The sequence below is a fragment of the Somniosus microcephalus genome, chromosome 3 (genome assembly GCF_052327205.1).
Source record: "Somniosus microcephalus isolate GS21.2 chromosome 3, FLI_Smic_1.0, whole genome shotgun sequence".
NCBI classification, from domain to species: domain Eukaryota; kingdom Metazoa; phylum Chordata; class Chondrichthyes; order Squaliformes; family Somniosidae; genus Somniosus; species Somniosus microcephalus.
In genome coordinates, this window is record NC_140989.1 from 151,627,360 (window position 1) to 151,699,448 (window position 72,089).

The following is a 72,089-nucleotide window of genomic DNA, read 5'->3' on the forward strand; positions in this document are numbered from 1 at the left end:
ACTGAGTCCCACGCCAGAGAAGGGCACTAGGGCCGCGGCGCAAATGGGTGGCAGTAAATAGCCCAATTGGTTCAGTTCTTCTAAAATATTGCCCTGAAGTAATCGCCTCAAAGAACACAACACTGGTATTTGTTTAGACCACAGAGGGTTGTTGAACCAATGGCAATACTGGGTTTATTATGCTCACATATTATTAACTGCCCTCAACATTATTAACAAAGTAAATAATTCCAGTGGGTAGATGCACCACCTGGTAGACGGCAATAAAGCCTTACAGACCAGGAAGGCCTCTGGTTTGATCAGCAGTCTGTGCTCAGTATGTTGATCTAAATGGAGGTGGCAGTCGAGATGCTTCTCTGCCTGGGTTAAGGAGGAGAAAATCAGCCAAGGTTCCCACTCCTATTTGGTTGAGGCACTGTACCAGGAGACTGCTGGTACCCAAGGGACCAAACCTTAGCACGAGTCTGCACCTTCAAGAGAGGACTGGAGAGAAGAGAAGAATTTTTTTTTAAATGCAGATACCTTGAAATTATGCTGTGGGTTCATGCAAACAGTCAACATGTTCATCTGAAATTTCTCACTCTGCTAACTCAGAAAATAAAGACTTGTAGGAGTCTACGTACTACTAGCAAAAAATACTGAACTCGGAGAGATTCAACAGAAAAAGTTTAATTGTTGAGGCTGCATGCTGAACACAAAATGGAGTCAGAGACTACACAAAGTATGACTGCCTTTCATCAGTGCACAGCTTCGACTGCTCCTCCCCCGCTCTGGGCTTAACAATGTTGCAGATCGAGTTTCTTAAAGGTGTGAACCTTCTTAAAGGCATGACGCCTGATTTATAGCCTACGGACCGGAAAGCGGATTGTGTCCTTTCTGTGATCGGTACGCCACACAGCTCCCCCAAGAATCCGCTAGTAGGGAGTGTACGAACTGGCGTGGCGGCTTGATGGCACAGCCAGAACGGCTCTTGGCGGTTGGTGTCGGGAGCGGGACGGTCGGACGCGTCGGGCTCTTAGGCGGTCTGCCTCACGGTGGGGGTTGGCCCACTTGAACGGGTTCATCGGGCTCTAGGTGCGCCAGCTTGAGCCGGTCGACCGACACCTTGTCAGTTCTGCCGCCCACTTCGAGGAGGAAGAACTTGTTCCCCGTCTGGAGTACCTTGTAGGGTCCGTCATATGGGGGCCGTAGAGGTCCTCGGTAGGCGTCATGGCGCACGAAAACAAATTTGGCCATGTGCCGACTAGGTGGTACGCGGGTTACTGGTTCGCCGTGCCGGCCGGTGGGTACCGGAGCAAACTGTTGTGCTCGGTTGGCGAAAGCGTGGCGTTGCTGGTCAGCCGACCAGGGGGTCGTGGCGGTGGGCAGGAACTCTCCGGGTATGCACAGCGGCTGGCCGTACACAAGTTCCGCCGCCGAGGCTTGCAGGTCTTCCTTGACCGCGGAGCGTAGGCCGAGTAGCACCCACGGGAGGCGGTCGATCCAAGCCTCGTCCTCGAGGCTGGCGCAGAAGGATGCCTTCATGGACCTGTGGAATCGCTCGCACAGTCCGTTGGCTTGGGGGTGGTAAGCTGTGGTGCGGTGAACGGCTGCCCCGAGGTTTCGGGTGATGGCGGCCCAGAGATCAGAGGTGAACTGCAGGCCTCTATCCAACGTCATGTCGGAGGGGATGCCGAACCGAGCGACCCAGGTACCAATGAACGCCCTCGCGATGTCGGCGGTGGTGGTGGACGTCAGTGGAATGGCCTCGGGCCAGCGGGTGGTACGGTCCACGATTGTCAGCAGGTGCGTGTGACCTTGTGATGGCGGCAGGGGGCCGACGAGGTCGATGTGGACATGGCCGAACCTTCTTTCTGGCACGGTGAACTCCTCGAGTGGGGCTTTGACGTGCTGGTGGATTTTGGCACGCTGGCAAGCTACGCAGGATCTGGACCAGACGCGCACATCTTTGCGCAGGCCGCGCCAGACAAATCGGTTGGCCACCAGTCTAATGGACGCGCGGGTGCTGGGGTGTGAGAGGCCGTGGACGATGTCGAACACCCGTTTTCGCCAGGACACCGGCCGAGGACCTCTACAGCCCCCATACGACGGACCCTACAAGGTACTCCAGACGGCTTCATTGTCCAGGGCCTCGAGGTCTGTGAGGCTGGACGCCACGATCGCTGGGCGGATGCTGGGAGGTAGTTGGCGGATAAAGAGCGTGCGGAAGAGGAAGCCAGGCAGTTTCTCGTCGGTTAGAGCAAGCATGTGTGAGAGCAAGTCTGACGGCGTGGAGTCACCGAGGCCCGGGAGGTCGAGGAGGTGGCTGTTGCGCAAGAATTGGGAGGCTTGAATTTTTTAATGAGCGCGGCCTTGAGATGTGCATACTTGCCTTCCTCCGGAGGGTTTTGTAGTGTTGTCCAGACTTTCATGATTGTGGAGCTGCCCAGGGAGGCGAGGAGGTAGTCGTACATCGTTGTGTCGGCGGTGATGCCACGGAGTCGGAATTGCGATTCGGCTTGAAGGAACCAGGCGGTGGACAGGTTCTCCCAGAACTCCGGCAGCTTCACAGAAACTGCGTTTGTGTCAGCCATGGTTACGCTTAGGAGTCGTCCTGAGCGTCGGGGTCACCAATGTAGGAGTCTACGTAATCCTAGCAAAAAATACTGAACTCGGAGAGGTTCAACAGAAAAGGTTTAATTGTTGAGGCTGGCATGCTGAACACAAAATGGAGTCAGAGACTACACAAAGTATGACTGCCTTTCATCAGTGCACAGCTTCGACTGCTCCTCCCCCACTCTGGGCTTAACTATGTTGCAGATCGAGTTTCTTAAAGGTGTGAACCTTCTTAAAGGCATGACGCCTGATTTATAGTCTACGGACCGGAAAGCGGATTGTGTCCTTTCTGAGATCGGTACGCCACAGACTTGTATTTATACAATGCCGTTCATGATCTCAGATTGTTCCAAGGCACTTTTCAGCCAATGAAGCACTTTTGAAGTGTAGTCACTGTTGTAATGTAGGAAACGGGGCAGCCAAATTGTACACAGCAAGCTCCCACAAACAGCAATGAGTTAATGAGCAGATAATCTGGTTTTTAGGGGGTGTTGGTTGAGGGGTAAATATTGACCAGGACATGGGGGAGAACTCTCCAGCTGTTCTTTGAAATAATGCCATGGGATCATTTATGGCCAGCTGAGGGGGCAGACGTCTAATGGTTTAACATCTCATCCGAAAGATGGCACCTCCGACAGTGCAGCACTCCCTCAGCACTGCACTGAAGTGTCAGCCTGGATTTTGTGCTCAGGTCTCTGGTGTCGGGCTTGAACCCACGACTTTCTGACTCAGAGGTGACAGCGCTTAGCAGAGAGGCTAACCCATTTCAAATAAATGGTTTAACGCCTCTGCTAAGGTAGCAGAACAGGGATTTTGGACAATTGCATTGTGTCCTTAAAGTATCCCACAGCATAATTCCAAGGTCAAAAATAAAAGTATATGTTTGACTGAAATTCAGCTTTTGTTTCAATGTCATTGCTTAAAAAAAATCTGTATTTGCGCAGCAAAGTTCTTCCGCCCATAGTATAATCTGTCATGCAAATAATTTTATCTGCAAATAACAGGTGGCAGGCTCTTTGTTTGGGTCATACTAACCTTCATGTTTACACTGGGGAGGAGTGGGTAAATTAAAAAAAAAGTGAGCCAAGTTGCAATGTGGAATTTTTTGATGCGAGATGGTATACTATGTATTTCGTGTATGTGATACAGGATGTCCACATCCTGCTCATAGGCCTGACGTCACCAAGCTAGTTCTAAGTATCACGTGTTACATTCGGAGATGTTTGCTCACTCAGGAGGGTTTTCGAAAATGATTTATGACAGGATTATGTATTGTGGTGTGTGAGACCTGGGTTCAAACTTTGTCGAGACAGATGAGATGAAAGTGTCTCTTCTATGCTGGCTGTAAATAAAGTGAACTGCAACATTGTTAGCACTGTTCCCAATAGCACAAAACTCCGCTAACTCTACACCAATTGGCACTAAAATGACATTTTCACACAAAAAAAATCCTGATTGTGCTGCTGGGATAGATTAGACAGATTCAATGCTTGGCGAGCTGGCTCATGGACTCCCAGAATCCAAACTGAACAAGTGCCCATGTCAAAACTTCCCAAGTGAGGCCACAAGGATGGCTGGTGTGGAAAATGGAAAATTCATGCTTTGTACAGTAAGGGTGCTCTTCTGAACCTGGGATTGTAGCTGGGATAGAGTAGGAGAGTTAACCTTGCATTCAATCTGACTTGGGCGGGCTCGATGCTGATGATGGCTGTAGAAAATGAAAAATGTTCCATTTCCAGTAGTGACCGCCCTTAACTTCAGCCAAACCTGCAAAAAGAGACTTACGACAAATGGAACCTTTAAACTGCAGATTCAGAGATCCAGATCTCCGAAGCTGCTTTTATGTTTAAACTCTGAGAGCCAACTGTTTGTGATATGAAATATATCACAAATATATAAAAATATGACACCATGAAACAATGCAGGACAAAAATGAAAAGTGTATGATCAGGATTTTTAATGCTATTCTCCTTGCATCACTGTTAGGGTTTGATATTGGAGTTGCTCACTCAATTAATGAATTAAATTGCTAAAATAGACTCCTTCTTATGAATCTCACCTTTTAAAAGTCAAATGGCTACAAAGCATTAAAACTAATGAAGTGAAATCACCTTGCATGATATTAGCATCTGAACACATTCATATGAAGAACATAAGAACATAAGAATTAGGAGCAGGAGTAGGCCATTCGACCCCTCAAGCCTGCTCTGCCATTCAATAAGATCATGGCTGATCTTCGACCTCAACTCCACTTTCCCGCCCGATCTCCATATCCCTTGATTCCCCTAGAGTCCAAAAATCTATCTATCTCAGCCTTGAATATACTCAACGATTCAACATCCACAGCCCTCTGGGGCAGAGAATTCCAAAGATTCACAACCCTCTGAGTGAAGAAATTCCTCCTCATCTCAGTCTTAAATGGCTGATCCCTTATCCTGAGACTATGCCCCAGTCCTAGACTCTCCAGCCAGGGGAAACAACCTCTCAGCATCTACCCTGTCAATCCCCCTCAGAATCCTATATGTTTCAATGAGATCACCTCTCATCCTTCTAAACTCCAGAGAGTATAGGCCCAATCTACTCAATGTCTCCTCATAGGACAATCCTCTCATCTCAGGGATTAATCTAGTGAACCTTCATTGCACCACCTCTAAGGCATGTACTGTATGTCCTTCCTTAGATATGGAGACCAAAACTGTGCACAGTACTCCAGGTGTGGTCTCACCAAAGCCCTGTACAATTGTAGCAAGACTTCCTTACTCGTGTACTCCAACCCCGTTGCAATAAGGGCCAACATGCCATTTGCCTTCCTAATTGCTTGCTGTATCTGCATGCTAACTTTCTGTGTTTCCTGTACGAGGACACCTAAATCTCTCTGAACACCAACATTTAATAGTTTCTCACCATTTAAAAAATACTGTTTTTCTATTCCTCCTACCAAAGTGAGTAACCTCACATTTCCCCACAGTATATCCCATCTGCCACTTTACTGCCCACACACTTAACCTGTCTTTATCCCTTTGCAGGATCTTTGGGCTGGATTTTGTCAATGGGAAGCTTTTGGAGGCGGGACTGCTGCTTGCCGGCTTTCAATCCCGCCTCCATCAGCTTCTGGCCAACCAGCGGGATTTTCTCCTGACTGACTTGTTAAGCCCGCCCAGCAGGCTCAGCAGGCCAATTAGGGGGAAGTCAGTGACAGAGCACGTCAACGTATGACGTGCCATCTGTCAAGATTTTTTGAAAGAAGAAATGTCATCGTTTGACAGCTCTGTGAAGCTGTCAAACACTGAAATTCTGTGTAGTTTGATGAGTCCTTGCATTCAAGACTCATCAAACCTTTCAACTTTGCATGAATTAACTTGCCTGTTGGTTCGGAGGATCCAATAACCAGTCTGTGATCTCTACAATGGAGATGTTGGGGCTCCGGTTCCACAGCGGCCGAAGGTTGTAGGCAGAAACAAAGGTAAGTGAACATTTTCTAACATTTTACCTACCACTCCACACTTGCACCCATCACTCACCTCTACATTGCACTTTCAGACTCCTCCGACCACCGCAGACCTCCTACTCATCTCCTACACCCTGGCGGGGTTCCACGAGGTTGGGAAGCCTGCACTTCGGACGGAAAAATGGGGCTAATCCTATTTTCTGCCTGTTAACTACCTGTTAACAGGCAGTTAATAGGATTTAATCCCTTTCCCTCCTTGAGGAGATGGGACACGGGGCAGAATGGCTTCCCACCTCCAAGCAAGAGGGCACAGAGGAGGGTTTGGGGCGGGTTTGTCATCCGCCCCTAAATTCAGCAACTTTACTGGCAGTCCCGCCTCCATACCCACCTCCTCGGGGCTGACAAAATCCAGCCCATTGTGCCCTCTTCACAGCTTACTTTCCCACCTAGCTTTGTATCATCTGGAAACTTGGATACATTGCACTCAGTCTTTATCTAAGTAGTTAATATAGATTGTAAATAGCTGAGGCCCAAGCACTGATCCTTGTGGCACCCCACTAGTTACAGCCTGCCAACCTGAAAATGACCCGTTTATCCCTACTCTCTGTTTTCTGTCCGTTAACCAATCCTTTATCTGTGCTAATATATCACCCCCAACCCCATAGGCCCTAATCTTACTGAGTAGCCTTTTATGTGGCACCTTATCGAATGCTTTTTGGAAATCCAAATATACTATACCCACTGGCTTCCCTTTATCTACCCTGTTAGCTACATCCTCAAAAAACTCTAATAAATTTGTTAAACACAATTGACCTTTCATAAAACCATGTTGACCCTGGCCAATTGTATTATGATTTTCTAAGTGTCTTGTTAGCACTTCCTTAATAATAGATTCTAGCATTTTCCCGATGACTGATGTCAGGCTAACTGGCCTGTTTTCTCCATCCTTCCTTTCTTGAATAGCGGGGTTACATTGTTTCCTTCCAATCCACTGGGACCATTCTAGAATCTAGGGAATTTTGGAAGATCACAACCAATGCATCCACTATCTCTGCAGCCATCTCCTTTAGAACCCTAGGATGTAGGCCATCAGGTCCGGGGGATTTGTCAGCTTTTCGTCCCATTAGTTTCTCAAGTACTTTTTCTCTACTGATATTAATTACTTTAAGCTTCTTACTCTCATTAGCCCCTTGGTTCCTCACTATTTTTGGTATGCTTTTTGTGTCTTCTACTGTGAAGACAGATACAAAATATTTGTTTAATGTCTCTGTCATTTCCTTGTTTCATAGAAACATAGAAGATAGGAGCAGGAGTAGGCCATTCAGCCCTTCGAGCCTGCTCCACCATTCAATGGGATCATGGCTGATCATCCAAATTCAGTACCCTGTCCCTGCCTTTTCCCCATATCCCTTGATCCCTTTAGCCTCAAGAAATATATCCAACTCTTTTTTGAATATATTTAATGAACTGGCCTCCACCGCCCTCTGTGGCAGAGAATTCCACAGGTTCACCACTCTCTGGGTGAAGAAATTCCTCCTCATTTCAGTCCTAAATGGCTTACCCCTTATCGTTAGACTATGACCCCTGGTTCTGGACTCCCCAGCCATCATAAACATCCTTCCTGCATCTAGTCTGTCCAGGCCTGACAGAATTTTATAGGTTTCAATGAGATCCCCTCTCAATCTTCTAAACTCCAGTGAGTATAAGCCCAATCGACACAATCTCTCCTCATACGTCATTCCTGCCATCCCAGGTATCAGCCTGGTGAATCTTCGCTGCACTCCTTCCATGGCAAGAACATCCTTCCTCAGGTAAGGCGACCAAAACTGCACACAATACAAAAGGTGCGGTCTCACCAAGGCCCTGTACAACTGTAGCAAGACATCCTTGTCCCTGTACTCGAACCCTCTTGCTATGAAGGCTAACATACCATTTGCCTTCTTAACCGCCTGCTGCACCTGCATGCTTACCTTCAGCAACTGGTGCACAAGAACACCCAGGTCTCTTTCCTATTATAATTTCTCCTGTCTCAGCCTCTAAGGGACCAACACTTACTTTTGTTATTCTTTTCCTTTTTACATACTTGTAGAAGCTCTTGCAATCTGTTTTTATATTTCTTGCTAGTTTACTCTCATATTCTATTTTCTCCCTTTTAATCGATTTTTTGGTCATCCTTTGCTGGTTTCTAAAGCTTTCCCAATTCCCAGGCGTACTACTATTCTTTGCAACATTATAATTCTCTTCTTTAAATCTAATACTATCCATAATTTCTTTAGTTAGCCACGAATGGATCACTTTTTTCGTGGCGTTTTTATTTCTCAATGGAATGTATATTCGTTGAGAATTTTGGGAACATTTCTTTAAATGTTTGCCAGAAGCTTCACTGTCCACTATTTTAACAAAGAAACTAAACTGCTTCAATTAAAATAAACATGTTAAGACCTTTGTTAAAGTAGCTATCAACTTTGTATGAAGGTGCAACTGTTCACTTGCTGATATTGCGTAAGGTGATTTTGCCATATAACTCTCGTAGTTCTTTTATTCTTACAAGCTCCCTTAATGACTTAGGGTAGAAGCAACAAATGGAATAGTACGAAACCATGTACATGACAAGGTTCCTAGTTGAATGCCTAGTCTGAGCTGAGGCAGCATTGGGATTTAACAATTAATCTTAGTGTCAAATGTACTAGGGAAAAATCAATGACAGCTTTTGTTCTCGATTGCCATCCAGTAATCTTTGCTCGAATGAGGTTGCGTGTGGCCATTGGGTGCAAGCAGAATCAGGCATGGATGTGATGCATTCAATGACTGAATAGCCTGTTGACGCTCACTATTTTGGCTCACACAAAATAGAATGGACACTTGTCAAGGTAGCAGAGGCCTCCTGATGTTTGTGGGAGTGGTGAACCTGTGGAATTCTCTACCACAGAAAGCTGTAGAGGCCAATTCATTAAATATATTCAAGAAGGGGTTGGATATATTTCTTAAGGCTAAAGGGATCAAGGGATATAGGGAGAAAGCAGGGACAGGGTACTGAATTTGGATGATCAGCCATGATCTCATTGAATGGCGGAGCAGGCTCGAGGGGCCGAAATGGCCTACTCCTGCTCCTAACTTCCATGTTTCTATGTTTCTATGTAACTGTCTTACCCTTCAATTTATTTTTCCAGTCCACTTTAGCCAGTTCTGCCCTCATGCCATTGTAATTGCCTTTGTTTAAGATCAGGACATTGTTTTTAGATACAACTTTTTCACCCTCCAACTGAATTTGAAATTCAACTATGCTATGATTACTCTTTCCTAGAGGATACTTTACTATGAGATCATTTATAAATTCTGTCTCATTACACAGTACCAGATTCAAGATAGCCTGCTCCCTGGTTGGTTCTAGAAAACCATCCCAGATACACTCTATGAACTCCTCCTCAAGGTTACCATGGCTAATTTAATTTGTCCAATCAATATGGAGATTAAAATCACCCATGATTATTACTGTACCTTTTTTACAGGCCTCCATTATTTGTTGATTTATACTCTGTCCAACAGTATTGCTACTGTTCGGGGGCCTGTAGACTAAGCCCACCAGAGACTTTTTCCCCATATTATTTTTTTATCTCCACCCAAACCGATTCTACGTCTTGACCTTCTAAGCCAATATCACTTCTCACTACTGCACTGATCCTATCCTTTAACAACAAAGCCACCCCACCTCCCTTTACTTTCTGTCTATCCTTCCAAATTGTCAAATACCCTGGAATATTCAGTTCCCAGCCCTGGTCACCTTGCCACCACATCTCTGTAATGGCGATCAGATCATACCCATTTGTATCTATTTGTGCCGTGAACTCATCTATCTTGTTACGAATGCTGCGTGCATTCAGATATAAAGCATTTAACTTTGTCTTTTTACCATTTCTCCTTGTTTTGTCCCCATTTTCTGTTGCACTCTTATTTTTAAACATTCCGCCCCTTCCTGTCACACTCTGGTTATTATTTCCCCCATCTCTATCCTGTTCCATTGGTTTCTCATTTCTCATTGACTTTTTAAATTCCTGCTCACCTAGACCCTCTCCCCCACTATTTAGTTTAAAGCCCTCTCTACAGCCCTAGTTATTCGATTCTCCAGGACTCTAGCCCCAGCGTGGTTCAAGTGAAGCCTGTCCAAACGGAACAGCTCCCTCTTATCCCAGTACTGGTGCCAGTGCCCCACAACTCAAAACCCATTTCTCCCACACCAGACTTTGAGCCACGCGTTCATTTCTCTGATCTTATTTACCCTCATCAAATTCACTTGTGGCTCGGTAGTAATCCAGAGATTATTACCTTTGTGGTTCTGCTTTTTAATTTAGCCCCTAGATGCTCATACTCTCTCAGCAGAACCTCTTTCTTTGTCCTACCTATGTCATTGGTACCTACATGGACCATGACAACTGGATCTTCCCCCTCCCACTCCAAGTTCCTCTCCAGCCCAGAGGACTGGCACTGGGCAGGCAACACAGCCTTTGGGACTCACACTCTCGGCTGCAGAGAACAGTATCTAGCCCCCTAACTATACTGACGCCTATCACTACAACATTTCTTTTTACTCCCACCACTTGAATGGATCTTTGTACCACGGTGCTGTGGTCAGATTGCTCATCCTCACTGCAGTCCCTTTTCTTGTCCACACAGGGAGCAAGAATCTCGTACCTGTTAGACAAGGCCAAGGGCTGAGGCTCCTCCATCTCTACCTCCTGGATCCCAATACCGACCTCGCTTGTAGTCATACCCTCCTGTCCCTGACCATGGGCCAAATTGGAAGTAATTACTCTAGTGGGTGTGACTACCTCCTGGATCTTAGTGTCCAGGTAACGCTCCCCCACCCTAATGTGTCGCAGTGTCTGAAGCTCGGACTCCAGCTCATCAACTCTGAGCCGAAGTTCCTCGAGCAGCCAACATTTGCTGCAGATGTGGTCGCCCTGGACCTCAATGGTGTCCACCAGCTCCCACATGCAACAACAACAAATTGCCTGGTCTCCCATCTCAATTAATTAATTAATTAGTTTTAAAATTTGGAACACGATCTTTTAATCTACACCAAGGCACTTAAATTTAGATGCCCAAGTTTGGAAAAAAGCGAGAAATAGAGAAATACTCACCAACCAATCACTTACCTGCTTTCTGGTGATGTCACACTTCGATTACTTATTACTTCTTTACACTTCTTATCGGCTCCCAGCCTGGGTCCTGCCCAGGTCCGCTCCCAGCCCGGGTCCCGCCCAGGTCCGCTCCCAGCCCTGGTCTTGCCCAGGTCCGCTCCCAGCCTGGGTCCCGCCCAGGTCCGCTCCCAGCCCGGGTCCCGCCCAGGTCCGCTCCCAGCCCTGGTCTTGCCCAGGTCCGCTCCCAGCCCGGGTCCCACCCAGGTCCGCTCCCAGCCCTGGTCTTGCCCAGGTCCGCTCCCAGCCCGGGTCCCACCCAGGTCCGCTCCCAGCCCGGGTCCTGCCCAGGTCCGCTCCCAGCCCTGGTCTTGCCCAGGTCCGCTCCCAGCCCTGGTCTTGCCCAGGTCCACTCCCAGCCCGGGTCCCGCCCAGGTCCGCTCCCAGCCCGGGTCCTGCCCAGGTCCGCTCCCAGCCCTGGTCCCGCCCAAGTCCGCTCCCAGCCCGGGTCCCGCTCAGGTCCACAGTCTCTTCTCTAGGGTCTCCTCTGCCATGCTCTTTATCTCTCTCTCGCTCCCAGCTTGGGTCCCGCTCAGGTCCACAGTCTCTGCTCTAGGGTCTCCTCTGCCGTGCTCTTTATCTCTCTCTCGCTCCCAGCTTGGGTCCCACTCAGGTCCACAGCCTCTGCTCTAGGGTCTCCTCTGCCATGCTCTTTATCTCTCTCTCGCTCCCAGCTCGGGTCCCACTCAGGTCTACAGTCTCTGCTCTAGGGTCTCCTCTGCCATGCTCTTTATCTCTCTCTCGCTCCCAGCCCGGGTCCCGCTCAGGTCTACAGTCTCTGCTCTAGGGTCTCCTCTGCCATGCTCTTTATCTCTCTCTCGCTCCCAGCCCGGGTCCCACTCAGGTCCGCAGCCTCTGCTCTAGGATCTTGTTGGGGAGGTGGGGCTTGGGGCAGGGATACCCAACAGTGGGAGTTGCTACACCCCTGGCCTCTCAGTAGCTGGGCAGATCATGAGCAGCTGTATGCCAAGTGAGACCAGGAATATTGGCTCGCTGAACGGGGCCCACCTGGACCGTGGCCTGGATCCTAAGGAGGAGCCAATTCTTTTCCAAGACATTTCGGCTCCCTTACAAAATAGGCCAAGAGGCCACATCTCTTCTCTTTCCCCCAGACCTGCCAACTAGAACCACAGTCAACGGCCTCCTTTAATAGGCGGACACCCCAAGTTTGTCCCTAGTGGCATGGGTGCCTGCAATTGGAATGCAAAGAAAGCAACCTCTCTGATCTGGAAAGTCTTCCAGGGGCAGTGGCCAACACGCTGAGTGGGCATAGCCTACCATTGTTTTTATTCATTCACGGGATGTGGGCATCGCTGGCAAGGCCAGCATTTATTGCCAATCCCTAATGGCCCTTGAGAAGGTGGTGGTGAGCCGCCTTCTTGAACCGCTGCAGGTCGTGTGCCAGACATTTGGCACCTTTCATGACTGATACAGGCCTCACAGATAATATCTGTAAACACCTTTGTCTCATTTACCAAAACTTACTTAACATGCAAGTAGCTTTGTTTTTCCCTCCCCAAAACCCCTTATTCTTAGTTACATCATCGTACAATATATATATTTTGTCCTACTTCTCACAGTGGATTTGCAGTATTTGCTTAGGATGCAAGTATTTTAATTATTTTCTTAGTGTTCCCTTGTCCCTACCCAAAATCTTCCTTCTTTTTCTCAGTTACTTATATGATTATAAACAACATATATTTTCTCTTCCATTACTTCCCACGGTAGATTCGTAGTTCTTGCTGAAGTTGTTGGTGGTGTTATATTGCAGCAGGGATGTTTTTGCACTGTCATGTCTCCAATAGCCAGATAGATACAGAGCTCCCTTTGCCCCAATATACTCAATCTCAGACAATGCACCAGTGAGACATTTTTGCTATTTCTCATGCCAGTCATCCTGTGGTCTCTCCGAGTGAGATTGGCAATTATTGCTGATTCATTGTGTAGTAAGCCCTTGCCCACTGGGAACTGGATTGCGGCTGCCCAATCGCATTAACAATCAGCAAACAGAGAACACTTTTCATCCCATCAGCCTGAGCTAGATTATGAACCCAGGTCCCAGAGGTGAAAGGCCAGTGTCTAACCAACTGCACCACACAGTTCCATCCACCCTACATGTTTAATGTATGATGTGCTATACACAAGAGTCATATCCATCTATCTATGTATCTATCTTTCTATCTATCCATATATGTATGTATGTATCTATATCTATCTATCTGTCTGTCTATCTACCTATCTATCTATCTATCTATCTGTCTGTCTATCTGTCTGTCTGTCTGTCTGTCTGTCTATCTATCTATCTGTCTGTCTGTCTATCTACTCATTTATCTATCTACACAGGTAAATGTTCACCAGATTTAAAAGCACATCTTTTACATGCAGAATAATGCATTGCATATGGGAATTCTAATACACTGTGTCATGGAGTGATAGGGCATAAATTCTGGCCTCTGAGTCACTACCTGATGAGTCAGGACATGAATTCTGGCCTGTGTCTCGCCACACAGCGAGTTAGGACATGGATTCTGGCCTGTGAGTCACCACACAGCGAGTTAGGACATGGATTCTGGCCTGTGAGTCACCACACAGCGAGTTAGGACATGGATTCTGGCCTGTGAGTCACCACACAGCGAGTTAGGACATGGATTCTGGATGTGTGTCAGAGGGATAGGGGGTAAATTGAAGAGAGAGTGGGGGAAATTACATTTTTTGTCAATAATGTAAAACAGGATCGGCAGCCCATTATACATCTTTGCCCAATCCGATATTGCCCATTTTACATGCTCGTCAAAAATTAAAATGACCCCCTGAGACACTCAGACAGTCCCTGGCGCCTCCTGGTGGCCAGTTACAGGATGTGTTGACTGCAACCAAGCAATGGGATATGTCCCCACTGTCTCAGCTGCAGAAATGTCAAGACCAAGGAGATAAAGAAAATTGAATCAAAATGGCAGAATAAATGGTGAAGCTTCCTCAGAAACAGCCCCATAGAATGAAAGTAAAACAAAGGTGAACTGGCAAGAGCATAGGAATGGGTCAGTGTCTGACCATTTGGCTTCGGCAATTGATGCATGGCACAGCAAGACTGACAGATAGGATCATAAATATCCTAAAAAAAAAGTAACATTTAAAGATAATTCAATAATATTTTGCCAGGGCAAGTGATTTGTTATTGTTTGGATCTGCTCAGAAAACAGCCTTTGCACTATCCCCAGGACTGTACTGCAGGCAACAATTCATAGAGAAAGGGTAAAAATTCAAGAGATTTACCATTGGACAGGATGTTGCACAACACCAAATTGCTGGCTGTGACGTTAAACCAAGATCCCGTCTGCCCTCTGAGGTGGACAGAAAAGGTCCCATGGCACTATTACGAAGAACAGCAGGGGAGTTCTCCCCACTGTCCTGGCCAATATTGATTCCTCAACCAACATCACTAATAAACAAATTACCTGGTCATTATTGCATTGCTGTTTGTGGGGCCCTGCTGTGCGCAAATTGGCTGCCATGTTTCCTACATTACAACAGTGACTACACTGCAAAAAGTACTTAGTTGGCTGTAAGGTGCTGAGGTCGTGAAAGGTGCTATATAACTGCAAGTCTTTCTTTCTTTTTATATATTACCATAGCTGAAAATACTAAAGACATGTGACTGACTCTGTTTGGCTCTCCTTTGTCCTATCTTACTTGTTCTCTCAGCCACCTGTATTATAAATGGTAAGTGCAGCAAATTTCTACAGAAGTACTAACAAAGGAATACTTTGATGTCATACAAAGGGTGCAGGCTAAGTTTAAAAGGACTGCAATGTATTTCCAAATGACTGTAAAGCTTGATATATAATGCCCTGGTTGGACTGTATGTTTGGTGCTGGTGTGACACAATCTTTTGTACTGCACCAATGCCAGGTGTACAGTATAATGCTATAGATTTCACAGAATTGTCACTCAGTACAGGAAGTGAGACCACCCATAAGAGGTGGCCACGCATTACCATTGCAGTAATCAGCTGTAGTATCATTGTGACTGGTGTGCAAATGACTATTTTAGGCTGTCACTTATAAATTTTCTAATAATAGAAGGTAACAGGTTGACCTGTCAACTTTCCTTCCAACTTCAGAAGATTCGTTGGCAGTTGGAGGCTGTTGAGCAAAGTTTCATATCTGGACCTGAAAACAATGAGCCAAGGTCATCGTGTTGGCTAAGTGGTAGCAATTCCACCTGAGTTAGAAGGTCAAAACCTTACTCCAGAGACTTGGGCACATGATCTCGGCACGCACTGAGGGAGTGCTGCACTGTCAGAGGCACTGTCTTTCAGATGAGGCATTAAACCAAGACCCCATCTGTCTTTTCAGGTGGACGTAAAAGACCTCTTGGCACTATTTGAAGAAGAGCAAGAAAGTTCTCCCAGTGTCCTAGTCATCACTTATCCCTCAACTAACATTGCCAAAACAGATTATTTGGACATTTATCTCATTGTTGTTTGTGGGACCTTGCTGTGTGCAAATCGTTACAACAGTGACTACATTTCAAAAGTACTTCATTGGCTGCGAGATGCTTTGGGACATCTTCAGATTGTGAAGGGTGCTACATCAATGCAACTTCTTTCTTCTTCATACCCACACACAGCTCTAATTTCCCCAACCATAATGGCGGAGATACAAAGGAAAACTTTACATGCTGAGAATTGGAAATAAAAACAGGAAATGCTGGAAATACACAGAAGGTCTTGTCAGCATCTGTGTCTAATGAAGGGCCCACAGACCTGTTAGCCTGTCTCGCTTCTTTACAAATGCTGACATATTTCCAGAACTTTCTGCCACTACAGCTGCCCACTTGCTCTGCTCCCAAGATACGGCAGGTATTTCACCACATGAGTTCATGCCTTCAGGTTCAATAAATAAAGGGAGTAGCTTATACATCAGTGAGAATTATGTTGAACAGTACAATCATCGGAAAAAAAGAACCATTCTTCGCAATTCGCTGAATGCAAAAGAGATCTGCTTTTTGTGTTCACTTCTTTATTATGCTTTGATTTTTCCCAGTAATACAATGCAGCAGAATTTAACTTTTTAAGGAATATGTATAATAAGTATATTCTAATGAGGCAAGCTACAAATTCAAAGCTGAAGGGATGATAGACTTTCATCTGTGAAACAAAAAAAGGACTCTTTTATATATTTTGGACAAGGTTACAATGATACTGTTTGCACAGACAGACAAACCACAGGATATTAAATAAAAGACGGGTGATAAAGCCTTATCCATTTATTGCTTTAAGCTGCTCAGGTACAACGTTGGCTGGTTGTTTCGGTTTCCCTAACTGCTTTCATCTGCCTTTTTATAACAGGCACTCTTGTAAATGTGCTTGTTTTTAAAATATATCTATATTTATCTGACAGGCTTCACAGTACCTGTTAGACAGTCGGCAGGTGCAGGCCCCTCAAAGAGCTGGCATGTACGCACCCCGCCCCTCTCGCCCAGGCTGGTGTTTTCTGCCTATCTGTCAGCTGTCCTAAGTCTGGCTCAATTAGCCTGTTCAGTTCCAAAGGAGAATCGGCTTCGTACCGAACAAGCAAACGCACGTGAGAGTTGGAGCGAAAAGTGCTGCATGTGGTGATGGAGAAGATGGGAGAGGGTGTGCAGATGTGAGGGTTCTGCTTCAGCAACCCTGAATGAGGCACACTAACCACAGCGCAGAAACTTTGATTTCTATAAGCCTGGTGCAGTACAGCTGAAGTATCTGCGTGCTTGTAAGCGTAAAAAAAACCACAATGAAATATGTTATTGCAGCGTAATCTTTTTTAGTGTTTGATTATTGTGTGCTTAATTGCATTTTCAATCGCTTTGGTTTGTTTTTCCACAGATTACAGTCTTTGAGAGTTAGCTTCATTTTTAATTTGTCTGCAACGGTGTATCAATTGAAAGTGCAGGCTTCTTTTGCCTTGTGCAACAGTCTCCCGAGCGACACTGCCTCTTGACCCCTGGGACTCATGCCCTGACCCGAAACCCGGAAGTAAACTCTCTGGGACAAAGAGAGTGGTTAGAATGTGGAACTTGCTACCACATGGAGCAGTTGAGGTGAATAGCACAGATGCGTTTTAAGGGAAAGCTAGATAAGTACACGAGGGAGAAAGGCATAGAAGGATGTGCTGAGAGGGTTAGATGAAGTAGGGTGGGAGGAGGCTCGTGTGAAGCATTAACACCGGCATGGACCAGTTGGGCCGAATGGCCTGTTTCTGTGCTGTACATTCTATGAAATATGTAATTCTATGGACGGCTGGCAACCTGGAAGAGCCACAGGTTTTCCCAGTCACGTGGGTCATGCCAGCCACAGGGAATCCCAGCAATCCCTGCTCATCTTCAAAATAATGCCATGGGATCTTTTACGTCTACCTGAGAGGGCAGACAGCACCTTGGTTTACCCTCTCATCTGAAAGAAGAACGAGCAGGAGAATCTCTGTGCAAGTTCAGCCCCCGGGACTGAAGGGGAGTTAAAAATCCATTTGTGTAAGAAAATGTTTTTGTTTTACACAATGAGAAATATGTACTTAATAGTAACAAATAAGAATCCAAAAAGCAAGGAAAAAGAAAAGGCCTTTCAGCTCATTTGCTTCGTCCTGCTGTCTAGGACCATGGAGCCGAACCATTGAAACTATGCCTTGGTTACATATAGCTTTAATACAGGTAGAGAGGATTGAATGTGTGGAACATGGTGCTTCCTGCACTACTGGGACTATGAAACTGGCATATTAAAGAGGCATCTGGTCAAGGATACATATTGTAGGTGAAGGGCTAAATAGATATTGTGCACGTTTGCTTTACTTACCTTTGAGGGGCAGGGCAATGACAGAAATGTTGCAAAACCTTTCTTTGAGAGATGAAATATAATGGGTAAACTCCATGACAGAGCACATGGTCTGTGGAAATGACATCTTTGATGGACCAAATGGTGTTCTCTAGTTCTCTACCTTCTTATAGTCTTCTGAATTCCTTTAGTCGAATCAAGGATGCATCCATTTATTTTTGAATGTTTTAACCAACACCTCTGGCAGATGTATATTCTACAATTATTCTCAGTTTGAAGTAGTCATTCCTTACATTTTTCATTTCAATGAACTCACTGTTTCTTAGCTAATAGTCATTAAACTTAATTATCGACTGATTCACAACAAATATCCGTACAAATCCATGCTCTGATTGTCATCATAATATGTTGTTGTCATATTTTGTGATTTGACCATTTTCAAAAGAAAGGATTTGGAAAAAGGAGTTACTTTTAAATGTTTGCTTTTTAAAGCAAAGCATATCCATGCAGGTTTTAAAGAAGGTGCTGAGATGATGGGTGGTTAATATATTAGTGAGCTAAACTTTGATGTTGTCTTACCAATACTTTAAATAATAAGCATTTCTGTCTGAGCAATGATAAAAACACCTCATACTCATTATGTTGGGAAGTCTCTGGTCCCTTCTGGCTGTGAATAAAAGGTGACATAAAACAGAGACAAAAATATGGGAAGCCAGTCAGATTTTCAAACAAAAGGTTGCAAGCTCTGGCCAGATTCTGAAGTAGCAGGCAGGAAAGTACTAGGGGGGAGAAATTCGGTACCTTAGCTCCTTCTGTTAGCGCCTGGGCGGGGCGCTAAGGGATTATCACCCAGGCGCGGTAATTCCAACACTGCCCGCAAAATTTAGTTGGCATTTAGCGTCGGCTCTAACACTTAGCACCTGGTCCTCTAACGCCACTCAGACTGTGGCGTCAGTGAGTGTGCAACACCCATTAGTGCATCTGATGCAAAATTCAGTCACTTCCCCTGACTTACTGCCTGGCACTGAGCATGACAGAAATAGCAGGCATTGATACCTGGGATTGCCGCTCCCCAGGCACTATTTAAAGGGATCAGCTACCGGGTCATTGAGAGGTCAGATTCATTGTTGGCTTCAGATGGCATTTTGGCTGCGTTCACATTTTCTCCATGTTTGCTTTGTTGCTGCTCGAACAGTTTCTTCACTTGTATTGCTCTGAACAGTTCCACATGCTCTTTTCTCTCATTTATGGGGGCTGTACTGGCACTCCACCTTGCCCTCCGTCAACTATGTTGGAGGCAGTGGCTGCAGAGACAGAGGTTGCCAAATATGGCCAGAGGTAGGAGGAGGGCCGACAGACCTCGCAACAGGAGGCCTTACCCTCCCAGGGTATTCCGGGAGCACTTCTCCTACATTCATCTCTCAGAGGAGCAGTGCTTTAGAAGGCTTCGCTTCAGCAAGGAGGTGGTCACAGAGCTTTGCCACCTCCTGCAGCCAGATCTCCAGCCTCAGCTCAGGACCAGGACATCTCTCAGTGGCAGTTAAGGTCACAGTCGCACTCAATTTCTACGCCAGAGGTTCCTTCCAGGCTTCAACAGGGGATATTGTAAACATTTCGCAGTTCGCCGTCCATTGCTGCATCCAGGAGGTAACAGACGTTCCCAACTGAAGGAGAAGGGAGTACATCTCATTCCCCATGATCAGAGAGAAACAGGATGAACGCTCATGTGGCTTTAGGAGGATAGTGGGCTCCCCCATGGTTCAGGGTGCCATTGACTGCACCCACGTGGCATTGTGGGCACCTCATCACAATACAGAGCTGTTCCACAACCGCAAAGGCTACCAGTCTCTGAACGTTCAGTTGGTGTGCGATCACAGACAGCGCATCCTCGCCGTCAATGCCCGCTATCCTGGCAGCAGCCACGATGCATTCATCCTGTGACAGACCGGTGCCCCAGCACTGTTCCACCCACCACATGAAGCTCGCGGTTGGCTGCTCGGAGACAAGGGTTATCCACTCGTCACCTGGCTCATGCCAACATCCCCAGCATCGAAACTTTGACCACGCTCGATCAGCTCCGATGGATGGGCCACATCGTCTGCATGCCCGATACGAGACTCCCAAACCAAGCGCTCTACTCGGAGCTCCGACACTGCAAGAGAGCCCCAGGTGGGCAGAGGAAACACTTCAAGGACACCCTCAAAGCCTCCTTGAAAAAGTGCAACATCCCCACCGACATCTGGGAATCCCTGGCCCAAAACCAGACAAAGTGGAGGAGAAGCATCCGGGAAGGCACCGAACACCTCGAGTCTCTTCGCCGGGAGCAAGCGGAAGCCAAGCGCAAACAGCAGAAGGAGCGCACATCAACCCAAGCACCCCACCCATCCGCCCCTTCAACCACTGACTGCCCCACCTGTGACAGAGACTGTAGGTCCCGCATTGGACTCATCAGTCACCTGGGAACTCATTTTTAGTGTGGAAGCAAGTCATCCTCGGTTCCGAGGGACTGCCTAAGAAGAAGAAGAGATGACACCCCTCCGCAACCCCAACACTCCTGTTCAGCATGCATACGGTGAGAGCCATAGCGCCACCAGGAATCTGATCGAACACACTATCGGGGTGCTAAAACAACGGTTCCGCTGCCTTGACTGCTCTGGAGGAGCCCTGCAGTACTCCCTGATCGAGTCTCCCTTTTCATCATTGTGTGCTGCATGCTGCACAACCTGGCCATTCTGAGGGCCCAGCCATTGCCACCAGGGATTGCAGGTCCACCTCAGGAGGAGGAGGAGGGAGAGGAGGAGGAGGAGGCAGAGGAGGAGGAGTAGCAACGGAGGAGGGAGGCGCACAATCTTGCGACTGCAAGGGCCATTCATGAGCGCCTCAGTAGACACCGCTTCCAGTAAATGATAAACCACATGGCGTTTGCGCAGCACAACCACGTCGTTGTATCCAGCTCGCAGCCCCTATCACCGGGCAAAGGTCATATGAGAAACATCACAAAATGTGTAACGTCAAATTAACAATTTAATATCAAACACAACTCTCTCTTATGAAACACAACTATTCAAAAACAAACACAATATATTTACAAACACACACTACCCCCATTTGCTAATAAAATATTCCTTACGCCCCCTTCTTCAATGGTTTCCCTCCCCTTTGGCGTTCCCCCTCCCAGCCCTACTGCTCCTCCGTAATGTGGCCCCAGTGGCTGCAGCAAGGCTGGTGGAAGGCTGTTGAGTCTGGGAGCCAGAGACTGCAGATGGCCTTGCAGGATGCCCTTGACCAGCTGTGGTCCTGGAAGGCCCTGCTGCAGACTGCACTAACTCAGCATGGGCGGCAGCAGTCTTGGATGGCTGGGTTACAGGCTGTGACAAGTGCAATGGCGGAGTGGCAGTGGTGGGAGCAGAAATGCTGTCATCCTGAGAGAGGACAGCGCCTTCCGACACATTGCCACTCCCCCAGGGGCAGAACCTCAGCATCTGGAGCAATCTGCTCGAGCACAGATTGCTGGCCTGCTGCGGCACCATGAGATCTCCGGTGGGCTGTGGGCGACCCAGCGACAATGGCAGCAGTCAGAGCTTGCGTGGCATAAATCTGAGACTGAATCAGTGCAGTCTGAGATTGGATGCCAGCAACCATTGACTCCATTACAGCACTAAGCTGTTGCGTTGCTTCGACCTGTGCTGCAATAGCTGCTGTCACCTCACCCATGACACACGGTATGAGGTCTGGGTCCCCATTTTCAGACCTAGCGCCTTCGGGAGACACAGGCAGTGAAACTCTGGCTTGTTCTTCCTCCTCCTCTCCCGAGTTGCTGCCACTGGGAGGCAGAGGGACAGGCTCGTCATGTGGTGGCTGATTATCTAAAAGCATAAAGGCACAAGAGTGGGGTTAAGGCCAGGGGAGGGGGGCAGGACGGGAGCAAGGATTGGAGACAGTATACTTAGATGGAAAGTAGGAAAGGCTTGTGGTGTGAGGGGGAAGTGTTATGAGAAAGTAGAGAGAGATGACGAATATACTGTTGTTGTCCCCAAGGGGGTCGACCTCTCCAATGGCCACAGTGCCCACGACCTGAGCCGCAATAATGCGGCCCACTCACTCCTCCAGGTCTGTAAGGGGGTGCAGGTCCGCCTCACCACCTCCCGTTCATACCTGCTCCCTCCTGTTGTGAGCAAGCTTGGCCTACAAGAAAAAGGAAAGCGTGTGAGTGAGTGTGAAGCTATGTGTTTGGCATATGTGCCTACCATAGTTGAACAGCTGTTAATGTATGCAAGGCGTGAGATGTGGATGTTGCTTTTAGTAGGTGGGCATAGTTTGTGGGTGTGTATTGGGGATGTGATGGTTTATACAGTCTGTGCACAGAGCGAGATTGAGATGGTAGCATGCAGAGGTTTTTGAAGCACAGGAAGCTGTTTTTTATCCGGCACCGACGGGACCGGCGTGGTGCCAGTTTATCAAAAAGTCCGGATTACAGAGAGGTATAGTAAAAGGTACGAGAGCCCCGTACACAGCAACAGATCCAGGCGTCCCTGTTGCTTAGCAACAGGTGTAGGAACCCCGGCCACAAGATTCAGGCATCCCTGTTGCTTAGCAACAGGTGCAGGAACCCCGGTTACACAGCCACAGATCCAGGAACGGCCACTAATATGAAGTAAAAGTTATCTGAACCTACTCCTGAATGTTGCCAGTTAACAGAGATTTCCGGTTATTTAGGTGCCGGTAAATCGAGAGTTTCCTGCATATACTCACCCTGACCACCCGAGTGAGGTCATTGAATTTCTTCCGGCACTGGGTGGGAGTTCTGTGGACCACACATCTGGCCAACATGTACTGGGCGACCTCCCTCCACATCCCCCTAAACGCCTGTGGCAATGGCCTCCTGCCAGTGTCCGGGAAAAGCACTGCCCGTCGGCGTTCCAGGGCCGCAACCAGAGCCTCCAAAGCATGGTCGCTGAACCAGTGCGCTCTCTCTCTCTCTCTGGGCCTCTGATCAGCCATGAGTTCTTTGAATGAAGGCTTGCAGCTCCTTGCAGGCCCAGTTCACAAGCAGCAATGATCAGAGTGAGGCTGTGCAGCATGTTTGAACCTCCGCTTTAAGAACTGGAAGGCGCCAGTCTGTCTGACGACTCTCTAATTGACAGTGCCGGAACTTGATTCCCACTCTGAAGTTAGTGCCCTAAGACAAGTGTGTAGCACTTGGTTTAGTGACCCACTTCCCTCTTGGGGTGCTAAAACTCAATTTCGCGATCGCCAGCGTTTATTAGCGCCAGGCGCTAAAGTTAACGCCCAGGCGATGTTAGCGCCCCAAAATGGTTGATACCGAATTTCTCCCCCTAGGAGTTATTTTAATTAAACCAAGTAAGATGACTCACTGTTGTAGGGAAGTGTGGCGTGCACATTACCTTATACCATTATGCAAAAATAAGCAGTAATAATTGAAATAAGTTAAGCTGATCATAACTATCGCTCTATATGATCATGTCCTTTCAAATAAAGTAGCTTAAAGAATTGTATCTGGCCTCATCTTTTTCTTGGTCCACCTTTGGAGAGATTGAAGAAGCACATGTGCAAAAAATTAAAATATCTAGTTCAGATCGCAAGGTTACACTATAATATCATTAGACATTGGGCAGTACAGGCACAACCCTAATCGTAATACATTCAGACTGTTTACGGCAGTGACCAGCACTGCTGTGCCCAAGAGGATAGCTAAGGCATACCTGAAACTTGTAACAGTCATATTTTCTCCTTTCTTTCACAACCAGACAGCCTAGCTTGGTTATCCTCTCTTCATTGTTTGTTGATTTACAAACTTGGCACAAATACATTTAAGCATACAAGAATAAGAATAAAACTGGACAGACCATCCAGCAACAACCTCGGCACTGGCTACAGACATGGCAACGGCACACCCAGCCTCTGCAAAGACCTCCTCACTAATATCTGGGGACTTGGGCCAAAATTGGGAGAGCTGTCCCACAGACTAGTCAAGCAACAGCCTGACATAGTCATCCTCACAGAATCATGCCTTTCAGCCAATGTCCCAGACTCCTCAATCACCATTCCTGAGTATGTCCGGTCTCACCGGCAGGACAGACCCACCAGAGGTGGCGGCACTGTGGTATACAGTCAGGGGAGAGTGGCCCTGGGAGTCCTCAACATTGACTCCGGAACCCATGAAGTATCATGACTTCAGGTCAAGCATGGACAAGGAAATCTCCTGCTGATTACCACCTACCGCCCTCCCTCAGCTGATGAATCAGTATTCCTCCACCAAGAGTGGCTCAGTAGCAACACTACTGACCGAGCTGGCCAAGTCCTGAAGGACATAGCTGCCAGATTGGGGCTGTGGCAGGTGGTGAGATCACCAACACTAGGGAAAACCCTACTTGACCGTGTCCTCACCAATCTACCTGCCGCAGATGCATCTGTCCATGACAGCATTGGTAGCAGTGACCACCGCACAGTCATTCTGGAGACGAAGTCCCGTCTTCACACTGAGGACACCCTCCATCGTGTTGTGTGGCACTACCACCGTGCTAAATGGGATAGATTTAGAACAGATCTAGCAGCTCAAAACTGGGCATCCATGAGGCGCTGTGGGCCACCAGCAGCAGCAGAATTGTATTCCATCACAATCTGTAACCTCATGGTCTGACATATCCCTCGCTCTACCATTACCATCAAGCCAGGGGACCAACCCTGGTTCAATGAGGAGTACAGAAGAGCATGCCAGGAGCAATACCAGGCATACCAAAAACAAGCTGCCAATCTGGGGAAGCTGTAACACAGGACTACATGCATGCTAAACAGCAGAACCAGCATGCTATAGACAGGGCTAAGCGATCCCATAATCAACAGATCAGATCAAAGCTCTGCAGTCCTGCCACAGCCAGTCGTGAATGGTGGTGGACAATTTAACAACTAACAGGAGGAGGAGGCTCCATGAATATCCCCATCCTCAATGATGGCAGAGCCCAGCACGTGAGTGCAAAAGACAAGGCTGAAGCTTTTGTAACCATCTTCAGCCAGAAGTGTTGAGTGGATGATCCACCTCGGCCTCCTCTTGAGGTCCCCGCCATCACAGATGCTGGTCTTCAGCCAATTTGATTCACTCCACATGATATCAAGAAACAGCTGAGCGCACTGGATACAGCAAAGGCTATGGGCCCCGACAACATCCCATCTGTCGTGTTGAAGATCTGTGCTACAGGACTAACCGCGCCTCTAGCCAAGCTGTTCCAGTACAGCTACAACACTGGCATCTACCTGAAATGTGGAAAACTGCCCAGGTATGCCCTGTCCACAAAAAGCAGGAAAAATCCAATCTGGCCAATTACTGCCTCACCAGTATACTCTCAATCATCAGCAAAGTGATGGAAAGTGTCGTCGACAGTGCTATCAAGTGGCACTTACTCACCAAAAACCTGCGCACCGATGTTCAGTTTGGGTTCCGCCAGGACCACTCGGCTCCTGACCTCATTACAGCCTTGGTCCAAACATGGACAAAGGAGCTGAATTCCAGAAGTGAGGTGAGAGTAACTGCCCTTAACATCAAGGCAGCATTTGACCGAGTCTGGCATCAAGGAGCCCTGGTAAAATTTAAGTCAATTGGAATCAGGGGGAAACTCTACTGGCTGGAGTCATACATAGCACAAAGGAACATGATTGTAGTGGTTAAAGGTCAATCATGTCAGCCTCAGGACATCGCTGCAGGAGTTCCTCAGGGCAGTGTCCTAGGCCCAACCATCTTCAGCTGCTTCATCAATGACCTTCCCTCCAACATAAGGTCAGAAATGGGGCTGTTCGCTGATGACTGCAGAGTGTTCAGTTCCATTCACAACTCCTCAGATGATGAAGCAATCCATGCCCACATGCAGCAAGACCTGGACGGCATTCAGGCTTGGGCTGATAAGTGGCAAGTAACATTCGTGCCGCAAAAGTGCCAGGCAATGACCATCTCCAACAAGCGAGAGTCTAACCACCACCCCTTGACATTCAACAGCATTACCATCGACAAATCCCCCACCATCAACATCCTGGGAGTCACCATTAACCAGAAACTTAACTGGACCAGCCACATAAATACTGTGGCAACAAGAGCAGGTAAGAGGCTGGGTAGTCTGCAGCGAGTGACTCACCTCCTGACTCCACAAGGCTTTTCCACATCTACAAGGCACAAGTCAGTGGTGTGATGGAATACTTTCCACTTGCCTGGATGAGTGCAGCTCCAACAACACTCAAGAAGCTCAACACCATCCAAGACAAATCAGCCCACTTGATTGGCACCCCATCCACCACCTTAAACATTCACTCCCTCCACCACCGGCGCACCGTGGCTGCAGTGTGTACCATCTACAAGATGCACTGCAGCAACTCACCAAGGTTTCTTCAACAGCACCTCCCAAACCCGCGACCTCTTCCACCTAGAAGGACAAGTGCAGCAGACGCATGGGAACACCACCACCTCCAAGTTCCCCTCCAAGTCACGCACCATCCTGACTTGGAAATATATCGCTGATCCTTCATCGTCGCTGGGTCAAAATCCTGGAACTCCCTCCCTAACAGCACTATGGGAGTACCTTCACCACAAGGACTGCAGCGGTTCAAGAAGGCGGCTCACCACCACCTTCTCAAGGACAATTAGGGATGGGCAATAAATGCTGGCCTTGCTAGCGATGCGCACATCTCTGGAACGAATAAAAAAAAGCAGTCAGATAAGCCAATATGGAAGCAAACATGAAACTAATACTTTTTATCTAAAACCTTACAGGTTGGGTTTAAAAAAAAACACATTCAAATGTGCAAATAAGCATTTAGTTGTACAAAATTAGCTTTGATTTTCTGAGTATGAGCTGTCGGTCGGAAGCCTTAAATTCTGGCAATGAAAATCGAGAATTGGTGGGCAGTGCTCCCATGATTCCCAACTAAACGTGGTTGCTGGGGGAAGTGGCCCACCTGCAGTGTGCACTCAGAAAACTGCCTCCAGTGAGAGGAGATACATAAAATGAACCCAAATAAGATGCCAACAGAACATTATGGATAGCTAATGCCTGATTGGCATTTAATTGGCAGTTGTTTCATCCGCAGTGTAAAGTGGGCATGTATGTTCCTGAAGAGCGAGATCCTGTATCCATGGGAACTGCTGGAAGAGTAGCTCTGGTGTGCAGTTTGCTGCACATGCGACTCAAATCTCTGAATATAGTAACATATCCTGTAAAACACAATGCAACAAATTACTCCATACATGTGCTGGAGTGTGTGTCCATTCCCAGACATCGTCACAACAACTTGCATTTATATAGCGCCTTTAACGTAGTACTACATCCCAAGGCACTTCACAGGACCGGAATCAGACAAAAATTGACTCCGAGCCAAAGAAAGAGTCATTGGGGCAGGTGACCAAAAAGATTGGTCAAAGGCATAGGTTTTAAGGAGGGTCTTAAAGAATCATAGAATCATAGGGGGAAAAATTCAGTTGTTTGCGCCTCCTGTTAGCGCCTTAAGAGGGCGCTAATGGGACGTAAAGCAACTAGTGCCCGGGCGCGGCGATGTTTGCGCCGCTCACAAAATTAACTAGACATTTTGCAGCGGCGCTAAACACTACCACCACGAACTCCTGCGCCGGCAGATCGTGACGTCAGCGCGTGCACAACGTCCCGGTAGTGCCCCGGACCGGATATTGAGTGGCGCCCCCTGCCTTACCGCCTGCCGCTAGCAACAACAGGTTGAGGGGAGCGTTTTGCAGTCAGAAAGGGACTGGGGGAGCGCTATTTAAAGGCAACCGCTTCCTGCCTTTTTTTTGTTGGTGACATTTTTGCACCACGCATTCTGAGAGAGAGCGAGAGAGAGACTTCTGCAGAGATTCAACGCTGTGTGAAGGAGTTTTGGGTACTGAGCAGCACTTTGCAGGTTCATTTCGGCCCGTCGAGCCCATGCTGTCTCTCTGCAAGTGCACTTCAACTAGTCCCACTCCCCCGCCCTTCCCCCATAGCCCTGCAAATTGTTTTCCTTCAGGTACTTATCTAATTTCCTTTTGAAAGTCACAATTCAATCTGCCTCCACAGCCCTTCAGGCAGTGAATTCCAGATCCTAACCACTCGCTGCGTAAAAAAGTTTTTCCTGATGTCGCCTTTGGTTCTTCTGCCAATCACCTTAAACCTATCTCCTCTGGTTCTCGACCCTTCCGCCAATGGGAACAGTTTCTCTCTATCCACTCTGTCTAGACCCCTCATGATTTTGAACACCTCTATCAAATCTCCTCTCAAACTTCCCTGCTCTAAGGAGAACAACCCCAGCTTCTCCAGTCTATCCACGTAACTGAAGTCCTCATCCCTGGAATCATTCTCGTAAATCTTTTCTGCACCCTCTAAGGCCTTCACATCCTTCCAAAAGTGCGGTGCCCAGAATTGGATACAATACTCCAGTTGAGGCCGAACCAGTGTTTTATAAAGGTTTATCATAACTTCCTTGCTTTTGTACTCTATGCCTCTATTAATGAAGCCCAGGATCCCGTATGCTTTTTTAACCAATTTCTCAACCTGCCCTGCCATCTTCAACAATTTGTGCACATATACCCCCAGGTCTCTCTGTTCATGCACCCCCTTTAGAATTGTGCCCTTTAGTTTATATTGCCTCTCCTTGTTCTTCTTACCAAACTGTATCACTTTGCACTTTTCTGCATTAAATTTCACCTGCCATGTGTCCGCCCATTCCATCAGCCTGTCCATGTCCTCCTGAAGTCTATGCCTATCCTCTTCACTATTCACTATACTTCCAAGTTTTGTGTCATCTGCAAATTTTGAAATTGTGCCCTGTACACCCAAGATTAAGTCATTAATGTATATCAAGAAAAGCAGTGGTCCTAGTACCAACCCCTGGGTAACACCACTGTGTACCTTCCTCCAGTCTGAAAAACAACCGTTCACCATTACTCTTTTTCCTGTCACTTAACCAATTTTGTATCCATGCTGCCTCTGTATCTTTTATTCCATGGGCTTCAACTTTGCCAGCAAACTTATTATGTAGCACTTTATCAAACGCCTTTTGGAAGTCCGTGTATACCGCATCAACCGCATTACCCTCATCAACCCTCTTTGTTAGCTCATCAAAAAACTCATCAAGTTAGTTAAACATGATTTCCTTTAACAAATCCGTGCTGGTTTTCCTTAATTAAGCTACACTTGTCCAAGTGAATATTAATTTTGTCCCTGATTATCATTTCTAAAAGCTTCCCCACTACTAAGGTGAAACTGACCGGCCTGTAGTTACTGGGTTTATCCTTACACCCTTTTTTGAACAAGGTTGTAACATTTACAATTCTCCAGTCCTCTGGCACCAGAGGACTGGAAGATTATGGCCAGAACCTCCGCAATTTCCACCTATACTTCCCTCAGCATCCTAGGATGCATCCCATCTGGTCCTGGTGACTTATCTACTTTAAGTACAGCCAGCCTTTCTAGTACCTTCTCCTTATCAATTTTTATCTTATCCAGTATCTCAACTACCTCCTCTTTCACTATGACTTTGGCAGCATCTTCTTCCTTGGTAAAGACAGATGCAAAGTATTCATTTAGTACCTCAGCCATGCCCTCTGCTTCCATGCATAGGTCTCCATTTTGGTCCCTAATCGGCCCCACCCCTCTTACAACCCATTTATTATTTATATGCCTATAGAAGACTTTTGGATTCCCTTTTATGTTAGCTGCCAATCTATTCTCATACTCTCTCTTTGCCTGTCTTATTTCGTTTTTCACTTCCCCTCTGAACTTCCTATATTTAGCCCGGTTCTCACTTGTGGTACAGAGGCAGAGAGGTTTAGGGAGGGAATTCCAGAGCTCATGGCAGCGGGTGGAGGCGGAGCTGAGCGGCAGAGTGACTACAAGAGGCCCCAGAGGCTCAGGTAGGCCCCAGTGCGGCATCGGCAGCAGGTGGAGGCGGAGCTGAGCGGCAGAGCGACTACAAGAGGCCCCAGAGGCTCAGGTAGGCCCCAGTGCGGCATCGGCAGCGGGTGGAGGCGGAGCTGAGCGACAGAGCGACTACAAGAGGCCCCAGAGGCTCAGGTAGGCCCCAGTGCGGCATCGGCAGCGGGTGGAGGCGGAGCTGAGCGGCAGAGCGACTACAAGAGGCCCCAGAGGCTCAGGTAGGCCCCAGTGCGGCATCGGCAGCGGGTGGAGGCGGAGCTGAGCGGCAGAGCGACTACAAGAGGCCCCAGAGGCTCAGGTAGGCCCCAGTGCGGCATCGGCAGCGGGTGGAGGCGGAGCTGAGCGGCAGAGCGACTACAAGAGGCCCCAGAGGCTCAGGTAGGCCCCAGTGCGGCATCGGCAGCGGGTGGAGGCGGAGCTGAGCGGCAGAGCGACTACAAGAGGCCCCAGAGGCTCAGGTAGGCCACAGTGCGGCATCGGCAGCGGGTGGAGGCGGAGCTGAGCGGCAGAGCGACTACAAGAGGCCCCAGAGGCTCAGGTAGGCCCCAGTGCGGCATCGGCAGCGGGTGGAGGCGGAGCTGAGCGGCAGAGCGACTACAAGAGGCCCCAGAGGCTCAGGTAGGCCTCACCAATCTCCAATCTCAGGGAAGGAGAGAGGTAAAAAGTATTCAAGGTGTGACGTCACCACAAAGCGGGTAAGTGATTGGTTGGTAAGTATTTCTCCCTTTTTAAGCTTAAATCTCCTTGGTTTATAGTTTCTAAGGTGTGATATTCACCATCTAGAATCGAGGCAGAGGGTATTTAAGAATAATATTAATAAATGTAATTAATTACATAGAATGGGAGATCAGGCGATGTGTTGCTGCTGCAATATGTGGGAGCTGGTGGACACCACTGATGCTCACGGTGATCACATTTGCAGTAAGTGTTGGCTGCTCGAGGAATTCCGGCTCCGTGTTGAAGAGCTGGAGTCCGAGCTTCAAACACTGAGACACATCAGGGAGGGGGAGAGTTACCTGGACTCTGTGTATCAGGAGGTAGTCACACCAATTAGATTAATTAAATCAGATGTAGTCCGTGGCCAGGGTCAGGATGGTGTGACTAGAAGTGAGGCAGGTACGAGGATCCAGCAGGTAGTGTTGGAGGAGCCGCAGCCCTTGCACTTGTCCAACAGGTTCGAGGCTCTTACTCCCTGTGAGGATGGGAACAGGGACTGCGGGGAGGATGAGCAACCTGGCCACAGCACCGTGGAGCGGGGGGCCATTCAAGTGGGGGGAGTTAAAAGAAATGTTGTAGTGGTAGGGGAGAGTATCATTAGGGGGATAGATAGAGTTCTCTGCAGCCGAGAGCGAGAGTCCCGAAGGCTGTGTTGCCTGCCCGGTGCCAGGGTTAAGGACATCTCCTCTGGACTGGAGAGAAACTTGGAGTGGGAGGGGGAGGATCCAGTTGTCATGGTCCATGTTGGTACCAACGACATAGATAGGACAAGGAAGGAGGTTCTGCTGAGGGAGTTTGAGCAGCTAGGGGCCAAATTAAAAAGCAGAACCACAAGGGTAATAATCTCTGGATTATTACCTGAGCCACGAGCGAATTTGGCTAGGACAAATAAAATTAGAGAGTTAAATGCGTGGCTCAAAGACTGGTGTGGGAGAAATGGGTTTTGCTTCCTGGGACACTGGCACCAGTACTGGGGCAGGAGGGAGCTGTTCCGTTGGGATGGGCTTCACTTGGCCAGTGCTGGGACTAGAGTCCTGGCGGATCATATAACTAGGGCTGTAGAGAGGGCTTTAAACTAACTAGTGGGGGGGAGGTTCCTAGAGAGCAAATAATACAAATGACAACAGAGAAGGTCATAGACTTAGGTAGCAGTGGGGAAATTAAAAACCAGCGCATGTCAGGAAGGGGCAGAAGGTATGGAGTAAAAGGTAAAGTAATAAAAAGGGCAAAAGCAGGAACTAAGTGTCACAAAACATCTTTGAAAGTTCTCTATCTGAATGCACGTAGCATTTGTAAAAAAAATAGATGAGTTAATGGCACAAATAACTACATATGGGTATGATCTTGTGGCCATTACAGAAACATGGCTGCAGGGTGACAATGCCTGGGAATTAAACATACCAGGTTATTTAACTATCAGGAAGGACAGGCAGGAAGGAAGGGGAGGTGGGGTGGCTATGTTAATAAAGGAAGGAATCACTGTAATACAGAGAAATGATATTGGGTCAAAAGATCAGGACAATGAAACAGTTTGGGTGGGGGTAAGGAATAATAAGGGGAAAAAAACACTAGTGGGCGTAGTCTATAGGCCTCCGAACTGTGGCAAATCTGTTGGACGGAGTATCAATCAGGAAATAGTTGAGGCTTGTAATAAGGGAACATCTATAATTATGGGGGATTTTAACTATCATATTAATTGGACAAATCAAATTGGGCAGGGCTGCCTTGAGGATGAGTTCATTGAGTGTATTAGGGATGTGTTTCTTGAGCAGTATGTAACTGAACCGACCAGGGGGCAGGCAACCTTAGATCTGGTCCTGTGTAACGAGACAGGATTAATTAAAAATGTCCTAGTAAAGGATCCCCTTGGAATGAGTGACCATAACATGGTTGAATTCCATATTCAATTAGAGGGTGAGAAGGTTGGATCTCAAACAAGCGTGCTAAGCTTGAATAAAGGAGACTATGAAGGTATGAGAGCGGAATTGAGTAGAGTGGATTGGGAAAATAGATTAAAGGGTAAGATGATACATGATCAGTGGTGTACATTTAAGGAGTTATTTTACAACTTCCAAAAAATATAATTCCACTGAGAAGAAAAGGGTGTAAAAGAAAAGACAGCCATCCATGGCTAAGTAAAGAAATTAAGGATAGTATTCGACTAAAAACAAGGGCATATAAGGTAGCCAAATCTAGTGGGAGGATAGAGGATTGGGAAAACTTTAAAAGACAGCAAAAAATAACAAAAAGATTGATTAAGAAAGGGAAGATAGATTATGAAAGTAAATTAGCAAAAAATATAAAAACAGATAGTAAGAGTTTTTATAGTTATATAAAAAGAAAAAGGGTGGCTAAAGTAAATGTTGGTCCCTTAGAGGATGAGACCGGGAAATTAATAGTGGGAAATATGGAGATGGCAAAAACACTGAATGAATATTTTACATCAGTCTTTACAGTAGAAGACACTAAGAATATCCCAACACTGGACAAACACGGGGCTAAAGGGGGGGGGAGGAGCTAAACATGATCAAAATCACTAAGGAAGTGGTACTCGGTAAAATAATGGGACACAAGGCGGATAAATCACCTGGACCTGATGGCTTACATCCTAGGGTCTTGAGGGAAGTGGCGGTAGGGATTGTGGATGCATTGGTAATAATTTTCCAAAACTCCCTGGACTCGGCAATGGTCCTGGCAGACTGGAAAACTGCTAATGTAACACCCTTATTTAAAAAGGGCAGTAGACAGAAGGCTGGAAACTATGGACCGGTTAGCCTAACATCTGTGGTAGGTAAAATTTTGGAGTCCATTATTAAGGAGACAGTAACAGGACATTTGGATAATCATAATTTAATAGGACAAAGTCAGCATGGCTTTATGAAGGGGAAGTCATGTTTGACAAATTTGCTGGAGTTCTTTGAGGAAGTAACATATAGGCTGGATAAAGGGGAACCAGTGGACGTAGTGTATTTAGACTTCCAAAAGGCATTTGACAAGGTGCCACACAAAAGATTATTGCTTAAGATAAAAAATCACGGGAGTGGGGGTAATATTCTGTCATGGATAGAGGATTGGCTATCTAACAGAAGGCAGAGAGTTGGGATAAATGGTTCATTCTCAGACTGGCAATCAGTAACTAATGGTGTTCCGCAGGGGTCAGTGCTGGGTCCCCAACTCTTTACAATCTATATTAACGATTTGGAGGAGGGGACCGTGTGTAACATATCAAAGTTTGCAGATGATACTAAGATGGGGGGGAAAGTAGTGAGTGAGGAGGACATAAAAAACCTTCAAGGGGACATAGACAGGCTAAGTAAGTGGGCAGAGATTTGGCAGATGGAATACAATACTGGAAAGTGTGAGGTTATGCACTTTGGCAGGAAAAATCGTAGAGCAAGTTATTATCTTAATGGCAAGAAACTGGAAAGTACTGAAGTACAAAGGGATCTGGGGGTCCTGGTGCACGAAACTCAAAAGGTTAGTATGCAGGTGCAGCAAGTGATTAAGAAGGCCAATGGAATGTTGGCTTTCAATGCTGGGGGGATAGAATATAAAAATAGGGAGGTATTGCTTCAGTTGTACAAGGTATTGGTGAGACCGCACCTGGAATACTGCGTACAGTTTTGGTGTCCATACTTAAGAAAGGACATACTTGCTCTCGAGTCAGTACAAAGAAGGTTCACTCGGTTAATCCCGGGGATGAGGGGATGGACATATGAGGAGAGGTTGAGTAGATTGGGACTCTACTCATTGGAGTTCAGAAGAATGAGAGGCGATCATATTGAAACATATCAGATTGTGAAGGGGTTGGATCGGGTGGATGCAGGGAAGATGTTCCCGATGATGGGTGAAACTAGAACTAGGGGGCATAGTCTTAGAATAAGGGGCTGCTCTTTCAAAACTGAGATGAGGAGGAACTACTTCACTCAGAGGGTGGTAGGTCCATGGAATATGCTGCCCCAAAAAACTGTAGAAGCTACATCATTACATAAATTTAAAACAGAAATAGACAGTTTCCTAGAAGTAAAGGGAATTAAGGGTTACGGGGAGCGGGCAGGAATTTGGACATGAGTCTAGGTTCGGATCGGTCATGGCCCTGTGGGTAGCGGAGCGGGCCCAGGGGCCGTGTAGCCTGATCCTGCTCCTATTTCGTGTGTCTAATTCTGTTAGATGCAGGAGATGGTTCTGTGATAGTGGATTGGCAGTTAGGATCAGATCAGCCATGATCTTATTGAATGGCGGAGCAGGCTCGAGGGGCCGATTGGCCTACTCCTGCTCCTATTTCTTATGTTCTTATTATGTTCTTATGTTCATGGCCTAGATAGCCGAAGGCATGGCCACCAATGGCAGTGTGAAGAAAGGGGGATGAACAAGAGGTCAGAGTTGGAGAGGCGCAGATTTCTCAGAGGGTTGTAGGTCTGGAGGAGGTTACAGAAATAGGGAGGGGCGAGGGCCATGGAGGGAATTGAACACGAGGATGAGAATTTTAAAACTGAGGCATTGGTGGGCTGAGAGCTAATATAGGTCAACACATTTTATGCTAAATCTCAGAACTGGGAAAACACCCGAGTTGAAATTTAAAATAAACAGATTAACACCTTTAGTAAAAGAGCAGACAAAGGAATTTTATTCAAATGTGCAACCACTTTTGTTACAAAATATTGCACAGTGTAATTCCAATGTATTTGAGGCAATGTTTAGCTGGTGAAAACTATTTTCAATGCTATAAATTGAAGGTGAATTTTTATCTGGATTTTAAGAAGAGGGTTTTAATCACTTGTGGTGTAGTGTAAGAAACTGGTCAGTAGATCATGGAAGAGCTACATTAGGAAGCAAAGGACGAGATACAGCAAGAAAGGAGATAAACAATGAAGGGTTGGCGATGAAAGGGATAAATACACCGATCTTACAAGCTGACAAATTGTTTTGCTTTTCAACAATGCTGGAAATGCTTTGCAGGTCGATCAGCATTCAAAAGAAAAAGGCAGGTTAAGATTGTGGGTGAAACTTGCAAGCTATCTTTCTATAAATGGTTCCACCTGAACTATTAATCTGTCCTTATCAGATGCTGATTTCATTTGTATTTTTTTCTGCTTTTATTTAAGATTTCCCATCATCTCTGCTTGTTTTTTCAGCTTGCCATAGTTAGAAAGGGGCTCAACACTGACTGGGTGCAGGTTGGAATTTTCTAGCTCCATCAAACTAACCAGCAATGTTGGCCATTCATTATTATTATGTTGACTCAGTAATGCTAAGATCAGGATATAGTAAGGACAGACTGGGCAGGATTCTCATCCTTGTTTTCAAATCCCCCCACAGCTTCACCCCTCCCTATCTCTGTAATCTTCTCCAGCCCCGCAACCCTCTGAGATATCAGTGTTCCTCTAATTCTCATCGAATTGAGCATCCTCGATTTTAATCGCTCCACCATTGGCAGCCATGCCTTCAGCTGACAAGGCCCTAAACAGTGGATTCCTTCCCGAAACCTCTCTGCCTCTCTACCTTGCTATCTCGCTTTCCTGCTTTAAGACGTTCCATAAAACCTATCTCTTTGATCAAGCATTTGGTCATCTGCCTAATATCTCCTTATGTGGCTCGGTGTCAAATTTTACGTAGGATTACATAGAGATTACATAGGAGATACAGCACAGAAACAAGCAATTCGGTCCAACCAGCCCATACCGGTGTGTATGCTCCACTCGAGCCTCCTCCTGCCTTCCCTCATCTAAAACTATCAGCATAACCCTCTATTCCCTTCTCCCTCATACGCTGATCTAGCCTCCCCTTAAATGCATCTTTCTTCTTCTTCTTAGGCAGTCCCTCGGAACCGAGGATGACTTGCTTCCACATTAAAAATGAGTTCTCAGGTGACTGATGAGTCCAATGTGGGACCTACAGTCTCTGTCACAGGTGGGGCAGATGGTGGTTGAAGGGGCGGGTGGGTGAGGTGCTTGGGTTGATGTGTGCTCCTTGCGCTGCCTGCGCTTGGCTTCCGCTTGCTCCCGGTGAAGAGACTCGAGGTGTTCGGCGCCTTCCTGGATGCTTCTCCTCCACTTTGTGCGGTCTTGGGCCAGGGATTCCCAGATGTCCGTGGGGATGTTACACTTTTTCAAGGAGGCTTTGAGGGTGTCCTTGAAGCGTTTCCTCTGCCCACCTAGGGCTCTCTTGCCGTGCCGGAGCTCCGGGTAGAGCGCTTGTTTTGGGAGTCTCGTATCGGGCATGCCGACAATGTGACCCGTCCATCGGAGCTGAACGAGCGTGGTCAAAGCTTCGATGCTGGGGATGTTGGCCTGAGCAAGAACACTGAGGTTGGTGCGCCTATCCTGCCAATGGATTTGCAGGATCTTACGGAGGCAGCATTGGTGGTACCTCTCCAGTGCTTTGAGGTGCCTGCTGTACATGGTCCATGTCTCTGAGGCATACAGCAGTGCAGGTATCACTGCTGCCCTGTAGACCATGAGATTAGTGCCGGGTTTGAGGTCCTGGTCTTCAAACACTCTCTCCCTCAGGCGACCGAAGGCTGCACTGGCACACTGAAGGTGGTGTTGGACTTTGTTGTCAACGTCTGCTCTTGTTGACAGTAGGCTCCCGAGGTATGGAAAGTGGTCCACGTTGTCCAAGGCCTTGTCGTGGATTTTGACAATCGGGGGGCAGTACTGTGTGGCGGGGGCAGGTTGGTAGAGGACCTTTGTCTTACGAATGTTTAGTGTAAGGCCCATGCTCTCGTACGCTTCGATGAAGGTGTTGACGATGGTTTGGAGTTTGACCTCTGAGTGAGCGCAGACGCAAGCGTCGTCTGCATACTGTAATTCGACGACAGAGGATGGGACGACCTTGGATCTGGACTGGAGGCAACGGAGGTTGAACAGTTTCCCGTTTGTTCTGTAAATTAGTTCCACTCCAGTGGGGAGCTTACTGAGGGTGAGATGGAGCATTGCAGCAAGGAAGATCGAGAAGAGCGTTAGTGCAATGACACAGCCTTGCTTGACTCCGGTTCGTACATGAATTGGGTCTGTGGTGGAACCGTTGGTCAGGATCACGGCTTGCATGTCGTCATGAAGCAGGCGGAGGATAGTGACAAACTTTTGGGGGCAGCCGAATTTGAGGAGAACACTCCATAATCCCTCACGGTTGACAGTGTCGAAGGTCTTTGTGAGATCAAAGAAGGCCATGTACAGTGGTTGGTGCTGTTCCCTGCATTTCTCTTGTAATTGACGTGCAGTGAAGATCATGTCCATTGTGCCCCTTAGTGGGCAGAATCCATATTGCGACTCTGGGAGGAGCTCTTCGGCCACTGGGAGAAGGCGATTGAGGAGGATTCTTGCATTGACTTTGCCTGTGGCAGACAGCAGGGAAACTCCTCTGTAATTACCGCAATCGGACTTGTCACCTTGATGTGCCATCAATAACTCCAGAAGACTAAGAGTTAAACTTATAACAAGTAGGCTTTTATTAACAAAAGAATACGAGCATGCCTCTGCTGGTAGACTGATCCTTAAAGCCAGGGGGACTGGAGGTCAATCACCTTTATACCTGGGCTTAGGGGTGGAGCCAGGGGTGGATCCAGCTGAGGCATGCCCAGACATGTTCTGTACAGGCAGATTAGTGGTTTACCACATTCACCCCTTGTTTAAAATGAGTCCGGCGGGGTGAAGTGTCTCAGAAGTTCATATAGGCAAGTCTCTCCGGGGGTCTTGTCTGCCGTAGTGGTCGTCGTGGTGCCGGCTGCGGCGGTTCTTTTCCCGCGGCCGTTTCCCGCGTGGGCCGGAGCACTGGCGTGTCGTCTTCATGGGTGCGGGGTCGGTGTGTGTATAAGGGTGGGTCACAGGGCCCTGGCGTGCCGTTTACTTGGGTTAGATGTGGATTCCCTTCTAGGGGTGTGTCGTGGGTAATGGTAGTGGGTAATGGTGTTTTCGGTGGCACCTGAGGGTGCGAGGTCTCGTATGGAGACCGTGTCCTCCCGCCCGTCAGGATACGCCATGTATGCATATTGTGGGTTGGCGTGGAGGAGGTGGACCCTTTCGACCAGGGGGTCTGTTTTATGGCTCCTCACGTGCTTCCTGAGCAAGACGGGCCCTGGAGACGTCAGCCATGGCGGTAGCGATGTCCCCGAGGTGGATTTCCTAGGGAAGACGAACATTTTCTCGTGAGGGGTGGCGTTCGTGGCGGTACAGAGTAGTGACCGTATGGAGTCAAGCGCATCGGGGAGGACTTCTTGCCAGCGGGAGGTTGGGAGGCCTCTGGACTTTAAGGCTAGCATGGCGGTTTTCCACACTGTCGCGTTCTCCCTTTCGACTTGTCCGTTACCCCGGGGGTTGTAGCTGGTGGTCCTGCTCGTGGCTATCCTTTTTTCGAGCAGGTACTGGCGCAGCTCGTCGCTCATGAACAACGAGCCCCTGTCACTATGGATGTAGCTGGGAAAACCGAATATGGCGAAGAGGTCATTGAGACATTTGATGACTGTGGCGCTGGTCATGTCCGGGCAGGGGATAGCGAACGGGAAACGGGAGTACTCGTCAATGATGTTGAGGAAGTACGTGTTGCGGTCAGAGGAGGGGAGGGGCCCTTTAAAATCTACACTTAGGCGCTCGAAGGGGCGGGTGGCTTTTATCAGGTGCGCCCTGTCTGGCCTATAAAAGTGCGGTTTGCATTCGGCACAGACTTGGCAGTTCCTGGTCATGGTCCTGACCTCCTCGATGGAGTAAGGCAGGTTGCGGGCCTTAATGAAGTGGAAAAACCTGGTGACTCCCGGGTGGCAGAGATCGCTGTGGAGGGCCCGTAGCCTATCAACCTGTGCGTTGGCACATGTTCCACGGGATAGGGCGTCCGGGGGCTCATTAAGTTTCCCGGGCCGGTATAAGATATCATAATTGTAGGTGGATAATTCGATCCTCCACCGCAATATCTTGTCATTTTTGATTTTGCCCCTCTGCTTGTTATTGAACATAAATGCTACTGATCATTGGTTAGTGAGCAGGGTGAAGCGTTTACTGGCCAGGTAATGCCTCCAATGCCGTACAGCCTCCACTATAGCCTGGGCCTCCTTTTCGACTGAGGAGTGTCTAATTTCGGGGCCCTGGAGGGTTCGTGAAAAGAAGGCCACGGGTCTCCCCGCCTGGCTAAGGGTTGCGGCCAGGGCGAAGTCAGACGCATCGCTCTCCACTTGGAAAGGGATGGACTCATCCACGGCATGCATTGTAGCCTTTGCAATGTCCTCTTTTATGCGGGTGAAGGCTGCACGGGCCTCTGCCGCCAGGGGGAAGGAGGTTGACTTGATAAGGGGCCTGGCTTTGTCCGCGTAATTGGGCACCCATTGGGCGTAATAAGAGAAAAACCCCAGACATCTCTTCAGGGCTTTGAGGCAGTGAGGCAGGGGTAGTTCCAGAAGGGGGCGCATTCGGTCGGGGTCGGGGCCGATGACGCCGTTTTCCACTACACAGCCAAGGATAGCGAGGCGGGTGGTGCGAAACATACACTTTTTTTGTTGTATGTCAAATTTAAGCGCTGGGCTGTTCGGAGGAATTTTTCTAGATTGGCGTCATGGCCCTGCTGGTCATGGCCGCAGATGGTGACATTGTCCAGGTAGGGAAAAGCGGCCTGTAGCGCGTTCTGGTCAACCATCCGGTCCATCTCCCTTTGGAAGACTGAGACCCCGTTGGTGACGCCGAAGGGGACTCTGAGGAAGTGGTAGAGGCGGCCGTTTGCCTCGAAGGCAGTATACTGGCGGTCTTCAGGCCTGATAGGGAGTTGGTGGTATGCCGACTTCAGGTCAATGGTAGAGAATACCCGGTACTGTGCAATCTGATTGACCATATCAGATATGCGGGGAAGGGGGTATGCGTCTAATTGGGTATACCTATTGATTGTTTGACTGTAGTCAATGACCAGGCGCTGTTTCTCGCCGGTCTTCACGACCACTACTTGGGCTCGCCATGGGCTGGTGCTGCCCTCGATAATCCCCTCCCGCAGGAGTCTCTCTACTTCTATTTTAATGAAGCTTCTATCCCCGGCACTGTACCGCCTGCTTTTTGTTGCGATGGGCTTGCAGTCGTGGGCGAGATTAGCAAACAATGGAGGGGGGCTGACTTTCAGGGTGGATAGGCTGCATATTGTGCGCGGCGGTTGTTTTAAATTTTGCCGGCTGCAGAATGTAAGTGGGGGCAGGGGCCCGCCGTACGCCATCGTGACACTCTCTAGGTGGCACTGGAAATCCAGTCCCAGTAGCACAGCAGCGCAGAGCTGTGGCAGGACAAGGAGTTTAAAGTCTTTGTACTCTGTGCCCATTACTGTCAGGGTCGCTACACAGTAGCCGCCGACGTCCACCGTATGGGACTTGGAGGCCATAGAGACCCGGTGGCGCGTGGGCATGACTGATAGGGAGTAGCGTCGCACCGTGTCGGGGTGGATAAAGCTCTCCGTGCTCCCGCAGTCAAATAGGCAGTTTGTTGCGTGACCGTTTACCTTGATGTTCATCGTGGACCTGGCCAGTTGGTGAGGCCTGGATTGGTCCAGGATGATGGAGGCCATTGTTGAGGTCGGTGGGTTGCTGTTGTACTCGCGCGAGGCAGTGGGGAGTCAGGGGCCTGGTCCCAAAGTGACGTCCAAGATGGCGGCCTGCAACGCTCACACGTGGCTGGTGATGTCCAAGATGGCGGCCCGCACGGCTCACACGCGGCTGGTGGTGTCCAAGATGGTGACCTGCACGGTTCACACGCGGCGCTGCTGGAGTTGGTCGGTTTCGCCCTGCACACTTTGGCATAGTGCCCCTTCTTTCCGCATTTGGAGCAGATCGCGTCCTTCGCCGGGCAGTGTTGTCTGGGGTGCTTGGCCTGGCCACAGAAATAGCACTTTGAGCCTCTGGACATCGCAGCTGTATTTGGGCTGCAGGTGGGCCGTGGCGGTGGTGGCGTGGCGCAGGCCTGTGGCCTTACCGTGTCCCAAGATGGCGGCCCCCGCGACATCCACGGGGCGGGGAGGGCCGTATGGTCGGGGGGGTAGGCATCCATGTTTCGGAGGGCCACGTCCAGCGAGTTAGCAAGGGCCACAGCCTTCTGCAGGTTGAGCCCACTTTGCTCTAGCAGTCTCTGTCGAGTGTAGCTGGACCTGATGCCGGCGACGTAGGCGTCTCTGATTAGGTCATCAGTATTTTCCGCGGCCGTCACCGATTTGCACTTGCAGTCCCGGCCGAGGACTCTCAGTGCCCGTAGGTATTCGTCACCCGATTCCCCGGGTCGCTGTTTGCGGGTAGCCAGGAGGTGTCTAGCGTAGACCTCGTTGACTGGCTTAGTATATTGTTCTTTTAGTATCGTGATAGCGGCCGTGTAGGATACAGCATCTCGGATAATCGAATATACTTGGTGGCTCACCCGTGAGTTCAGTACTAGCAGTTTGTCGGCTTCGGTCCTGACGGTAGTGCTGGAGGCCTGCAGGAATGCTTCGAAGCAGCCCAGCCAGTGCTCGAAGTTATTTGATGCATCCGCCGTTTGAGGGTCCAGTTCCAGGCGTTCCAGTTCCAGGATTTGCTCCATTTCAAAACCTTTTGTTAATAAAATTGATGCGCCATCAATAACTCCAGAAGACTAAGAGTTAAACTTATAACAAGTAGGCTTTTATTAACAAAAGAATACGAGCATGCCTCTGCTGGTAGACCGATCCTTAAAGCCAGGGGGACTGGAGGTCAATCACCTTTATACCTGGGCTTAGGGGTGGAGCCAGGGGCGGAGCCAGCTGAGGCATGCCCAGACATGTTCTGTACAGGCAGATTAGTGGTTTACCACACACCTTTCTTGAAGATGGTCACAATTACGGCATCTCTGAGATCCCCTGGCATGCTCTCCTCCTTCCAGATAAGAGAAATTAGTTCATGAATTCGCGCCAGTAATGCTTCTCCGCCATGCTTTAGTGCCTCAGCAGGGATTCCATCTACTCCTGAGTCCTTGTTGTTCTTTAGTTGTGGATGGCCTTTTCAACCTCATGCCGGGCTGGGGTTGTGCTGAGATGGTGGCGGGTAGTATGCTGTGGGATGGAGTTGAGGACACTCGTGTCGAAGACAGAGTCGTGGTTAAGGAGATCTTCAAAGTGCTCCTTCCAGCGGGCACTGACTACCTCTTTGTCCTTGATGAGTACCTCTCCGTTCTTGGCCCACAGTGGGGAAGGGCCTTGGGTGCTTGGGCCGTAGATGGTCTTGATTGCGCTAAAGAATCCACGCACGTCGATCTACAGTAGCAGTATGTTTGTGTGTGTGTGCTAGGCCGTTGTAGCAGAGCTTGGTCTCCAATCGTCTTGGATCCCCTTGCCATTGGACCAAGACCTTGCTCTGTCAAGCCCGTGTGGTAGCTGGTGTGCAACGGCCACCCCACGTTAAAAGAATTCACGCACAGGCATCTTCCACCCTTTAAAATGAAGTTCGGGACCTGGAACGTCAGGACCCTCATGGACAACCCCAACAGTGACAGACCGGCACGCCGTACTGCTATTGTTGCCAGGGAGCTCAGACGCTTCGACATTGACATCGCCGCCCTAAGTGAGACCCGGCGGGCAGGGGAAGGCCAGCTCCAAGAACAAAGCGGTGGTTACACCTTCTTTTGGAAAGGCAAACCAAAAGAAGAACGCCGCCTTCATGGGGCAGGCTTCGCCATAAAAAATGAGCTGGTTGGGCATCTCAGAAACTTCCCCTAGCAGCATAAATGAGCGCCTCATGACTCTTCGACTCACCCTAGCCCGGAACCAGTGTGCTATGGTCAACAGTGCATACACCCCAACACTGGAAGCCACAGACGAGACCAAAGAGGAATTCTACTCCAGCCTCGAACAATCCCTGTCCCGAGTCCCAATAGGCGACAAGATGATCCTCCTTGGCGACTTTAACGCCAGAGTTGGAAAGGACACAGACCTCTGGGGAGGTGTGATTGGCAGAGAGGGGATAGGGAAAGCCAACTCCAACAGTACCCTCCTCCTGTCGAAATGCTTAGAACATGGCCTCGTCATAACCAACACCTTGTTCCGTCAGAGAGACAAGTACAAGGCTTCATGGCAGCACCCTCGTTCCAAGCACTGGCATCTGCTGGACTACATCATCATCCAAGCGAGGGACCACAAGGACGTCCGCGTCACCCGCGCCATGACAGGAGCTGATGACTGCTGGACAGACCACCGCCTAATCCGTTCTGTCATCTCCGTCAATGTAGCCCCAAAACAGCGGCGGCAACAGAAACAATGCCACAGGAAAATTAACGCTGGAGCACTCAAAGACCCCGCTAAGAAAGCCCTATTCAGCCTGCGCCTCACAAACAACCTGACGACTCCCAGTGATGCAGAGACACAGAGTGCCCACAGCGTCTGGTCTGCACTCAAGGCCTCCATAATCAGCACCTGTGAAGAGACGCTCGGTCACTCGACCAGGAAACACCAAGACTGGTTCGACAAGAATGACCAGGAGATCCATAGAAACATAGAAACATAGAAGATAGGAGCAGGAGTAGGCCATTTGGCCCTTCGAGCCTGCTCCGCCATTCAATGAGATCATGGCTGATCATCCAAATTCAGTACCCTGTCCCTGCCTTCTCCCCATATCCCTTGATCCCTTTAGCCTCAAGAAATATATCCAACTCTTTCTTGAATATATTTAATGAACTGGCCTCCACCGCCCTCTGTGGCAGAGAATTCCACAGGTTCACCACTCTCTGGGTGAAGGAATTCCTCCTCATTTCAGTCCTAAATGGCTTACCCCTTATCCTTAGACTATGACCCCTGGTTCTGGACTCCCCGGCCATCAGAAACATCCTTCCTGCATCTAGTCTGTCCAGACCTGACAGAATTTTATAGGTTTCGATGAGATCCCCTCTCAACCTTCTAAACTCCAGTGAGTATAATCCCAATCGACACAATCTCTCCTCATACGTCATTCCTGCCATCCCAGGTATCAGCCTGGTGAATCTTCGCTGCACTCCCTCCATGGCAAGAACGCCCTTCCTCAGGTAAGGTGACCAAAACTGCACACAATACTCAAGGTGCGGTCTCACCAAGGCCCTGTACAACTGTAGCAAGACATCCTTGTTCCTGTACTCGAACCCTCTTGCTACGAAGGCCAACATACCATTTGCCTTCTTAACCGCCTGCGCAAGGCATTCCTGATCTGGAAACAGCAACAGAACTCGAGAGCAAGAAAGCAGCTCTACAGAAGCCTGAAGGCCGAAGTCCAACAAAAAACTCGCGACCTAAAGAACAGATGGTGGGTGGAGAAAGCGCAGGAGATCCAGCAGCTAGCCGACAATGCATCTATACTATTTGCTTCAATCACTCCCTGTGTTAGCGAGTTCCACATTCTCACCACTGTCTGGGTAAAGAAGTTTCTTCTGAATTCCCTATTTGATTTCCTGGTGACTATCTTATATTGATGGCCTTTAGTTTTGCTCTTCCCCACAAGTGGAACCACTCTCTCTCTGTCTACTCTATCAAAACCTTTCATAATTTTAAAGGCCTTTATTAGGTCACCCTTCAGCCTTCTCTTTTCTAGAGAAAAGAGCCCCAGCCTTTTCAATCTTTCCTGATAGGTGTACCCTCGCATTTCTGGTATCATCCTTGTAAATCTTTTTTGTACCCTCTCAAGTGCCTCTATATCCTTTTTATAATATGGTGACCAGAATTGTACGCAGTACTCTAAGTGTGGTCTAACCAAGGTTTTATGCAAGTTTAGCATAACTTCCCTACTTTTCAATTCTATCCTCCTAGTAATAACCCCAGTGCTTGGTTTGCCTTTTTTTATGGCCTTATTAACCTGTGTCGCTACTTTTAGTGATTTGTGTATTTGTACTCCGAGATCCCTTTGCTCCTCTACCCCATTTAGATTCTTATTTTCCAAGTAATATGTGGCCTCCTTATTTTTCTTACCAAAATGTAATACATTTATCTGTGTTGAAATTCATTTGCCAATTATTTACCCATTCTGCAAGTTTATTAACGTCTTCTTGTAATTTGTTGTAGTCCTCCTCAGTATTGACTATCCCCCCCAATTTGGTGTCATCTGCAAATTTAGAAATTGTGGTTTTGATTCCAAAGTCTAAATCATTAATATAAATTGTGAACAACAGTGGTCCCAGCACTGATCCTTGTGGGACACCACCTTCCATCTTTTGCCACTCTGAATAGCGACCCTTCACCCCTTTACCTCTGTTTTATAACGCTTCTGTGAAGAGCCTTGGGATGTTTCACTATGTTAAAGGTGCTATATAAATACAAGTTGTTGTTGTTGTTGTTTGGATCCTCCTACTCTTGGAAATTTTAATTCGCACCTCTAGTGATTATATTTGTAATTTTAAAAAAATCCTCTAAATGATCCATACACACAGTTGTAACAGAGAATGCACAAATTACCGGCTATGATAATATTCCACATATAACTCCCGAATGTCACTAAAAAACAGATTATCTGGTCATTATCACATTGCTGTTTGTGGGACCTTGCTGGATGCAAATTGGCTGTGGCGTTTCCTACATTATCACAGTGACTACACTTCAAAAGTGCTTCATTGGCTGGAAAGTGCTTTGGGACGTCCTGATGGCATGAAAGGCGCTATATAAATGCAAATCTTTCTTTCTATATACATTCCCCAAGATGATACTTAAAAGATTATATATTAGATTCTGTTTAAAGCTTCTGGGTAAATAACAAGACTGACTGAAGTAAATATAGCGCAATAAAATATAATACAATGCCAAAGCAGTTGGATTGGGATAGCGGCAACGTTTGAAAGCAGCTGGTGGGAGCATTCCAACTATTCAGCACCTGCCAGCCACTCTGATCCATTCTCTCCTCAGCGTGCAATTAGCAGCTGCAAGTCAGGTGACCTGGCAACAAAGAAAGTAAGTAGTTCTAAAAAAAATAAAAATCGTTTAACAAAAGGTTGGCGCATGTTTGTAATATTTTCAAGAGGTCCAGATGCTTTCTTCTGACAGACAATAAAACGAGCAATTAATGTGCTGTAAAATTTTATAGATGGGCCTCACACTATCAGAATATCCATAACGTATAGTACGCAGCTCATAGCCATGTACAGTAGCCGAGTGTCTGTGGTACTGGACTAGCAATTTGGAGGTTGCACGTTCAAATCCCGCCATGAAACTTCTCCGCCACACTACTTCGCTCTCGTCCTTTAAGATACTCCTTAAAATCTACCTCCTTCTATCCGAATATCTCCTTATGTGGCTCAGCGTCAAATTAAATTTGCTAACACTCCTGTGAAGCACTATATAAATGCAAGTTGTTGTTGTTGAATGGTGGGCTGGCACCCGATTTAAAAAAAGCCATGAAAGCTGCCAGATTGGTATTAAAACCCAACTGGTTCACTAATGCCCTTCACTAAGGTTAAGGAAAGCTGGCGCCCCTACCCAGTCTGGCCTACATGTGACTCCAGTCCCACACTACATGGTTGATTCTTAATGCCCTCAGAGCAACTAAGGATGGACAATATGTTGATTGCTGTTCTACAGGGTTGAACAAATTAAGTGTTGAATCTACTAACACTCTTAGATCTCTTTCAACTTCATCCTTAGCTATTTCAACAGCATCCATGAAGGGCATATAATGCCATTTTTTCCTTCTAATGTGCAATGCTTTACATTTGGTTGTATTAAATTTCATCTGCAATTGCTCTGCCTACTTACATATATTGTCCAACCCATTCTGTAATCTCTGAGCTGCCTCCTCCAGTTTCAATATCCCTCTTAGTTTGGCATCATCTGCAAATTTGACCAATTTCTGCATCCAAATCATCAATATAAATTAGTAGCAACATTAGCAGATCCAACGCCGATTCCTGGGGCACCTCATTCAGTATCCCCGCCCCCCACCCCACAACCCCAATGTAACTCCTTTAACAGGTACCTGTTGTATTCCCTTCTTCAGACAATAAGAGCAGGGAGGTTATGCTTGAACTGTATAAAACACTAGTTAGGCCACAGCTAGAGTACAGCATACAGTTCTGGTCACCACATTACAGGAAAGATATGATTGGACTAGAGAGGGTACAAAGGAGATTTACGAGGATGTTGCCAGGACTGGAAAATTTTATCTATGAGGAAAGATTGGATAGGCTGGGGTTGTTTTCTTTGGAACAGAGGAGGCTGAGGGGAGACTTAATTGAGGTGTATAAAATTATGAGGGGCCAAGATAGAGCAGATAGGAAGGACCTATTGCCCTTAGCAGCGAGGTCAATAACCAGGGGGCATAGATTTAAAGTAATTGGTCGGAGGTTTAGAGGGGAGTTGAGGAGAATTTTTTTCACCCAGAGGATGGTGGGGGTTTGGATCTCACTGTCTGAAAGGGTGGTAGAGGCAGAAACCCTCATCATATTTTTAAAGTACTTGGATATGCACTTGCAGTGCCGTAACCTACAAGTCTATGGACCAAGTGCTGGAAAGTGAGATTAGGCTGGATAGCTATTTTTCAGCTGGCACAGACACGATGAGCCGAATGGCCTCCTTCTGCGCCGTACATTTCTATGATTCTATGATTCTCTGATAATTTCTTATTCATTCCAAAGTTTACTTTGAAACCCAAGTGCTTTGAGCTTAGCTAGTAGCCTTCTGTGCAGAAAGAACGGCTCTACGAGAAGGATGAACCATCCGTGGCTAACTAAGGAAGATAAGGATGGCATCAAATTGAAAGAAAAGGCATACAATGTTGCGAAGATTAGTGGTAGGCCAGAGGATTGGCACATTTTTAGAAACCAGCAAAGGCTGGGGCCTCAACTATTTACAATCTATATTAATGACTTGGATGAAGGGACCGAGTGTACTGTAGCCAAATTTGCTGATGATACAAAGATAGGTGGGAAAGCAAGTTGTGAGGAGGACACAGAGTCTGCAAAGAGAAATAGAGAGGTTAAGTGAGTGGGCAAAAATTTGGCAGATGGAGTATAATGTGGGAAAATGTGAGATTATTCACTTTGGTAGGAAGAATAAAAAAGCAAATTATTATTTAAATGGAGAGAGACTACAAAATGCTGCGGTACAGAGGGATCTGGGGGGTCCTTGTGCATGAAACACAAAAAGTTAGCAAGTAATTAGGAAGGCAAATGGAATGTTGGCCCTTATTGCAAGGGGGATGGAATATAAAAGTAGGGAAGTCTTGCTACAACTGTACAGGGTGCTGGTGACACCATATCTGGAGTACTGCGTGCAGTTTTGGTCTCCTTATTGAAGGAAGGATATACTTGCACTGGAGGCAGTTCAGAGAAGGTTCACTAGGCTGATTCCTGAGATGAAGGGGTTGTCTTATGAAGAAAGGTTGAGCAGGTTGGGCCTATACTCATTGGCGTTTAGAAGAATGAGAGGTGATCTTATTGAAACATATAAGATTCTGAGGGGGCTTGACAGGGTAGATGCAGGAGGGATGTTTCCCCTCATAGGGGAATCTAGAAGTAGGGGGCATAGTATCAGAATAAGGGGGTCACCCATTTAAAACTGAGATGAGGAGGAATTTCTTCTCTCTGAGGGTCGTGAATCTTTGGAATTCTCTGCCCCAGAGAGCTGTGGAGGCAGAGTCGTTGAATATATTCAAGGCGGAGATAGACAGATATTTGAGCTACAGGGGAGTCGAGGGTTATAGGGAGCGGGTGGGAAAGTGGAGTTGAGGCCAAGATCAGATCAGCCATGATCTTATTGAATGGCGGAGCAGGCTCAAGGTGCCAAATGGCCTACTCCTGCTCCTATTTCTTATGTTCTTATGTTCTAACATTGTCAAATACTTTGTGGAAGTCTAGGTACACCACACTCAGGATTTTGTGTAGACCACTTGGGATGCCACTTCCTCAAAAAAAAGCCAAAGAGGTTGGTCAGGCAGGGTTTTCCCTTTTTGAATCCATGTTGACTGCTGTTTACTGGTTTATCATTGTACAACTGATCCTCAAGTTTACATCTGATAATCGATCCTATGTCCAGTAATGTGTTCAACAGTTACCCAGGTGACTGCATAGGTCATAGGAACATAGGAACAGGAGTAGGCCATTCAACCCCTCGAGCCTGTTCCACCATTCAGTTAGATAATGGCTGATCTGTATCTTAACTCTATCTACTTGCCTTGGGTTCCGTAACCATTAATACTCTTGCCTAACAAAGATCTATAAATCACAGTTGCTTCTTTGCCCATTGCTTCACAGATCTTATTGCTTCTTCTCTCAGCTGTAGTCTCAATGGTGTTATAAGCAAGTATTGAAGAGGGTAGCTTTGGTCTCAATGAAGCCATCCCTGCTGTCTGCCATCTCCTTCAAATAGCCATGGTACAAATGACTGTCTTAAGTGAAGATGTTACGACTGGTCCTTAAGAAGCATTAATCTGCATGATCCTGTGTTGCTGGTTACCAGCCACTTGCACATTGACAAGTAGAACCCCTTGCACTTTGTAAAGGCTATGGGATTCTGCAAATAAATACAGATGGCCACATGGGTGGCATCATTAGCAATTAGACTCTGGGGAATTCCATACTGAAAAAAAAATCACAAGGCCCTCTTATTCTGCTGATGGCTTCCAAGTGAGAAAATGATTACATTGTTTGACCTAAAGAACAATGAATCACAGCCTTATCTTCTTGATGCATCTGTGCACTGAAAATTGATTGATTATGCTGATGTCACTTGTGGTAGCTTGCAATGAGCCAAAAGCATGAACGTTCAAGGCTCTGGTGCCCTTGACTGCCACGAATGGTGCCATCCCTATGGTGGAAGTTGTCGGCAGGTCAGATTCCAGCAGATGGCACAATTCTGCTTCTACCTCTGGTGAAGAGTAACCTGTGAAGACAGCAATCCTCAGACACCGTAGGTGCTTTGGTCTGTAGCTACAGCTGCCTTGGTAAGGGTGAATAAGGGCAGCCTGTGTTCTGTTGCAAGCAAACTTGCCTCATCTCCCTCCTTTCATCCTTTTCTTCCTCCTCCAAATAATACAAAAAGAGAAATATTCATTGGAGTTCCCATATTTAGGTTTTAACTGTAGCAGTGATAAAGCTTGCTGTTAAAAATCTGGGACAAGAATCTCCAACAATAATGCCAATTAAAAGCACAAATACTAAAAAAAAAATCAACTCTCACAAACCTAAAGTTAAAGTCCACCTTTATGTACTTTCAAATAAAAATGCAACTGTGCTCCTTTCAACACCAAGGCCCTGAAAATCTGGTAGGGCCCCTCCTCTGTCTGAGGTGGAGTGGACCCAAAGTTCACATGATCGGAGTGTCCCAGAGCCTGTCTCAAACTATGGGGAAGGAATTGTATGTTCTACCATATCAAATGCTGCAGAGAGATGAAGGAGGACAAAGTGGGCTAATGCATAGGATGTCACAGGAGGATGTCATTTGTAATATTGGCCAAGGCGGAGCAGACATCAGATTGATAGAATTTGCAAAGGGAGTTTTGGGAACGATGGACATGGGGCTGGGTGGCAATGACACATTTGAGGAAACTTAGAGAGGGACAGGACATTAGAGATGGGCTTGTAGTTGGAGAGGCCAGGTGGCTCAAGGATAGTTTTATTGAGCATTTAAAAAGAAATTCCACAACTTCCAAGGCATCATAGCTCTTGCCAGTTGGAAAACCCAGCCTACAACACTACAACAGATTACCTTGTAATATGAATCTCTTTATACATCTGGTGAAGTGAATTTTGTATAAATGAAGATCTTATAATGTCTCAACCACAGTAATTTTAAAAAATGCATCAAGGTAGCTACACTACAATGAGCTCTCAAATCAGAGGCTCTAGTTCAAAACCCTAGCTGCAGTTATGCTTTACACATGGAGAATAACATTGGAGTAAGATTTCCTATTGTGCTCAAGGAGAAAGGAGGTGAAGCATTCATCCTGATGCATGTCATTTGCAACTGTGCAACCTCCCAATACCACCCTCACTATTGTCCCTTTCCTCCTTCCTCTGTACGTGGTGATGCACCTAGCTCTAGTGCACAGGGGCAGGTGGTGGTGGCAAGGACAGCCAGGGCACAGCTTGCCAGAGGTCGAGGTCCTCTCCCAGTTCTGCTGAGGAGGACAGAGATGAGGACCTCAGCGGCCCAGTAATAAGAAGACAACTGTTGGCCCCACACAAGCAGTTGTATGAGGTATTGGAAACCCTGCCGAGGAGTTTCACCACCACAGCTGAAAGTGTGGAGGAGTCTGCTTCCAGTCTGCATGGTGTCATCTTGCTTGGCATCACTACTCCGCAATCTACTCTGGCAATTGTGACCACCTCCTGGGACACTGCAGCTGGATCCTCACAACAGGAGTCCATGCTCACATACTTTGCAGCTTGGGTGGAAGCTCAAATGGCTGCCATGCACCCTCTGGGCTCAAACCTGTGCTCCACCTTGGAAAGACAGATGTCCACCTTGGAGAGATTGGCGGAGCAAGTGGATAGAGGACTTTCAAGGAGTCACTCATCTTCTGAACTCTTCCCTCCCGTAGGCCAGTGGAAGTGCTGAGCCCCAGCCCCATGGGAGTGGCAGTGGTGAAGCGGGAGTGGCAGATGTTGCCCTCACTCAGGATATCAGCACCTTTTTTCCCTCGCCACTATCTCAACCCATACCCAATACGGTGCCAGAAAGCCAGCTGGGTCAGATGACCTTCTCGGACTCGAGCACCTAGAAGTGAATATAGAAAAAAACAAACTAAGCAAAAAATCTGACTTTGTAACACATGGATTCAAGAAAATCATAGAATCACACAGCACAGAAGGAGGCCATTCGGCCCATCGTGCTTGTGCCGGCTCTTTTAAAGAGCAATCCAATTAGTCCCACTTCACGATAGCCCTGCAAATTTTTTCCTTTTCAAGTATATATCCAATTCCCCTTAGAAAGTTACTATTGAATCTGCTTCCACCACCTTTTCAGTTCGTGCATTCCAGATCATAGCTCACTGCATAAACAAATTTCTCCTCATCTCTCCTCTGATTCTTTTGCCAATTATCTTAAATCTGTGTCCTTTGGTTCTCGACCCTCCTGCCACTGGAAACAGTTTCTCCTAATTTACTCAATGAAAACCCTTCATAATTTTTAACACCTCTATTAAATCTCCACTTAACCTTCTTTGCTCTAAGGATCCATCCTTGGTCCCCTCCTATTTCACAATGTCAGGTTCGACATGTAGCTAACGACACCCAGCTCTACTTCACCACAACCTCTCTTAACCCCTCCACTGCCTCTGATTTGTCACGTTGCTTGTCGGACATCCAGTATTGTATGAACAGAAGTTTCCTCCAGTTAATTATTGTCTTCAGTCCCAAACTCTATTCCCTAGCCACCGATTCCATTCTCCTCCCAGTCCACTGTCTAAGGCTGAAGAAGACTGTTTGCAACCTCGCCATCCTATTTGACCTTGAGCCGAGCTTTCGACCGCATGTCCTCTCCATCACCAAGACCGCTTACTTCCACCTTTGTAATATCGCCTGTCTCTGCTCCTGCAACAACCCCATCCTTGTGTTCAAATCCCTCCATTGCCGCGCCCCTCCCTATCTCTGTAACCTTCTCCAGCACTACAACCCTGCAGGATCTCTGCGTTCCTCCAATTCTGGTCTCTTTTGTATCCCCAATTTTAATTGCTCCACCATTGGCAGCCGTGCCTTTAGTTGCCAAGGCCCTAAACTCTGGAATTCCCTCACTAAACCTCTCCGCCGCTCTACCTCTCTCTCCTCCTTTAAGAAACTGCCTAAAACCTGCCTTGGTCACCTGACCTAATATCTCCTTATGTGGCTCGGTGTCAAATTTTGTTTGATAATCGCCCCTGTGAAGCACCTTGGGATGTTTTTCTGCGTTAAAGGCCAGCTTTAACTATTGCATGCCATCTGAGTCAGAACGGTCTAACTCCGAAGCCTGGGCACCATCTATGCTGCTCTATCACTTGTGCCGTTGAGTCACAGATTAATGTTTCACCTTGTTCAATTTTTTTTAAAGACTGTGCGGCAAAAAAGAAGACAGAAAAAGAAGAAAGATGATCCAGACATTGTTGTTGATGCAAAAAATTCCAGAACTGACTGGAGGGAAGAATGTACAGAAAGCATTATACCCACAGAGAAGTCTGCAATTGCTGTGAGTCGTAAAAAGCTTAACACATCTTTCAAAGCAGTGCCTTAGTGAGACGTGCTCCTTGCAAAGAACATGTGTTTGCTCTGAAAGCAGCCACACTCACCAAGGGTTTTAACAAAACAGCCGGGACTTCACTGGAACTGAACGAGGCTCTGATCGAATGATTGCTGCATTTAGCGTTGTCTGTATGGGTCTACAATGAAATGTCTGATAGGATTCAACCAACAGCCAGGGTTGACATAACTGCATGTTGCACACTGTTAAAAATAAATCAAAGGGTTTTTTTTTAAAGAAAAATGAGCAAGTCTGTATTTGTGCATGTGTGGGTTTCTTTTTTCCATTCTGACTGCAAAGATTTCTGAAATGAAGTAAGACGTTTGGACACTTTTAATCCATGGCAAACCACAGACCTTAATTTGTCCAGATGCATTCTTCCTCCAAGGGCCACTGACACGTTGACTCATCTGTTGACAACCCTCTCCTCTCTGACGCTGAGAAAAAAAGGGGTGTTAAAGATTCACAGTCATATCAATGACACAATCCCATCAACCTTCCGCTTCCCTGCGAAAGAAACGTGGAAACAAACGCTCAGCCCGTAACCATTCACGTTAGTAATAAAGTGACATTTGCACTCTTAGCGTTTAGGCCACTGACTTTCCCTGATGTTGGGAGAACGCCCACATATGCCAGCAATATCACAATCAGATACATGAGCTGGGAGCTCAACAACAACTTGCATTTATATAGCACCTGCAATGTAGTAAAACATCCCAAGGTGCTTCACAAGAGCGATTATCAAACAAAATTTGACACCAGCCACATAAGGAGATATTAGGACAGGTGACCATAAGCTTGGTCAAAGGGGTAGGTTTTAAGGAGCGTCTTAAAGGAGGAAAGAGAGTTAGAGAATTGGAGTGGTTTAGGGAGGAACTTCCAGAGCTTAGGGCCTTGGCAGTTGAAGGCATGGCCATCAATGGTGGAGCGATTAAAATCGGGGATGTGCAAGAGTCCAGAATTAGAGGAGCGCAGAGTTCTCGGAGTGTTGTAGGGCTGGTGGAGGTTACAGAGATAGGGAGGAGCGAGGCTACGGAGGGATTTGAAAACGAGGATGAGAATTTTTTAATTGAGGCGTTGCCGGACTGGGAGCCACTGCAGATCAGCGAGCACAATAAAATGGTGGGCCTGATGACATGTGGCAGCCACTGCCAACACTTTGACTCTGGATACAGCAAACAGAACCAGCTCAGGAGTTGGTGCCCATACATCGGAAGATATATAGGCCGTCTCATTTATATTACAGCACTGACTCCCGAGGCGTCGTTGTATTATAAAAATATGATATGATCCATTCCCATGAATCTAACGAACCAAGCTTAAGCGGTCCCATGTGGGCCTTGCATGGACTTAGATCTGTTACAATATTCTATTGAACTATAAACTTGAATTAAATAAAAAGAATAAACCAAACAATTAATCCTGAGTGTCATTACATTGAAAGCTCTCACAGGCTGGGTCTTCTACTTTGGTTAAACTAGCAGACTGTGATGGCAGACATGATAGGCATCTCACTGTCAATATTTATTTTTTGTTTACTGTTCACTCTCTCTTTTTAGTCCTTGGTCTCATTTGAAGTACTGAAGCCACAAAACACAAACCAAATATTTGAAGTTACTGAACATCAATATTTGGTTATTTTCTTTTATAATCCCCTCAGAGATACTGGCATTGAATAGTAAATTTGCACAATAATTTACACTATGCTGTGAATTACATTGGTAACAAACAGTTCAATTGATTTGCTTTCTTGTTTATATATGTTTAGGTGGGATATCATTTTAATACAAAGGAAACCTCAGTGCCCTGGTAATGGGAGCCTGCAAGTGTCAATTTAACTTTCAGACAAGATTGCAGCACAACTGTGTCATGAATCTTAAAAGGATTTATCTGTGCTTAGATATGAGACCCATCTACCTCTCTGTCATGGCCTTGTTATACTTTGAAGCAGCACTGTCTTTAGGTAGGGTTGGCATAGGTAACCTCCGCATGTGTGGCCATCAAAGTTTGAGCCACTGGTCTTGATCACAAAAGAAAAAAAAGACTTGCATTTCTATAGCACCATTCACGACCACCGGACGTCCCAAAGCGCTTTACAGCCAATGAAGTACTTTTTGAAGTGTAGTCACCGTTGTAATGTAGGAACAACACACACTAGTTCAACTGCTGTCGGCAGCTCAGTGTCATGATCAAATCTCACACAATGAAACATATCAAAATAACTTACACAAGCAAAATCAAAATGGGTTTCAGGAGGACTGTAAAGAGAAAGGAATTCTGCCTTACCCCACCCCTACCCTCTAATATCCAAATAGTAAAGGTTGGGCCGCACCAGGACTGAGGGCCCAGGAACTTGTTATCCAGTCACCTGATGCTGTAAGTGGCATCATCATCAGGTTCGGAGAGTGACTGTGGACCTCCGCTGAAGACCAACAGGTCTCCTTATCCTGAGACTATGCCCACTAGTTCTACACTCTCCAGCCAGGGGAAACAGTCTCTCAGCATCTACCCTGTCAATCTTCCTCCTATCTTTCAATGAGATCACCTCTCATTCTTCTAAACTCAGAGAGTATGGCCTAGAAATTCGGTTGAGGCGCCAAAGTGGCGCCAAGTTCGCCTGGGCGCTGATTTTTGCGCAGCGTTCGGAGTAATACCAATCGCCAGAAATTCAGTTTCAGCACCCCTAGAGGGAGACGGGGCGAGGCTCGAGGCGCTCCGCGTCCCTCTTAGGGCGTTGAAACTGAATATCGCAGCGCAACGTGCCACAGCGCCACACGCTGCGGCACGGCGTGCTGCGGTACTGCAGGCCTTCCTCCCATTGTTAAGGGGGAGGGGCCTGCAACAGCGTGATCCCCGATCGCGAGTGCCGGCAAACGAGCCCGGCACCAAGGAGAAGTGCCGGGCTCTCGGGAAACAGCCGGCAATGCCGCGGGGTGGGGGGGGGGGGAATCAGGAGGCCGGGGACGGAGGTGCTGGCAGGCGGCCGCCAAAAAAAGCGGCCGCCCTGCACCTCCACCTTAACTTGCGCCACTGCCGGCACAGCAAGGCCCCGTGAACCGGGCGCAGGTAGCGAATGGCGCTACAGCGGTGTTCACTACCACATATCGTGATTGGGGCGCTAATGGGGCGCTGCGCACACCGATGACATCATCGGTGGTGGCGCAGCGCAACAGGCTAATGCCACCATTAGCGCCCCCGCTGAATATCGTGGGAGGCGCAGCCAGTGGCGCTACAGCCACTGACTGCCCTCTTTAGGCGCTAACAGGTGGCGCTACATACCCAATTTCTCCCCCTATATGTCCAATCTACTCAATCTCTCCTCATAGGACAACTCTCTCATCCCAGGAATCAGTCTAGTGAAACTTTGTTGCACCGCCTCTAAGGCAAATATATCCTTCCTTAGACTAGGAGACCCAAACTGTGCACAGTTCCACCGAATAGTGATGGTGGTCAGTGGATAGGACAGGGCCAGCCTGGGAGAGCAACAGCAGTAAATCTCTGGTTAATGTTCACTTATTTAAATAAAAAGTGTCTACCTGTGGATCCGTTGATAAATCAGCTGGCCAGTGTGGTGAAGGCCCCAGGTCCCAGGTCCCAGGTCCCAGCTCCAGTCTGCAAATGGTACTGAGCTAGATAATAGAAAAAAAATGACTTGGATTTATATAGCACCTTTCATGACCTCAGGATGTTGCAAAGCGCTTTACAGTCAATGAGGTACTATTTAAATGTAGTCACTGTTGTAATATGTTTTTAGATGTTGGTTGAGGGATATTAGCCAGGACACAGGAGAGAACTCACCTGCTCTTCTTCAAAATAGTACTGCGGTATATTTTACGTTGACGAAGAGGGCAGACGGACCCTCAGTTTAACATCTGATCCAAAAGATAGCACCTCCGACAGCACAGCACTCCCTCGGTACTACACTGCAGTGTCAGCCCAGATGCATACCTCGGGAGCCTACTGTCAACAAGGACAGACATCGATGACAAAATCCAACACCACCTTCAGTGTGCCAGTGCAGCCTTTGGTTGCCTGAGGAAGAGAGTGTTTGAAGACCAGGACCTCAAACCCGGCACCAAGTTCATGGTCTACAGAGCAGTAGTGATACCCGCCCTCCTGTATGCTTCAGAGACATGGACCATGTACAACAGGCACCTCAAAGCACTGGAGAGGTACCACCAATGCTGCCTCTGCAAGATCCTGCAAATCCATTGGCAGGATAGGCGCACCAATGTCAGTGTTCTCGCTCAGGCCAACATCCCCAGCATCGAAGCTTTGACCACACTCGATCAGCTCCGATGGATGGGCCACATTGTCCACATGCCCGATACGAGACTCCCAAAACAAGTGCTCTAATCGGAGCTCCGACATGGCAGGAGAGCCCCAGGTGGGCAGAGGAAACGCTTCAAGGACACCCTCAAAGCCGCCTTGGAAAAAGTGCAACATCCCCATCCGACACTTGGGAATCCCTGGCCCAAGACCGCTCAAAGTGGAGGAGAAGCATCCGGGAAGGAGCCGAACACCTCGAGTCTCTTCGCCGGGAGCAAGCGGAAGCCAAGCGCAAACAGCGGAAGGAGCGCATGTCAAACTAAGCACCCCACCCACCCGCCCCTTCAACCACCATCTGCCCCACCTGTGATAGAGACTGTAGGTCCCACATTGGACTCATTAGTCACCTGAGAACTTATTTTTAATGTGGAAGCAAGTCATCCTCAGTACCGAGGGAGTGCCTAAGAAGAAGAAGAGAAGTTTGTGCTCAAGTCCCTGAATGGGATCTCAACTCTCAGCTGGGTTATCAGTTGGAGCAAAATTAATCAGTTATAGCTTCCACAATCGTTATCCAGCCACCCCTTCTGGATAGGGTGCATGGTGGTAACATTGAATGCTAGCTAAGTATAGCATTGGCATTAGTTTACATGACCCTCTCCACACACCTGTATCCTGGCAACACTTATTGCAGAAAGAAAGAAAAGAAAGAAAGAAAGAAAGAAAAGAAAGAAAAGAAAGAAAGAAAGAAAGAAAGAGAGAAAGAAAGAAAGAAAGAAAGAAAGAAAGAACGAAAGAAAGACGTACATTCCTATAGCGCCTTTCACAACCACTGGACGCCCCAAAGCGCTTTACAGCCAATGAAGTACTTTTTGAAGTGTAGTCACTGTTGAAATATAGAATGGCATCTTGAGTGAGGCACTGGAGGGACTGTTAGCCCCCACGAGTAGATTCTATGAAGTTATGCTCCTAGCACAGAGCATCATTCATCGGAAACAGATATCGGGAATTAAATGAACGGAAAATCATGCAAGGGCCCTCTGACCGCCGGGCCTGAATTTCTGATATTTGCTCCTGATGGGTGGAGCTTTGCACCATGAGCACAGGTTCATAAAATCTACCCTCGCAACTCAGCATGTCAACACCTGCAGGAGAGGAAAAAGAGGAAGGTGAAAAAACTGGGGAGAAATGGGTTTTACATATTTAAAATTTGATTCCCCTTGTTACAGATTCTGCTTCACATGAGAGCTAAGTTGAGGAAAAGGTGTATGCGCAGGTGATAACATTGGCATTTGTTGGCATTAAAATGCGTGAGCTGAAAACTTTAAGAAATGGCTGGTCCGGAGAGACTAGAGTTCCCCTGGAAGTGCCGGCATTCTATAGGTTAATTATGGTTGCTAGTAAATTGCTAATGGCTAATATAATAGTATTGTAACATCGGTCGAAAGAGCTAGTGAACTGTTCGTCTATGTTTAGCATTGTCCTGAAGACAAATGAACATTAATAAAAAGTAACAACAGAAAATGCTGGAAAAACTCAGCAGGCCAGGCAACATCCGTGGAAAGAAATTAGAGTTGACGTTTCGGGTCGAAACCCTTTTTCAAAACTGGAAAGGAAATAAAATAGATCGAAGGCAGGGCTGCGAACGAACAAAAGAAGTAAAGAGGTATTCAAAACCAGACGAGATTGTAATAGGACAGTGGAGACAAAAGACGGCTCAGATTAGGTGTGAAGTGTACTGGCAGGATAAGAGGCAGCTGCCATGTGGGAGAGAGAAAAAAAAGGGAAGGGGGGGGGAAGGGAAGACCCAAAACAAAGGGGTAGAAAAAAAATATAAGTAAAAATGTAATAGGGGCCGAAGTTATGATCTGAAATTGTTGAACTCGAAGGCTGCAAAGTGCCTAATCGGAAGATGAGGTGCTGTTCCTCGAGTTTACGTTGAGCTTCCGTGGAACAATGCAAGAGGCCAAGGACGGTGAGGTCCGAGTGGGAATGGAGCGGTGAATTAAAATGACAGGCGACCGGAAGCTCGGGGTCACCCTTACGGACTGAACGGAGGTGTTCCGCAAGTTAAAAACAAGACAATTTATGGTTTTGTTAAGTTCATTAATGTTGAAGTCATGAGGGGAAGAATTCGGTTGGTTAGCACCTCCCATTAGCGCCTCTGGGGGGCGCTAGGAACTTAGCGCCCGAGCATGGCGATTTTAGCGCCGCTTGCGAAATTGAACAGTTGTTTTGCGGTGGCGCTAAACACTACCACCACAATCTCCTGTGCCCGCAGATCGTGACGTCAGTCAAGCGTGCAACGCCCCGGTAGCGCCCCAGGCCGGATATTGAGTCACGCCCCCTGCCTTAGCACCTGCCGCTAGGAACGACAGGTGGCGGGGAATGTTTTCAAGTCGGGAAGGGGCTGGGGTAGCACTACTTAAAGGCGGGCGCTTCCTGCTTTTTCTTGTCGGCAACATTTTTGGTTTTAACGCTGTCCTAAGGAGTTTTGGCCCACAGCACCACTTTTGAGATTCCTAAGTGCCGAGCTCTTTCCGTGGGCCTATCCATTAGTGCTTCCAACACAATTGCTTTTGAGGTCTCTCCAGGCCGAGATTCAAGGCTGCAATGAGCAGGGAGTGGCAGGCCAGCAAGATGGCCCCTCCCCTTTAAGAACTGGACGGCGCCAGTCTGTCTGGCTTCCATAGTAATTGGCATCGCCTGAGCTTCGGTAGCGTTCTGAGGTAGTGCCTCGTTCCATGACGTTTGCGCCTTAAGAGAGGTGTGTAGCACCTGATTTAACTCTCAAATCACCTCCAGGGGACGATAGAGGCAAATTTTGCAGTCGGAGGCGATAATTAACGCCGGGCGCTAAACTTTGCGCCCGGCTGATATTAGCACCCCAAAATGGCGATACCGAATTTTTCCCCCATGATGTCTTCTGCAGTAAATGTAACTTTTATCATTGACGAAGAACGGGTGATCGCGAAGGGGCAGCCCATTTTACCCACGCCCAATTTTCTTTCCCATTGAAGTTTCCATTTTTCATTCACCATTCACACCTTTGATTGCTGTGATTATCTCTCTGCCGAGGTGTGATAAATGGCAGTTGGAAAGATTACCTGTAAACATCTGACATGATTCTCTGACTATATAAGCTGTGTCTTTATGCATTTCTCCACTTCACCTGGAGAAGGAGCAGCGCTCCGAAAGCTTGTGATTTCAAATAAAGCTGTTGGACTATAACCTGGTGTTGTGTGACTTCTTACATTTGTCCACCCCAGTCCAACTCTGGCATCTCCACACCACACCTACTTCCACATAACTCGAATGGTACATAGCAAAGGCAAAAAAATAGTCATTTTTAAATGTTATAGCATTAGCAAAAAGCTGTCTCTCCCCAGCAACTCTTTGTTAACACAAAAATGAACTAACATTTGGATACCTGTGAATAGAGTATAAACAAGCATCCACAGACTGGAGAGTGATGCACACTGGCAGTATAACTATATACTGCTGGCTCACTCCACTCTGAACGGGGCATTGGTATAATAGGAGCACAAGTAATACTGCTGACAAAATTTTAGTTTGATATCACCGCTGTTCTATTCCAAACAATGACTAATGCTTAAAACTCGATGATTAAAAATGGTGATTTCAAAAAGAACAATCACTTGATTTGTTAAAAGTAGATAAAGCTATTTATGCTAGATTATATATCCATTGGACCCATTAGCGCTAACGCTGCCAGAAATAGGGAGCTGCTGGAATGCAGCACTAAAGCTGCACTACAGAGTTAGGTGTCAGCAGGTGAACATTGAAATCCAGTCCATTTTGCATCACTGCTGCTTGTGTGCCAGAGTGCCAGGGAAAGAAAGGTTACTCGCAGTGACAAGAGTTAAACAGCCACTCTCTTGATCATGCAACAGCCTAATAGAGAAAAGGGGCAATTATACCAAGGCCATTTAAAATGGGTACAGTAGCATAGTGGTAATGTCACGGCTCTAGTTAATCCAGAGGCCAGGACTAATGATCGGGAGACATGCGTTCAAATCTCACCATTAGCAGCTGGGGAATTTAAATTTAGTTAATTAAATAAATCTGGAGTAAAAAGCTAGTATCAGTAAGGGTGACCATAAATCTGGAATAAAAAGCAAGTGTCAGTAATGGTGACCATGAAATTACTGGGTTGTTGTAAAGACCCATCTGGTTCACTAATGTCCTTTAGGACAGGAGATCCGTCATCCTTACTTGGCCTGTCCTATATGTGACTCCGAGACCCACAGCAATGTGGTTGACTCTTAACTGCCCCTCTGAAATGGCCAAACAAGCCACTCAGTTTGTACCAAACCATTACAAAGAAATACAACAGCACTGTGGGAGTACCTTCACCACATAGATTGCAGTGGTCCAAAAAGACAGCTCACCACCACCTTCTTAAGGGCAATTAGGGAAGGGTAATAATTGGCCTTGCCAGCGATGCCCACATTCTGTGAATGAATAACAAAAATCCCTGATCAGGGCAGTGGTTGTGATGCCTTTAGAGTAAATATTAGGCACAGGCAAACATAGATTCAGCAGTTTTCCATAGCATGCCTTCATCTCCAAGGTGGCAGAATGATGGTACCAGGCTAGCGTTGCCTATGGTGGTCTTAATACTATTTATTGGTGACACAAAAAAAAGTTCAACCTTCTTTGTTTACCTCTGAAAACTGTTGTCAGATTACCCATGATGCTGTTTCCTGTGCCATTCCTACTCACAGCAAAGTGTGGTTTACAACCTACACCAGTTCTTGAATGCATAATCTAAGTTGACACTCTGGTACAGCCCTGAAGGAGAGTGGCATTGTGGGAGGTGCTGACTGGAATTTTTTGAGGATGTAACTGGTAGAATAGATAAGGGAGAACCAGTGGATGTGGTGTATTTGGACTTTCAGAAGGCTTTCGATAATGTCCCGCATAAGAGATTAGCGTGTAAAGTTAAGGCACATGGGATTGGGAGCAAGGTACTGACTTGGATAGAGAACTGGCTGGCAGACAGGAAGCAAAGAGTTGGAATAAACGGGTCTTTTTCCGAGTGGCAGGCAGCGACTGGTGGAGTGCCGCAGGGATCGGTGCTAGGACCCCAGCTATTCACAATATATATTAATGATCTAGACGAGGGAACTAGATGTAATATCTCCAAGTTTGCAGACGACACAAAGCTGGGTGGGCGTGTGTGCTGTGAGGAGGATGCAGAGAAACACCAATATGATTTGGACAGGTTGGGTGATTAGGCAGATGTATGGCAGATGCAGTATAATGTGGATAAATGCGAGGTTATCCACTTTTGTAGCAAAAACAGGAAGGCAGATTATTATCTGAACGGCAATAGATTGGGAGAAGGGGAAGTGCAACGAGACCTGGGTGTCCTTGTGCACCAGTCGCTGAAGGTAAGCATGCAGGTGCAGCAGGCGGTTAAGAAGGCAAATGGTATGTTGGCCTTCGTAGCGAGAGGGTTCGATTACAGGAACAAGGATGTCTTGCTGCAGTTGTACAGGGCCTTGGTGAGACCACACCTTGAGTATTGTGTGCAGTTTTGGTCGCCTTATCTGAGGAAGGATGTTCTTGCCATGGAGAGAGTGCAGCGAAGATTCACCAGACTGATACCTGGGATGGCAGGAATGACGTATGAGGAGAGATTGGGTCGATTGGGCTTATACTCACTGGAGTTTAGAAGAATGAGAGGGGATCTCATTGAAACTTATAAAATTCTAACAGGACTAGACAGACTAGATGCAGGAAGGATGTTCCCGATGGCGGGGGAGTCCAGAACCAGGGGTCACAGTCTAAAGATAAGGGGTAAGCCATTTAGAACAGAGATGAGGAGGAATTTCTTCACCCAGGGAGTGGTGAAACTGTGGAATTCTCTTCCACAGAAGGCAGTTGAGGCCAATTCATTAAATATTTTCAAGAAGGAGTTAGATATATTTCTTAAGGCTAAAGGGATCAAGGGATAGGGGGAGAAGGCAGGGACAGGGTACTGAGTTTGGATGATCAGCCATGATCTCATTGAATGGCAGAGCAGGCTTGAGGGGTCGAATGGCCTACTCCTGCTCCTATCTTCTATGTTTCTGTGATTCTAAGTGTGGTCTATCCAAGGCTCAGCACAAGTTTAGCATAAGTTTCCTACTTTTCAATTCTATCCTTCTAGAAATAAACCCTAGTACTTGGTTTGCTTTTTAATGGCCTTGTTAACCTGTGTCGCTACTTTTAGCGATTTGTGTAATTGTACTCAGAGATCCCTTTGCTCCTCTACCCCATTTAGATTCTTATTTTCCAAGTAATGCATTTCTCCTGTAGGGGAAGACAGCGCATAATACCAGGGATCAGTAGGTCACTGGGGGGCGAAGGCTCAGAAATTTGCATATTAACTTACCATGAAGAGAGGGGGCTGTCAATCATTGGAATCAACTCTGTCCTGGTAATTGGGGATAGAGATGTGGGAGGGGAGGCAATATGCCTTCACTGGGTTTGTGATCACAGATGCCTGTTCTTGTATAATGTTTCCATGTGTTCTTCAATCTCTCCACCAACCACCTGTTAAGGGATCCTTAAAGTAGCTGTTTGAGATAGCTTACTGACCATGCAGATCCAAGTTAACGTTTCTTTCCTCCAGAGGCTGCAAGCTAGGAGACAGAAGAGAAGGATGATGATTGCCAAAAGATTGCAGTGCCCTCTACTTCTGGTAACACTGGAACCCACTCACCCACCCACCCCGCTGTTCACTCGCTCCGTATTGCATTGAGCAGCCCAGAGACAGTCACTCGGGGCCAGGGGAGTACAAATAGCTTAGATGTGGAATTGTTACATCGTGAGACACAGAGTGCAAGGAAGCCAGAGAATGCAGATGTGGAAGTGAAGTCTGATGTAGATGAGCCTTATGAGGTGTCAGCTCCTGACCACAGGGCATGCAGGTGATGATGTCAGCGGTTCTGTCAGGACAGTATATATCCTAGCCGAGCATCACCCACATATAAAGGCTCTGCAAACCACTCCCAAGATGTGCTGCATCTGGCTGGGGTAAAGAAAGGAAGAAAGAAAGATTTGCATTTATATAGCACCTTTCACAACCTCAGAAGGTCCCAATGTGCTTCACAGTCAATCAGCAGTGGAGTCCAATAACCTGCCGTGTGTCAACATCCAAAAGGGTTGCTCAACATTGCTGTACATCCTGTAAAAAGTGGCAGCTCCAAGAACAAGCCTTTTCTCACTCCCTGTGATGTCCAGGCAAGTCAGTCAGTTTTATGTAGAGATATTGAAGGAAGGACTGCAGGTCTTTGGAGACTGTTTGAAATGGTCAATGTCAACTGGAATAACAGTTCTGTAGAAGGGTTTTGACCCAAAACATTGACTCTATTTCTCTCTCCATGGATGTTGCCTGGCCTGCTGAGTTTTTCCAGCATTTTCTGTTGTTATTTTGGATTTCCAGCATCCACAGTATTTTGCTATCGTATTAATGTCAACTGGATACAGGTGAAGTATATAGGGTTGCATCTCAAGGGTACTAGAGGATATTCGGTTTACTCTCTCATGTAGATTTAAGGGTATTTTTTGCTTCCATTAGGTTAGATCTCCCGGCTGACCATTGAAAACCGGAACCTTGCTCCAAGTACAAGTGTGAGTGCTGACGATGTTGCTTTTCCTCAAGGCAGCAGCACAGTGGAGCACTCCATCAGGTTCCCCCACAAGCCTTCAACTGTGCAGTACCAGGCTGACAAAGAGCCCATAACAAAGTGTCAGCATGTTCTGTGCCCATCGCAGTAATCCAGAGCCCTGACAGGAGAGCCATATCCATCCCAAGAGGTTCATAGTGGTTTCGAGCAATTATATACATATCTGAACCCCAAAAGTAAAAAAGAGCAAGCCTTGCATTTATATAATGCCTGTCACAACCTCTGGATGTCCCAAAGTGCTTTACAGCCAATGAAGTATTGTTGAAGTGTAGTCACTGTGGTAATGTAGGAAAGTGCACTGGTCACTTTCTGTGCCAGAGTCAGAGCTCTGCTTTCTATGGACCTTGGTTGCCGATCTGGCTATCGCAATGAACAGAGCACTTTCAATGTTTTATGATTGAAAGACAGCTCATGAGAAAGATCTTGGAAAAATCGCCTGGTCTATACATCTTGCTGCATGAGTATCACTGAGATAGTCTTACTCTCAGGTGCTGCCTGACAAATTTGGCTTCCCTTACAGCCTCATTCTGCTCCGCTTCCTCAAACATGCACACCATACAAAGTGGGATTCCCATTGGGAAGCACATTTTGCAGCCTTCAGATATTTGCTCCTTAAATCCCCTTCCCTAGAAGGCTCTTCACGGGTAATGGAGACTGTAAGTGACGGCTTCCTGAATAAAATTTTGCAGATACCTGCAGGCAATCCTGAGGAGTCACCAAATGTTTGAAAAGTCAATTTCATCTTCAGTAGCTTCCCCTTTAACCAACCCTTCCTGCCTTGTTGAGGCGGCCCTGGTAACTGTGCCTGCTGCCCAGTGGCATACAACTAGAAGGGTGCACGGATTGTAGAATGGGCAACATCATCAACTCCTAACTCCGTGATTTCCAAATCTATGTCACTGCGAAAGTGGGTGTTTCTTAAAACCTCCCTCAATCCTGCCAGAATTTCTGAGGCCATGGTTTGGAGGCGAAAACCTGGCGAATCTAAGGTCCCGTCCCACAAAGGTACAAATGGTGACTTCCGCTTTCTCCCAACCCAGGAATTTTTGAGTCACTGTAATTAGTGAACAGATAAACATTGGGTCAGGTAGATGCCGTGGCTCTGCACTCTATACCATCACTATTGAAAACCGACTTTCAAGGCTATACAGCCTGGCTTGTGTTAACGGATATTGGTTGAACTATAGATTGCTAGATGGAAGTCCAAGAAATAAATCTTCACACGTGTAGGCAATGCTAAAGTGCGACAGTTTCAGTAAACATCATCAATGACCTGTGCATTTGCACATAGGAAGGCAGCACGTTAAGCTTGTCGAATGCAAGCTAAATAAACACTGTTTGGAAAATAATTTCCTGTTACCTCCCACAATTCCATCAACAAAAGGATATCCAAAAATAATCAATGGACAGTCTAAGCAACACATGGACTCACAATATCAATTTACTGAATTGTGTTTAAGCCTTACATTTCCCACAGCTGCACAGTAAAATCCATGATTCATAATGTACACATCTATTCAGGTAACACGGACGTATTTGGAAACACGGCGCAGGGCAGTATATTTAATAAACTCTTGTTCAAGATGTTTCTGCAGGCCCACATTTTGTAACAAAAGAAGGAAGGGGACAGCTTGATCCGAGGTTTTAGATTCCTGAAGGGAATTGGGGAGTAGCTCTTTGTGTTGAACCAGAAAAAAGTCTACCAACACCATTTAAGTTGTAAGCTAAAAGCTACTCTGGGGTAAGTGCGAAGATGGCAGATAGGTTCACTTACCTGGGGGATCAGGTTTATGAGTTTACCTCATGGACTTTCACATGACAATCTATAGTGCAGCCAGATGCATTATCACAATCCTAGGCTTTTCAGACAATGAAAATCGTTTTTAAACAAGTTGGTCCCACCTTCAAAATGGATAGTGGAAGCTGGGAAATAGAAGAGAGGTAATTAAAGGATTTTTAAGTTAAAATAAATAGCCAAAAAATAAGTAGAAAAGGATAAAATGAAAGTTAAAATAAGCAATAGTACAGAGAGATTAAAGAGACGAGGAAGGAAAAGGTGTAATCTGCAATCACAGATACATTTCTTCAATTTAGACATAAAATTATGCCCTTGTCTTTCCTAATTCATAGTTTATGGCTAATGTTAACAGTAATAAAGATATTCCTGGCATTTGAGAAGCTTTATTATTACAATATTAATGTTTATTTCAGCATCATTGTGCATGAACTGAAAACAAAACAAGCCCAGTGAGATAGGAGTTTACTCGAAGCTGTTGTCTAAAGTTGTTCAGTTATGGGAACGATTGCAACATCGTTTAATGAATGTGGACTTGATCAAAATATTCAAAATGAACAGAATCCAAATTCAACAACAACAACTTGCATTTATATAGCGCCTTTAACCTAATCAAACGTCCCAAGGTGCTTCACAGGAGTATTAGCAAGCAGAATTTGACACCGAGCCACATAACGAGATATAAGAACATCAGAAGAACATAAGAACTAGGAGCAGGAGTAGGCCACTCGGCCCCTCGAGCCTGCTCCGCCATTTAATGAGATCATGGCTGATCTGATCTTGGGCTCAGCTTTATTGGGACAGATGACCAAAAGCTTGGTCAAAGAGGTAGGTTTTAAGGAGCATCTTAAAGGAGGAGAGAGGTAGTGAGGCGGAGAGGTTTAGGGAGGGAATTACAGAGCTTCGGGCCTAGGCAGCTGAAGGCATGGCCACCAATGGTGGAGCGATTAAAATCAGGGATGCATAATTCAACATAAAGTATGGACTTGATATCAAGGTAGTAGGGAGATGAAAACAATTTGAATGAGTCCTGATCCGAGAACTCAGTGACAGCATGTGAACACAGCCTGAATGGGGTTTATATTGTTTCTTAACTTCTTACATTCTAAAAAAGATTGTTTTAGGTGCACAAGCCTTTTGATACAAGAATAAATGGATCACCAATAAATGACTAAAATCTTCCCTTTGGCTAAGCTGTTGCTGTCTTCATGAAAAACTGTTCTGTAAACCTTTTAAAAAAAATTCATAGACGCATTGCCTGATGACATAAACTGGGAGGAAACACGTAATTAAATCACTTACACATGATATTATATTGAACGAAATGACACACGGCTCTCCCTCTTTAAACAAAAAATATCGGCACCTATTTGGTGCTTTGTTTAATGGCCTAGTCACTGAAACTGCCTCCCACACTGTGCAAACACATCTGAATGAAAGGCAGCCTAAGTACTTGCGGCCACAGTTATTTGGTTGGAAGGCGGGGCTTCCAACACTTCTACTGCCAAGACACATTCCCCTCATTTTAAATGAATCTCCACTGCTTCTTCTCCTTACGTTCCTGTCTTACCATATATGTCCAATTGAAAAGACCAAGCACGCGACTCACTTGAAGGCATTCCTTGAGATGACCACTAGGAGGTATGAAGATGGGAACAGCATGAAATGACTTCCCTCCCTTTTTTGTGGCTTCCATTTGATCTAATCCCTTGATGATTTGGGCAAACTACATGCCTTAACTTTTAAAATCAGCTAAATTAAGCAAGTCTTTGTAGTTTTCTTTTAACTCAAACCTGAGGAACAAATATATGAGGTTTCTACACCATGGTACCACTGTACATCAGGGGCAGCCAAGCTTTTGTCTTTGTAGGCCACATAAGTGAGTATCTTGTGGGTCACATATAGGGGTAAAAATTGGTACAGGTTGCACCCGTTTTTCAGTCTAATCCACCCTGCACCACTTAAATAGAATTCCCTTCCTCTTTATCAGCAAAATATTATTGAACACAAGATGCATATCTGGCATCTATTGGTATGATATTTAACCAAGGTGAGAATGAAGCCTTGAGTATTATTTTAATGGTAGATTATGGATATCCATAGGTGTTCCATTACTTCAGTAAGTGTCAATGTTTCATATCAGTTTGAGTATGTACTGTAATTTAGAGATTGTTCCTTAACAAGCTATATCTGACAATGTATCAGTTATCTACTGGTTTGAAGCAGGCTCGCTCAGCAGAGCACTGACAAAGCACTGTTGGCCGAGTCTAAGCTGCTGTGAGATGCTGCATGTAATGGCCCAGAATTTACTGGGAAAATAAGGGCGAGTTTAATGCGCACACTGTTATTAGTGTGTAAAAAATACAGCAATTTCTGGCAAGGAAGAGATACAGCGCGAGTTGCGCATCGCCACAAATTGTTGGACGATTTGCGCTGCTCCTGGCGAAAACGACAGCTCCCCGTTAAATTTCCCACGAGTTTCAGGAAATTTCTGCATTTGCGCTGTTAAAACCAATTAAACGCGCCGCAGAAAGTTAGGGCTGGTATTTAACAATGTAATAACCCTTTTAATGACGAGATTTATAGTCCTGCAATGCCACTCAACCTCGGAGGTTCAGAAAGGGAACAACTGAAACTGTGGAGTCTCACTCCTGCAGGTAGTAAATTGTTCCTAGAGGTTTTTTAAATCTGTAATTTTAATTTTTGTAATTTTTTTTCTTACTTTGCATTTCTGTCCCTTTTTTCTCTTTCTCTTAATTCCATCTTTATTTCCCTCTGTATTTCTTTTGTTGCATCCAATTTGATTCTGATTCACCCTATTTCCTTCTCAGTCATTCCTCTTTTTCTTTCTCTATCCATAAATCTCATTGGTTCAGGAGATAGACTGTTGGTCCCGTCGTTCACCAAGGTCCCAGATGCCCCGTCGACCTTGCCGTTATCAGCTCGCAATTCCAGCAATTTGCAGCGCAAAATATTTTCGAGCTGAAGGGTGAAGGGGAAAAAAATCTAACAAATGGAGCACGGCGCGAGATGCCCTGCTCCAGCAAAATCTGGGCCAATGTTTATAAATACTCATAAAGCCATTCTTTTTCATTGTATCTTTTTTCCTTTTTCGCTGCAATGGTTGTTTAACTTTGACTTCTGACCTCCCGTGCCTCTGCCCCTGGATTACCCGGTCTAAGTCCGTTTTAATATAAAGGTGCCGGGCTCTCAGTGGTAGGCCCGAGTTGGGTGAGGGGTGAAGGCAAAATGGCTCCAGGCAACAGGAATGAGTACAAACAGTAAGTCATAGCTAAACAAAAAAAATAGAAAAATAAAACTGAGGAAAACATATAAGCCTACGCCTAGAAATTACTGTTGGTGAAATCAGTGGACAAATGCACAATATAATTGCGTGAAATTCCTGTATCCATTATTTTAACACAGGCTTTTTAACCCATTTTAAACTGGGTTAATGTATCCGCTAGCATGGCAGACAAAGGAATGTCTTGCAACCTTGTTGAGTGTTTCTCCACTAATGTCACTATAAGTAATTTCTAAGCTTTGCTGTCATCTGAAAGCAGTGGAAATGAAATTATTGGTTCTGCCGTTTTGTCAAGGCTGTGACAAAAGGGGCCATTTTAATCAATTATTTCAGGCCTCCTGTTTTATTGACGGCAGCGGGGTTGCTAAGGGAGAGTTTGTCGGTTAGCAGGTGAATTTCTGCAGCCCGCAGATAAAAGGGAAACAACGGTGTGTGTTTAAACATTGAACGCAACTAACGCTGGGAAATAGTTTCCTAAAAATAATCCGGAATAGGTGCTGCATCGGGGGCTTTTACTAAATAAAGCTCTTAACATCAGCAGTGTAAAATTAACTGCAGCAGTAATCCAAATGATTTCTGTGGCAGCAATGCCTGGTGATTGCACAATATCATCTCACGACCCTACTTAGTACTGGAACCAATTGATATTCAGTTCATTTAAGTGAATAATTAATTAACCTTGAATGAAAGAATTTCTTTCTATTGTCCCCCCAGTTTTCTCTGCTTCTCTGCTGAGGTTACTTACTCTTTCTGGGTGCAGTTCCACAGATGCTGGCAGCCCATATGCAAATAGTTGTTTTTTCATCTAGAGATTGATGCCTCAAAAAATCTGAGAACCCTTCAGGCAGTGGATCAGATGATCCAGGAACTAGGCTGTGGCTTGGATACACTGAGATTCCAGGGTATGGTGGGGGTGGGGGCGGTTCTTTTTAGGGCAGAACCCCCATCTACCTTAAACATGACCCTCCCCCCCCCCCCACCCCCACCCATGTCAGGGGGGGATAGCTGGGGAAGAGAATCTCCAGATCAGAAATGTCTGCAGCCATGACCTGGGTTACGCTGGGTGGCAGATACACAAGGAGAAATTAGGCAATTCACTGCCGCATAGTGTATATCGAGTCCACCTGAGGGGCCCAAAGTATTCCGCCTGCCATCCTGTCTGATCAACTCCTTTTATAAATTGCACTTCAGAACAAGGCAGAAGCAATGAGGAGATGGT

The 72,089-nt window shown here is 46.8% G+C and overlaps 1 protein-coding gene across 1 annotated transcript; it reads right to left on the minus strand.

Moving 5' to 3' along the window:
• Positions 1-23,535: 23,535 nt before the first annotated feature.
• Positions 23,536-42,218, minus strand: LOC147121480 (uncharacterized). The gene is made up of 3 exons (XM_085977800.1): positions 41,360-42,218; positions 23,770-23,861; positions 23,536-23,589 (listed from the first exon to the last, which is right to left on the minus strand). Exons 1-3 carry the CDS (start codon positions 42,216-42,218, stop codon positions 23,536-23,538), a joined length of 1,005 nt encoding a protein of 334 aa, XP_085833926.1.
• Positions 42,219-72,089: the final 29,871 nt, after the last annotated feature.

Bases quoted from the DNA above. Each gene is read 5' to 3' on its own strand.
- LOC147121480 (XM_085977800.1), bottom strand. From the start codon at position 42,218: ATGGAGCAAATCCTGGAACTGGAACGCCTGGAACTGGACCCTCAAACG. The intron at 23,862-41,359 runs GTGAGCCGTGCG...ATTTGTGCCAAG, and splicing joins TTGGACACCACCAGCCGCGT to TTTGTAAATCAACAAACAAT. The intron at 23,590-23,769 runs GTATGCCTTAGC...ATCTCTCCAAAG, and splicing joins ATGACTGTTACAAGTTTCAG to GTGGACCAAGAAAAAGATGA.